Genomic DNA, 72,089 nt, shown 5'->3' on the forward strand with positions numbered 1-72,089 from the left:
GAGTTTGCCGGAAAACACAATTTGATGTATTGATAATATTATAGTAATGACTAAATAATTGCATTTTTTGGTTATTAGTCTTATTTTTGCAATTCATTGGACATAAACCTACACTAAGTACTCGATTACTTAATTTTTAATTATAAATAATTATATATATTTTATCAAATTTACATATAATTTTTTATATTGAATTAGTATTGTTTGCTTAGTTTTATTTATAAAACTTTTTCAAAGTTTAATACTGAAATATCTAATTTATGAATATATCTGTATATATAAATCTATTAGTTTAATAAAAAAAAGAATTTGAATGAACTTTGAATGAAAATTTGTTAATTATATCAATTTATACTAATTTCAAAACATTTATTACATTGAACCTCAAAATAATATTTTTCAACGTCTTTAAGTTTATGATATCATATGATAAGGTTTTTATTTATTTTATATTTAATATAAATTTTTATTAATAGGTCAAAACTTTTGTGGAAAAAGTAATTATTGATAAAAATAATATCAATAATGTGTGTGTGTGTGTGTGTGTTTCAACACACTAAAAATAATAAAAAAATTTACACAAAAAACTTTTAAAACTAATTATGATATCACTTCATATAATTTAACATTAATAAAAAATACTAACTAACAAACAATATATACGAAAAGTAATTAAATATTAATATGAAATTATATTTACAAATATTTAAATAATTGAAAATAATTGAATAGTATTATTATAATATTATTTATTTTTATATAAAAATATAATTTTAAAAGATAATCATGATAACATCAAAATAAGTACCTAAAACCGTATACAGTATACTATACATTGTATAGTATGCATATATACTGTATTATATAGTACATATAGTATATAATATTAAATAATTCATTCAGTATCATAAATTATATTATGATCCATAATATTACCTAGTTTAAAATTACAGTATATAAGATCAAATAATTTTATACAAAAAACTATAATACTTGATGTAAATAACTACTGTAAAACTAATAGCTATATTTAACATTCAATCACGTATTGAATCGATTTCTATATTAATTTACTGATAATTATAAGTTATGAATATTATACCAAATATTACTCCTTTTTTTTAAAAAAAACTAATATTAGATGAACTCATTTAAAATATAATTAGTTAATGTTTTTTATAAATTATAATAATACCTTGATTTTCAAGTACATTATTACACAATGTATTTATAAATTAGTAAATTGCTCCATAACTTATTATTTCTACAGATAGGTTGTCAAAAAAATCAAACCATCAAGGATAAATGTCATGTTTGCCAGTACATTGAGCCAGTCTACTACTAAATACCTACAGCATATGCAATCAATTTTATTTTGATTATAATAATTGATGAGAGAGAGAGAGAGAGAGAGAGAGAGAGAGAGAGAGAGAGAGAGAGAGATGTAAATATTATATAATCAAGTGAATATCAAATTAGTTGAATAAAATTTATTACTATTATTAAATTTTTATGATTAATTAATTGGTAAAATTTTTTATATTATAAAAATAAATGATTTTATAAACTAGCATACTTTTATTTTGTTTTTTAATAAATTATAAATATTTTGAGAATCTTGCTGGTATTGCTTAATAAAATCATCAAGGTTATTTCATATTTGTTAATAATTAATAATTTTGACATTTAAATTTATACATAGTTATCAAATAAAATATGTTAAAATTAATCATTTTATTAACTATAACAGTTTTGTATTACTAAAATTCTTTAAGTTGAATAAAACTTTAGTAGGTTTTCATATTATATTAAATTAATTCAAACAAATTTTACAAATATGTATTAATAACTTAGATGTATTCCTATTTTAATAATAATAAAAAGTTATAAATGCAGTTTTATTTTCATTTTGATTGAAATTATAATTTTAATATAAATAATTTACTTTTAAAAAGTGGACCAAAAAACTATTAACTGAAAAAATACAGAAAAAAAATTAAAAAAAAAAGTTTTAAATCAATTATAGTGTAAATAGTTTTTACCAATAAATTCACTTTTTTATGCCTTTTTATCATTCATTTTCAAAAATAATAATTCAATATTCAACAGAAAGTGAATCCATCAAAACTTAAAAAAAATTCAATTAACTATTTTTAGATACATTTTAAATGAAATAAAATTAGTTTCATAACTGAAACTATACATTATATAATAGTAGTATGAAATATTCAATTAAATAAATTGAAATATATAAATAAATATAACAATTTATTTGATTGGGTTAAACATAAAAATCCTTAATGTATAGTGTATTCAATAAAACTACTAAACATTATTACAGTAAATGTACAGTACTTTTAACATAAGATTCGTTTTATTGATTTCATTGAAATCATAGTAACGCTAATAAATAAATTAGAGATCATTTATAAGTCATGATTTTAAAAATAGATTTATATTTTAAGATTAATTTTTTCAAATATCAATATTTTTAATTAAATTGTATAAAATTTTAATAAAACAAAATTTATTAAATTAAAAACAAAATTTAGATTTTTTTTAATTAATCGATGAAAAGACATGATCAACAAATAGTGAATATATTTAACAATTGTTATGACTGATGGTCTTTGAAACACCAAATCTTAATACAACAGTCATCACCACAAGTGGCAAAAATGTCGTCAACTTTGGGATTCCAGTCGACACTATTGATGTCCAATTGATGAGCTCTTTCCTGCTTAAGAATCATTGAAAACTCTTGAAATGTTTTGTCACTAACTTCACGGCAAACATTGTTGTCGTCTTCTTTAAATATAAATATCGTGTCATCGCCGCCGACGGTCACAATATAGTCCGATAAGTGAGACCAAGATATGTCATACACGGATCGATTATGAAATCCCGATAAAGTGGTTATACACTTCCAGTTTGTGATATCATTAAACTGTTTCCATATTCTAATAGTTTTATCACTACTACATGAGGCGAGTCGTTCACCGCTAGCATCAAAACAAATACCCCAAACGGTCGACTCGTGTGCAGAAAGTGTGGCACAACAGATCCAGTCATCGCCATCGTCTCTGTAAAGTCTAACGGTATTGTCGTAACCGCAAGAGGCGAGTATGTCATGAATGGGATGCCAGAGAACACGTTTGACATCTTGTGTGTGATCTGTGAGAACAGAAGCGCATTCAAAATCGTCGGAATCCATAGACTCCCAAATCCAGACAGTCTTATCCCGACTACAAGTAGCCAAATATTTCTCGGATGGCGACCAACAAACACTTTTCACTTCGTTTTCATGTCCCTCAAGACTAGTCACACACTCCCAATCATTTCCATCCTTTTGAAACCAAACACAAGTGCTCGCGTCAAACGATGCCGACGCCAGAAATTTGCCGGTTGGCGACCAAGCAATCGATCGGATGGTCCGCTGATGACCATCACTTAAAATAGACTTTAATCTCCAATTGTTTCCTAAATTCATTAATCAAATTATAATTACAAATTAACCATCAAATCAATTGATACTACAATACCTTCCTTAGCCCACAGTCTGATGGTCTTATCGGCGCCACATGAGGCCAGTATGTGTCCACTCGGGTGCCACCGTACGCACCAAACTCTCTCGTTGTGACCAAAGAGTTCACTAATTAAATTTAAAGACATTGGACTAAATAGCAATCAATTTGTGATAAAATGTTTGATTTGTTATCAATTATTGTCGTATTTATTGTTTGTTTTAATTTCTAATCATATGATGACTGCATTACTCTATACTGTAATACATATGCTTTCGATGAAACAGTTGTCGCAATCTTGCGATTAGTTTGTCAAACATTGCGTCATATGATTATCACATCAATTGGTAATATTAATAACACTTTGATATTCAAGTAATCACTAACTAAGCCATAGATTGAGATTTTCAAAGTTTTGTCGAAAAAAGTAAAAACAACTTTAAATACTTTATTTCACAAATATATAGACTTTTTTTATACAATAATAATAATAATAATATTGTTTATTAAAAGTATCTTAAAAATCAATGGCGATAATTACCCGACTATTGTATGGATAAAAAATATTAATTAATTATTAAATGTCAAGTTTGGTTACTTCGGTCTCATTTGCATCTGACGGAACCATCTCTTGTGGCACTTCTTCAAGCGTTGGTGTCAGCGATGGCTCATTTAGTATCAAAGGCACAAAAAGACTGGGAGTCTCAATACCGGCAGTCTCTTCATATTCATCGCGCTTTCGGGTCGAGTCAATGGTCTCTGTTGTCTCTAAAACAGTTGTAGACTTTGATTTGTTTTTCTTCTTTGTCTTTTTCTTGTCTCCATTTAATTCTAAAGTCTTCGGTCTCTTAGATTTTTTTCTCTCGATTTTCTCTGTTATCTTTGATATCAACTCAACATTTTCGACAATTGGTCGCACATTCTCTTCATTTTTATTTCCATTTTCTAATTCATTGCTTTTTGTTTTTATTTTCTTTTTCTTTGTTTTCTTTTCGATTTTCTCTTCTTTATCTTTACTTGATTTTGACTTTTTAGTCAACTTTGTCTTCTTTTTTTGTTTATCTTCGATTGCATTCAAATCAAATTCATTTTTATGTTTAGAGACATATCTATTATTCACAAAATCTGATTCATTTAAAGTAATTTTCGCGAGCGCTCTGTGCGGGTCTTGTGCTGCATCTGCAGCCGACTCATCGTCACTCTCTAAATCATTGGCATCAACTCCTTCTGGCATTTCTAAACCTTTGATAATTACCATTTGCTGTACTACTGATTCTTCCTCTTCATCTTCTATTTGTTTCTTCAATGATTTGGATTTCTTTTTCGTTTTTGTTTTCTTTAAATAGTTTTCAGATGAAATAAGGCCTGGAATTGATTTACCAATAATTGGTGTTACACTATATGTTTCCTCAACTTCAGGCTCTTCTCTCACTTCTTCAGCCATTTCAATATTTTCTCTCTCTTTCTTAACGCCCTTTCGTTTCTTTTTCGACTTTGAAGTAGATTTTAGATAATTTGGATTTTTTTCGATTTGAGTTTTTCTTTGTTCAGMTATCTTTCGGTTGTATTCAATTTGTTCTTCAGTCAGTTCTTCTTCCTCTTCTTCCTCATCTTCGGCAACAAAATTCATTTCTTCGATTGTCTCTTCTTCTGAATCGAATTCATCAATTTCAACAAATGGTAAATCAAGTTCAAGACCAGCAGGAATTGGTACTTTTCGTTGGGCTTTAGCGGCCACAGGATTGAGTGCATACGCATAAAACAGTTGTTCCACATCTATGTCTTCGCTTCTGATTATATGAATAATTTGCATAAGACTTGATGCTCTTTCTTGAACTTCCAAATCTTCGTTTGTAAGAAAATGTGGTATATATTTACTAATCAATTCGTCGCACAACTTAAAAAAGTCATCAGTCTTTTCATTGGACATCTTCGACAAAATTTTGGAAGCATTTTGAAGAAATACAGCCGTAATGTGCGCCGGGAATATAGTGGTTGTCAACAAATGTAATAAAGTTGATGTTTGGTCAGGAATGTGACTATTATATTAACAATTATTTCAGTTATAATTAAAATCAAATTAATTATTATCTCAATGGACATACTCTACAAACTCTCCACAAATCCAAGCGGCGGCGTAAAGGACTTCACAAACAGATGAAGAATTGTAAAATAAATGAGAATTTTCCAATAAAATTGCCTAAAAATTATAATAAGTATCGGTAAATATCTATCATTTTTTTTTGGATATATATTTAATTAAATAAATGACAAACCATTTGTCGCGTAACAAATGGTCGAATAGCTTCTACTCTTATGGCAACATCGAGGAGTTGTTGTGCTATTAGACCGCCGTGTTCTGTGCCGCCCTCAACACGTGATAATTCAACCAAAACTGTTATATACCTGTTTAGTGATTATCAATCAATCAATTAGATAGTCATTCATCCAACATATGCTATAATGCTATACCATTCAAAATTGGCAATAAATTGATAATCATTTTGAGAGCAAATATCAATGAGCTTTGTAATGGTTTCATCTCTGTATTTGTTTCCCATTTGACTTTCATTTATATTAACTAACAATTTCTGAACGATTTCCATCAAATTCTTTTTAGTTACCATACCATATAAGAGATCCAATGCCCTTAAGGTAAACAATATAAGCAAACATACAAATACATACATTTTAATATTAAATCTGTAAATACCTGAGTCTAATGGACTCATCTTTATCGTCCAGACAGGCGAGTACCAGATCTTTATGTGATTGAACGCTCTTCGGGTGAGTCTTTAAAATTTTACTCATTGCTAGAAGTCCTAAATATTTTAGATTTTGATCCGAGTCTTCAATCAAAATCCTAAGTTTTTGAACGCATAGTTGTATGGATGCGTTATGATTGGGGAGACCACTGGATATAGATATGAGAACTGCAATCACAGTATTTATACATTCGTAAAGCAAAGACATTGCAGATGTGCTATAAATAAATTATTTGTTAATAATGTCATTCATATCATAATTCTGGACAATAATAACTTTGATATCAAATTGCAATTTCTAACAATATATAGAAATGAAGCAAAAATGGATGCGTGAAGTATTGATTCAAAAATGTTTAAAAAAATAAAACAAACAAAACATATAATGAGATTACCTGTGAATTAAATTAGTTAGCGGTTCTATCAGTTTTTTGCCTAATCGGGGTTCAAGTGGGGTCAGAGCACCGAACTGTAAAAATCAATCGTCAAATCAAATAATATTTTTTCTACAAAAATTAAATCAAATTTTAAATAATAATAATAATATTATTAAAATAAATATTAATAATAATAAATATCAAATAATAACAAATTAAATCTATTGATTATTATTGAGACTAAGAGATAATGTGGCACTCGTTGATATGTTATTAGTTAAACAGATTTAGACAATATAGACATTACTTCGAAATTATAGAAAAAATATAGAAAAGGCATCAAATGGAAAGGTCTTTCAAGGAATGGTAGCAAAGTTATAATTTCAGGATATATTGTCTGCATTTTGTGATTACCTTCTAATAATCGAAATCAAAGGATGACTTAATTTAATACCGAGTAAGGGCTCAAAACGTGTCATTACACCAAACTGTCAAACATTAGAGCACAGGAAGAGATTAGACAATAAGATAAGACTTTAGAGTTAAAGATGAGGACAAAGCGCCACAATATTTCACATATAAAGTCAACACATTTATCAACATTTAATTATAATAAAATATAATTATCAATTATTTTATAATTAACTTTTTATATTACCAATAATGTTTAAAAATTATTTACTGAAATTAATTGATACTGAATGACAATGACTCACCAGTTTTATTATCTTAATTAACATCCAATTATTAGTTGATGTGGTCATCAATTTGAAAAAAACTGGAGCTAAAGACAAATAGTTCTTAGGGTTCTTTCGGGCCAATTCACAGATAACATTGACTGCCGCTGACTGGACACCTGTCAGTATTGGTAATAAGTAAATGTTTAAAAATATTGCTGAATATTAATTGGGTGAAACAAACCGGGATCGGGATCTTCTAATTTTTCCTTCAGTCTTGGAAAGGCTGGTTTAAGTGCTTCGGGAAACTTAAGAAATATTTTATACATAAGTAGTACAGCTTTTTTGCGTAAATATGGTTTCGTTGATGTCAACAAAGTAAGCACATCGTTGGCTAAATCACGGCTAATATCGGTCGACACAAAACAAGACAGACCGGTCATCGCACAGCCGGCGTCGTACATGTTCTGACTGTTCAAATCCTGTTAACAACAAAATCAGTCAAACATTCAGTTATGATATGTCAAACCTTTCGGATCATATTAGTGGTCAGCATTAGTACATCCGTGTTCTCGTGAAAGCATTGAGAAGCCGCTAAGTATCCGATTCGCTGTACGGCACAGATGTCCAGTAATTAATTTGATGATAAAACAACAAATAAAAAAACAGTGTTTACCTTATATGTGAACTTCTGCGATGACATCACTTCAATGATGTTAAACGATGACCAACTGATGTCATAACCAAGCATTTGTAACTAATAGTTAATAAACAAATTGGTTAATCAAAGTCACCAATTGGTGGTCACTTTAGTCATACATATGTTAATTTTGAGACAGCGTTTGACTTGACAGAGATGCTGTCGTGTCTGAGCTCTTCTTTAATCTCTTCAATACATTGAGAAATGTATTTATTCTGCAATAATGGACATCAATATTATAATTATAAACAACAATGGTTTGGATCAGATGTAAACTCAGATGCAATCAATGGTATACCTCATTATCTTTGTTGTTGCGAATACCTCTGACCAGATCTGACAGATTTTTATCGAAAATACGATCGAAATTGCCCTTCACTTTCCTCAGAGTCATCTCTTATGGCCGATTAAGTGTCACTTTAATTGATCCACTCATTCAGTGATTCAATTGTTTATTAAATGTAATGATTGAACACTAGATTTAATGTTTGATTCAGTGATTAGTCAAACAAAACACGAATACGACTACAGTTTGTCTTTAAGTCTATTTTATGTTAGCTTTCGCTCAATACTATTATACAATACATATATAACGTTACCGTTTAGCTAATTATATGTCAAATAATACAAATTACAAAATTTTATATACAGTACATAATTATATTAAATAACTATCAATTAATTATTGATAAGACATTAGATAACATCTAAATTTATTTATATCTATAAATAATTATTAGATGTCATGAATCCAATCATATTTTTAAATGACATCAATTTTTGTGTTCAACACTATAACTAAAGTATTACAATAGTATCATATTTGACAAAATAGTTTTATTCAATTCAAACACAAATTATTAATAAATGATAAGTTTTAAAATTATATTTCAGTACCAAGATTGAATTAAAACAATTTTATAATGTATTATTAAAACAATTATTTGAAAATAAAATATCTGATTTCAATTATTAATAAAAAAAAACAATAATATTTTAATAAATCTTTCTTAATATTCATATGTAATAAATGTTAGAAATTTTACTGAAAGTATAATTGAAGAGTAGTTACATAATTGTATAAATGCAAAAAACAATGTTAAAAAATAATTACAGTAATATAATTATAGTCAGTGTAATGAGATTTTTAAAATGCTTTAAAATAAGTATATTTTGGTTGCATTTAATAGACTTCAACGGAATGAAGACTGTCATTAATTGCGATAACTTTAAGCTTAATAAGGAAAGCGCCGTCAACTGCCTGATCCAACTTATGGTTCAAGTGTTCATCGCTAAGCTTAGTGGAGTCTACTTTACATTTGATGGCAATCGGGGGAACAGTTGATGTTTTCAATTCTGATGTCAATTTCATCAAATATTTACTTTCGATGTCTTCTTTATTTCCAAAGTCCAAATACTGAACATTAACTGTATCTCCGTTCACACTATTGACGACCGCTCGATACCAATCATTATCTACAGTATAACATAAATATTTATAAATTATAGAAAAATATAAAATGATTAAAAAAAATACCGGAAGCCTTTGCCAAATAAGTTTTTCCAACATTTGGATTCACTTTAACTTTATCGTCAAATTTTTCTCCGAGTCCACGACAACCAACCATAACATTCTCAAAATCTCCACCTAAGAAATGTATCAATTATTCATTAAATAACTAAATATTCAAACAATACCTTCTGCAGCAATAAAGAAGTTTTTAGGATCGGTCTCATCCTTATAAACAGCCATTAGTTGATGTTCGACATCCAATGCAAGAGTTCTTTTTGACAATTCTTGAAAATAGTCGACAACAGACTTTTCGGCAGATTTTTGCGTTTCTTTTGGCTTATTAATAGGATTTTTGACAAATTTGACCGTTTCATCAATTTTCAACAGTTTAATAAATATACTGTCCGTTTGAATATATGAATTGTCATCTTTTAAGGTATAACTTCCTTCGCAGTGAAAGTCGTCCTGTTTATCGACAGCCAAATCAAGATATAAAACTGCTTCTTCACTGTCAGGAACGAGTAGAACACTAAAAGCCGGAATATTAAGATACTTGGGCTCCAATTCATAGAAGTTATCGGAGTCAACCATTTCAATAAAGCCGTCGTCTATCATCAAAACTTGAGCGCTATTTTTATTAACCTCTAAGACGTAAGCGCGATAATACGCGTCATCAGAACCTTTAACAACAACTACTTCATCAACCTTTGGTGAGACCTTATTTTTAGTCGGGTAGTCCAATGCCAACTGTTGAACCACTTGTCCAATACTTGGATCATAAATTGTAGAGAAATAATATGATTTTTCGGCATCAAATTGTTCGGTAACAATAAATTTAACCGATTTTCCATTCAATTTATCTAAGATTGAGATGAGCTTAAATTTGTTGCCCTCATTGAAATCTAAGCGTTTAACAGTAGTTGAATTGGAAATATCATTGACTGAAGTCTTAATAAACGAAACCTTTGGTGACTTTTGTGTCGGCACCACAATTGGCGAATCATTTGACTTTTGAGGTGACATTTGGACAGGAGTTGTGACTCTCGGGACTTTAGGAGAACTTGTAAGTGGTGTCGGAGAAGAAACGACAGTACGGCTAATCTTTTTAGTTGAATTTAAACTAACAATTGAATCACCAGTGGGTCCAATGGGAGCAACAGTAGTCGTGGTTTCGGGTCGAAGACCAGAGATTATTGTTTGTTTACAAACTAATCTGTGTTGACTCCAATCATTTGTCTGACATTTAGTATTACAATAATGTGATCGTTTGCATTGAGAGCATAGCTTCAAATTAGCCGCCTTTTGTCCACATGTTTGACACGAAATACCTAAATCAATGAGTGCCGGCATTTCTTTTGGATCAATCACTTGGTTTTCATTTATAATGAAATGCAAGTGCTCTACAGGTGGTTTGGCTATACAAACAGTGCACTCATCGGCTACTGTTTCCAACACTTTTAAAAGTTTGTTGGTTTTAGCGTATAGGGAGAGGACTTCCATTTCTGTCGAACCGCTAAGACTTGCTGTGTCTGAATGATTACGATAAGAACCGTTCATATGGTTCGAGTTTATGGCATTACAATTTCCAATGTCTATCTTGGGCTTCATTTTCAAATTCTTCTGATATAACCTTTCGTTTTCTCGCTAATTATAATTTATTTAATAAACCACTTAATGATACCAAACAATACATACATTAATGGCTAACTCTCGTTCTTCTTGTTGGGCTTCTGTGGCAGCAAAACAAACAGATAATTTGTATGTCTTTTGGCTTCTTATCAATTCAATTGACTTCTGAGCCTCTCTTATGGTTTCAAAATCGGCAAAACTATAAATTAATTTCATTAGTCTAAAAACAGCCGTTTTTTGCAATAAGTCTTACCTGTATCGTTGTCCGGACAAAGTGGTCACCAATTTAAATGTCGAAAACTTGCAACCAATACGTTTAAGAAAAGATTTGAATCCAATCTGTTATAAAATAGGACGTAATGTAAGACTAGAAGTCATGAAACTGATTGTCAGTTCAAACAATTCATTCAAATCTGTGACTAATGTCAAGTCATGCAATCAAACCATCAAATGTAGTCAACTATAAGTTCAAACATTGCTTTTAAATGGTTTCATATATCGGATAACATATAATAAAACAATGAATACTTGGAAATGAGAGGCACTGGTAGACAGTGGGCTCTGGTATACAATTTATATCCTTAACAACTGTGTGTCAAATGCAATGTTTAATGCATTTTAGTAATGGCTATAACTATCAAACTTTACTCTAATTTATTGCAGATCTAAGTCATTAAAAGCCAAATGAAAATCAATACTCACTTCAGTTATATCTGAAGGAAAGCCAACGATTAATAGCTTCAGAGTATCGGTACGTCTGATGGGAAACGACTCACTATTACTGACAATCAAATTAACAACAAATAAATTATTAGTTGTTTAAAACATGACATCTAATAAATATATTAATATTTTATTGTTATTCAAATTATGGACAGTTAGGTCTGGCTCTAGTAGTCTAAAAAATGAGACAAATATGTAATTAATGTGAGAAACAAATATTAATAAAATAAATGTTTTAGTGTTATATTGACTATAATATGTTTATCGATTCAATGCTATATTAATATTATAAATCAATTAACACATAACTGTATGACATATACTACAGTATCTACACATATATCATCATCACATCACAGATATCATCACACATATCATATAACAGACCCATAGGAGGGCAGACATCGGACCGGTAGGTAAGCGCCGGTCTGTCCGTTAGTATAACTGTTGAATACAACACTATTATAGTCATCATTCATTGGTGTCCACTCTTCAGGAAAATCTTCACTCATTTTAATTTAATATTTAAATTATATGATATGTATATAAAATTTATAAAATATTAAAATCAAGTAAAATATAAACTAATTAAATAAATTTAATAAAAATTGGTATAAAAATAAAAACTAATTATTAATATTCAAAAAATATATGTAATTATAATTAATTAATTTAAAATAAAATATAAAAACAATTAAAATTAAAACAAAGACATGAAAGACATGTGTGTGATGTTCAATGGGAACGGTATGTGAATGGTGTTAATGCAGGGCTTTAAATGACATTAGAAATATACATAAGTTATATATGTATTGATTGTTAACAATAGTGTATAACTCTATGGGCGCCCACTCTTGTGGTTAAATACCCCCCGAATTAACCATCGGTTAAGACTTACTTGTGGTCAATGATTGTCGTCCAACACGTGTAACACAACTGAAGTCAAACTAAACAACAAACCAAACAAAAGCTAAATTCAATCACTTATTAAATATTTTAATATAAAGTAATATTATAGTCAAACACCAATAAGAGCTGTTATATTTCAATAACTAACAAAAAGTGAAAAATCAAAGTACAGTTGAATACTGTATACACTGTAATGAATATAATATAAAAATGCCATACAATGCCATACAAACAGTTATAATGGGTGTATGATTACAGTAAAACATAAATTGTACATTAATTGTATGTTTTGCGCCAAAACTACAGTAATATACAGTAATGCAATCATTGAATATATTTTAGAGGTATTTACCATAACTTTTATTAGTAGAGATGTTTACTTGAGTTTTGTGTTATAAAGTGACGCAAACATAGACTGAATGACTGTTTTGTCGACAATTTATTGTTGTTTTGATTTGACATTCAATTGATTGATATCTTTGACTGAATTGAATGGTCAGTCAAGTGATGGCAATGGAGACGGCATTACATATAAAGACATATAAAGACAATATCATTAAAAGTGATTTACAACTCAAAGCATTGATCAATGTTTGTGACCAAACATTTGTAATAAATAATTGAATTTTTAATTAAAATGAAGACATTTGTTATTTCAGGACATTTCAAAGTGCAACACATGTGAAGAAGACATCAATTATCTCATATCACGAGCTTCTCAACTGATCCGTAGCTACAAGACATCGATTGATGTCTGTTTACTATCGATTGATAATTTGAATCAATTAATGCAAAATAAATTATTTTTTTGCTGATTTTTAGGATTTGATTAAAACATCTAAAGAGTTGTCAACAGTGTCTCAAAAGAAATCATTGGACACCGAAATCGATGGTTTTCGGAACCAATTGGAGGCCAACTCAATATCATTAAGAAAAGCAATAGCTGGCAGTCAAAAGTGCATTTCAACAAAAACAAGGGAACAATTGTTTAATATAAACACTGAACAGACATCTTTAAGACATAGAAATGTCGGTTCAGTTAATCGGGAATTATTGGCCAATAAGTCAAATGCCATAACCGATAACTTGAAATCCGTGAGTCGACTGTTAGCCGCACAGGTGACACAAAGTGAGCAGACATTGCATACTCTGATTGATTCGTCGGCAATGGTTACCGAAACAGGAGAAGAATTCAAATCGATGTCTAATCTTATTGTTCATTCACGCAAACTGTTGACCAAATATGGTCGCCGAGAGATCACCGATAAAGTGCTTATTATATTAGCCTTAATATTCTTTTTTGGCTGTGTTTTGTATGTTATGACCAAAAGATTATTTTGGAGATACTATTAGTTATATTTTAATTTATATTTTACTAATAAATATTTTATATTCATTTTTAATTACAGGTAATCATAAAATCATTTAAAATAATAGACATTAATATAAAATAAAGTTTATATTATGAACAAAAACATCATTTTATTTAACATAAATTATTTTGTATAAAACAAATACAGAAATGATATAATTGAATAAAGAAATGTTATATAAAAGTAATCGTTGATTAACAATATTTTCATATTAATAATAATAATAATAATATTGCATACAATGACCCAGTTAAAATTTTGAATCTAATTAAAATTCCGGTAAATTAATTTAATAACTCACGAAATTTATTAAAATTGATTCAATAAAAAATTTTAAAGGTTGTAAAAGTTAAATAATAAAAGTACTGTTAATATAAATTTAAATGTTAAATATAATCAGTATTATAATTTATAAAATAATAATTTCAGTTTATACAGAATAAATGAATTAAAATATTTTTTTCCGTAAAAAGTTATAAAAACAAGTTTGTTTTCATTTCAAATTTTAAACTTAAAATCTAAAAAAAATCTGAAATTTAAATTAGAATGAAAACAAATTTGAATTTATTTTTAATAATCAAATTTTTTCAACAAAATAACATTTCCGTATATTAACTGTAGTACAGTATATATAAATATAAAATTTATAATTTGCAAAAAATACATTTTAACGATATCTCTATTATGTATAATTTTTCATTTTTTTGTAAATATCTATGTAATGCTTAATTTAGTCAATATTAAGAATACATAATTTTGTATACTATTCTTTACTATCGGTATATTTACAGCAGATTTAAATATTTATATAATCAGTATAACATAAAATATATAATTTATCAGATTTGATATAACTTATATTTATAATAATATATCTGCTATTTACATGTATTTATAATTACATTATATAACATTAATTATATATAATTACATAAATATTTTTTGTCATTATATGTATATATAGTATAAGAATACAATTATTGTTATGGCTTTTGACGGTATGAGATGATGTGTGCTATGAATACATTGCTAATTAATTTGTGAGATAAAGTCAGTTTAAATATATACCCATTTAAAAAATTAACAAATCATATAACTTTAAAATAACAATATAAATCTATATTAAAGAAATTTAAATTAATAATAAAATATAATTAAAACATAATTTATACAACAGTATAATTAAACTGAAGCCATTGATATTTGTACTCAAATGTATGCATGAATATATATATGTAAATAATATATGAAAAACATAATATACAGGTATAATAAATGTAATTATATATTATATTGAATAAGATTTCTATTACAGTGTCTAATGTGTCGATTACATTAATATATCAATTATGATAAAAATATTCATCACATCTCTTACTACTCATAGCTATCACAGTCAGTTACGGACACTTTGCACCTTTACTTCAATTTGTTTGATAATTTCCTCATAATTTAAATTAGTTTTTATGATTTTGTTTGATTGCCGCGACTCATATAGTTTGCCAAATTATATACATTAATAATTTTGAAAAAAAAGGAAGCATTGATAAATTTTTCAGATATAGTAAAATGAATTTTTCATTATTAATCACTATATAAAATAGTCTATAATTTGAAAATTAAATGTTTGCTAAATATAATAAAATTCATTTTTGTTTAGAATAACATTTTTTTGATGAGTGTTAAAAAATGATTAGTTTTATGAATAACCAAAAAATATCAATAATAAGCAATGCATTTAATTTGAAAGCAATATGTTTAGACTTTATCCAAACCGCCATTAGTAATACCGGCCGCCACGTTGTCGAGGATATGATTGACGAACTCACTGGTCTTACCGGCCACGAAAACATTAGACCCCTTTTGTTTTATAAGATTTTCCAATGTTTTGGAGGCATTCGTGTCACCATTAGGTTGGTTTTGGGCATAATTGCGGATAATTTTCTTAGCGTCGATCAATAGTGCCATAAACCTCTTGTGCTCCATTTGTAGGCCAAATAATTTAATTTTATTGGCCTCGTGTTGTGCCTTTTTCTTGAGTCTACAGGCGCGCGACGCCAACTTGTTTTTCTCTTTACGTGACTTTCCTCGAGAACTGACTGGAACCTCAGCAACTGGTGTCAAATCGTTAATAATTTTACTTAACTTTTTCAACTCCAGTCCAATCATCAACAATTTTCTTGGATTAGGTGTCAAATCATTGCCATCTCCGCGTCGAGCCTTTCCCGAGTGCTTAACTCCTTCGACCTGACAATCGGGTGCAAAGACAGGATCGCTGATCTCATTAAATATATGCGGATCACTCGTTTCTTCAACTGAAGCAATTCTAGTGCCTTTTGGTCCTTTACTTTGGACATTGTATTGCCAAAAATATCGTTTCTCACCACCTTTTCTGGATCGACCCATATTAAGTGACCATTTATTATTTGCATCATCAGAAGTTGTGGCACCCAATAGGTCGGAAGCATCATAATCACCATAAAATGATTCATCATCAGAGTCCATATCTTCTTCATTGTCCGAATCTTCCGGTTGAGAGCCAAAGCCCTCGTCATGAGAAGAGGCGCTGTATTCGGTGCTAATCGAGTTATTTCTGACTCGAGTCAACACTTCTCCATTGATCATAGGTTTCGTTTGAGAGATCACTGTGGATGAGGTCTGAGGCATTGGCTGTGCTTTTTCATTAGTTATTATCTTTTGTTTACCGGTAGGTCCACCCAAAAGAGCACCTAAAACAGTTGACTTGCAATTGTTAGAGATTGAGTTCATAGTCAGACCATTGCTATTATCATTATTATTGATTGTTGCACTTATTTGGGAAACTTTTGATGTGCTCGGCGTTACTTCATATACAGTCTGCGGTTGAATTGTAATTGTGTTAAGACTAGGATTGAGAAGAGGTTTACTGTTGGCGGTCACTGTTTGAGATAATAATGGAGTTGTATTGACATTGTTTATCGGAGTTTTCATATACGAAATCAAGTATTCAATATTTTCCTGCAGTTTTGGGTCATATTCGTGATCCAATGAATTAATAGCCAAATTGGTATTCACTCGTTGACCATTATTATAGCCAAACTTAGATCTATATTTACTATCCATTTGAGCGCTGTCTAGTAGTTCATCTAAATCGATGTTATCCCACGCATCGAGACTGGCATTGAGCTGAGCCAATGTTGGACCAGTCTTGATGTCTGCTTTGTCCACTTGAAACACATTTTCCAAATTATATTCATTTTCCATATTATCGATATTATATGAATAACCCATGACATTAACACCATTGTAGTAAACATTTGTTGAATCACACATCCAATCGGAATCACTATCATTAGTGATTGATAATGGGCTCTTCAAGTCAGGGATATTAAGTGATAATTGTGACTGACTTTGTGACAGTTTTTCATCGTCATAACAATAACCATATGGTATGCACAGAGATTTCTTGTCACAGCTATAATCAGTTGTATCAAATTGTTGGGCCGTTAGTGATAGAGTCTGTGGTTCAGATGGTGGCAGCGATGCCACTAAAATACTTTCGTTACTACAGAGACCACTCTTGTGTCCCATATTATCTACTGCTGAAGCAATCAAAGGGTGGTCGTGTTTAAGAGCCGATAGATTCACTTTATTTTGATTTCGACAATTTTCGACATTTTGGTCGAACCAGAATCGGTCGCTCTCTATATTGATATTTCTTGAGTTTTGTTGAGAACAAGTAATATTATTATCGTTGTTATTGTGTAAAGCCATCACTTTTTGTTGCTGTTGCGGTTGGGATTGTGATTGCGGTAAACAAAGTTTAAATAAGTATTTGTTAGTAATCGAGTCAACTGGTTCTTCATGTGAAACATCATCTGTTCCACCGTTTAATTGATTATCCAAAATGTCTGTCTCTAAATAATGTCATAAAATGTTTTTAAAAATTAATTACATTTAAATCAATTCTCTATGTAATTCAATATTAGTAAATAAATATTTATTTAGTATTTTGAAAAATAAAAAAATTCCTACAAATAATCAATGTATTAAAGTGTAATTAAATGATGTAAATCTATGAAGAAAATGGTGATGCAATTCATTGGTAGACAACAGTTGTCAAGTGATTATAGGCATTGAAACAACTATTGAACTTCAATGTCAACACTCATGTGAATGCAAACTATATTTTAACTAATTGGCAATCATTTGGCTTCACATAAAGCGAAACATAAATTAGTTTTTGACTGTATATGAAAACGGATTTTATACTAAAATTAGTTTTATGTCAATGACAAACACAAAATGCAGGCAAAGGGTCCTTATTTTAACTCATTTCAATCCAAGCCTTACATTTAGATAACTATTTTCACCTCAATTCTCACCACTGTTTCGAAGGTAAGCCACTTTCGATTTCATGTATCACTTAATTATTGTTAAACAAGTTTCCAAATACTATATTATAATTTTTTCCCATTTCTATCCAATCATTTAAATACTTTCTAACATTATTAACATTACAACTACACAAAAACTTTTCACTTGATTATCAAAACATTTAATATCACATTATTATTCTTATTTATAAACAATTTTTCAGTTTCTCAGATGTTTTATAATAAATAAGTCATAAATTATAAAATATAATAAAATTTAAAGCAATTATTTTGACGTCACAATAACATTAATAATAGCTTAATCATAAATCATATGATTGGTAAGTATTGGTATAATATAATCAGGTATGATCTTAATCAATTGTCCACATTGTCATTTAATATATGATGACCAAAAATATTTAAGTTTATAAACATAAGATATCAATAAAATCATTTTTTGCTTAATAAACAATAATAAAAACTAATAGTAAATATAATCTTATATTTGATTTTATTGAAATTCCAATGCATTTAATAATGAGTATATATTGCAAGTATTAGATGATTATACAAATAACTTTGACAACGACAAACAATATGATAATTTACTACAATTATAATCAAATTATATTGAATACATTATATAAAATATGCTTATCAATAAAAAGACACTTACTAATCATACTTAATCAGATTTAATTATATATAACTATGTGTATATGTGTAAATTTATAATGTATATTATTTATATTTTGTGTTTATAACTTATTTTTAATATATAAATTTGTTAAAATATTTGCTGACTATTAATAAGCAAACATATGTTTTTGAAATTACTTAAATAGAATTACTGTATAAAGCAATTTCACGATTTAAAACATTTGCAGATTTAGTTCAATAAAACCTCTCATTGTTTACAGATTTTTGAAAACAATCACATTTTTAAATTGTAATAAAAAATTATTAAATGTTTATACATATCTAAGCAAGCATTTCAAATTATAATGCCAATTGATGTCAATGCAAAATTAATATTGCTTTAATATCAGTTGAAATAACTAATAAAATATCTTAAATTTTTGAAAAATAAACAGTTTAATTGAATAAATTGTTTTTCATTATGAATATCATTAGGAAAAACAAAACAAATGATAATTTGATAAGAATTTGAAAAAATATTACAAAAAACTAATTTTGATAAACAAGTTAGTAATTTATAAATTGTTGTAATTAATACCTATTGGTTTTGATGTGTTTGTCTGACTGGAGTCAAGTTCTACCATTTATCCAATATTATCAATTGGTGTCTGTAATTGAAGACCAGTGATTGATAGTTATGTGGTAAATGTATGCTCCACTTGTGACTTCAAATGATAATATATATATATATTTCAATCTTTAGATGACGACACCCACACACCAACACTGGTGTCTTAATATACTATTATAGAACTGCTATTTCTTTTTTAGATCACTAGTAATAGTGTATATATTAAGGAATGATCTTATGATCCAAAAGTATATTTTCTGGTCTCTGGACGTCCTTTTACTGTAATATTCGGTTGAAAATCCTGTTTCAAATTAGAGACAATATTTACATAACATTTGATACATATTAAAAGCTTTTCTCATTATTTGCCAAAACCTTAAAATGCATTTTGCACATTACACTAATATTTCAATAGAAATTAAATTAAAACTAAATTAAACATAAATAATAGTAAAAAAAAAAATTAATATATTCAAAATATTTAATTGTAATTATAACAAGTAAATCATTGACATTATATAATTTGGACAAATCTAATATATAATTTATCATAAAAGCAGAATAATAAAGAAATCATATGATCTAAAAGTGAAAATGAATAAAAGTAAAAATCAAAACAAAATTATATGTTTAATCTACAGATTCTCTAATATAATAGTTAAATCAGTACATATTATTATTATTGTTTGTAATTATAAATAAATCAATTAACTAGTGGCACGAGTATGCAATTTTTTTTAAAAAAAATATGGCATTAAAAGTGTATTAAATACAGGCTGTCTAAATGTACTGTATGTGTCTATTGGTAAGGCATTGACCTAATTTGACGTAAGGCTTTATGTATGTGTTGTTGCTATGCATGTGTATATCAATGATCATACAGTCAGGCAATTGTCAAATGTTTTATCGATAATACTGTTTACAAACATTATTATAACAAATAGCTAATCTGTTAGTCTGTTGCATGAAATGGAAAACTAATTTAAAAAAAATAATAATAAGTATTAAGCTATCGGTTATTTATAGGCCACAAGTAGACAACACACCATTTATTATAAATACATCCAATAGTTGTATTAACAATATAAGGAAAAATTTTTACCAAATACATGATTACATTTAAAAGTTGTGACAAAATTTTCCTGAATATCAACTCAAATGACAAATTTTCGGTCACAAACTTTTGCCATCAATAGTGAAGGTGAATATCATGACTACATATTATTGCAAATACTATAAACATTAAATACAGTAAACACTAACTATAGTCAAGAAAACAAGGAAAAAATTATGAGTTGTTTGCGAAACGCTTTACACAACATATAAGTCATATGATTTGATGGCATATATTGAGATATGAATAACTAAATAAACTTACAGTATATTACACTAACAAATGGCACTCCAGTTAAAAATAACAGCATTCATATCAAACTTATTATATGTTGAGATTTTATACAGTACTGGTATTATGTTTATATATACTGTATTTTTAGCTTTAAATAAAATTGTGTCCAACACCATAAACTAATTTATTTTCGTATAAACTACACAATAATGAATTAATATACTGCTATATATAATACTCTCTGTTTAAATGACACAAAATCAGGTAAACTCATAGTAAAAGTTAAATTTTAACTAATTAACGACAAATCACACAATTTGACAAAAAACAACACTTTTTAGATAAACTGCAAAATTATATTTGACGTAAACAAACAAATGTGTCACCAATAGGCAAAAACAAATATTAATTTAATATTATCTATTAAATACAGTTATAAAATAATAATAAATTTAACGACTGGGTCCTAATAATAATAATAAATGTTATAATAATTATTATGTCATATATGAATACGGAAGAAATGGCACATAAAATAAATATAAAATCAAATGAAGGGAAGAGTGAAATGCAATGTATGTATGAATGAAATTAATGTTTGATATAAAAAATATAAGTAAAACAAGATTTAAAGCCCAGTTTCGAGTCCATAACATAAATACATGATGTGATACACAGGTATATAGTATAGTATGTGTAATGTATGAGCAAATTGAGAGCATCTGTTTGTGGGCCAAAACCTATAACACTATTAACACAGTATTATTCAAAATGTTTTTTTTCCAATTTTTTCGGTCATTAATTACAACTTCTTTTACCGTTATTTCATTGAAATGCTTTTCTCTCTCACTCTCACTAACTAAAAGTATATATATATATATATGAGTCAAACCTGTGAATCAGTTATTTCTTATATAATATTTAACTTCATTTAAAAAGTTTTTAACCTAAATATTATTTTGAATTATAATATTTAACTTTTCAGTGCACTTGTTAATACTATTATATAATTTACACTTAAATACATTATACGATAATGCAAATGAATTAATAAAGAGTTAGTTGTGTGATATATGTATAATATTGTAGTTATTTATGCAAATTATAATTATAATCACATTTAAAATTTTTTACAAAAAAATAAGTTATGCATCGCTAAATATATACCTCAATAAAATACTACCTTAAAAGTTATGATATCATATATAAATTATATCTAATAAAAATAATTAACATTACTATCTGTAATAGTTTTGATCAATCAATCTATTAATCGTTTCATTGATTTTATGAGTTAAACCAATTCATATGAATTTATATCTCATTAAATCATTAATAATAAAAATCTTATATAAATTATTTTCATTTAAAAAACAAATCAATAAATATCATTAAAACTATAATTATATTATTTTTGATAATCAATACATACCAACAAAATAATCGTAATCCTTAACAATGGCTTTTATTTTGTAATGATCTCTGAAAATATCACCAAAATGTCGACAAAACAGATAATTTTCAAAATAATTAATTTTATTAAATAGTCGATTCAGTCTTTTTATTAGTTAAAACAAATTGAAAATATCATCAATAATTAGTTAATGATAACTATGAAGATCACCACAATTACATCCAATGATATCTTCAACAATGGATGTGTTTGTGTGATTCACAAGTGTTGGTAAACAATAAGTCAAACAAACAGTGTTTTGTTTACCACTATTTATGGCAATTGATTAACCAGTAATTGAGACAATTTGTGGTCAAAAGTATGGATCAGATGTTAACAAATGTCAGCAAACAATAGATGGAAAATACAATCAAATATTTCTTTGTTTCATTCAATACAATAACAAGTTATAGATTCAAAGTATTATTAATAATGTAATGTAATTGCATTCACAGTTGCCATACATTTACATTAAATTATATTTTCGTCAATAAGTGCAATGTTTTGCTTTTTTCCCAAATATCACATGACATCACTCTCTATATATCTATAATGCAATTCATAAATAGTGTGAACACTGTAACCAAAACTACATTCCCGGACAAACTCTCTCTCACTATTTGTCGTTAACATCAATACACTTATATTGCATTTACATTCAATTCAACAATTTATTAATTTTATTTAATAAATTGATTGTCAATCAATTGTTGTGAATGTTTGAAAAAATAAAATTTAGATTTATTTTACTGATTTTAAAAATATTATCATTCAATTTTCATATAATTAGTCAAAGAAAAATTTTCACATAAATACTAAATCAATTTTATTGAAAATATAAATATATATATATATATAATTTACTTTATATAATATATTTACTAATTTAATGAATTTGGCAATTATTTAATATTTAAAAGCTTATAGAAATAATAGATACCTTGATCATATTACATTGTAATGATTACAGTGTGTATGCAAATAGCATTAGTCATGTGGCAATTCTAGACAAATTGTTTATAAGTGATTATATATAAAACCATGTGATATGAAAAAGGCCTAAAGTATGCCATTTTTGTATACATAAAAATTAATGTTAATATACTGTTATTTTTCATTAAATTATCAATATATATGTAAATCAATATTATTTTTAATAAATACTAATTGTTTAAATAATTAGTTTAATTTAAATTTTAAATAATAGACAAAAATATATGAAATATGTTAAGAAATATATAATTTTTAAATGTTTTAATTATAAATTCAATGCATTGAAGCCATAGATCGCTAAATAATACCTTTTAAACAGCGAAGTGTTTTATATTGACAGCCAATCAACGCTTGGCATTGCAATCGAGTAAACAAAACAGCAGTCAATTGAGTCCTCCCTTTAATATCACGTAAACAAAGGGACCGATTGTTTAGTAAATCAAATATTTTGTTAATCAACTCATTGTTAGGAGTCATACAATTGATTAGATTTAGAGATAATTCATATATAAAGCAATGACTTATTGGACTAATGTTTGCAAATATAGTAGTGTTTAATACAATGCATGTATTGCTAACTTTATATTGCATTGTAATTAGCTATAAATTTCAATTGACATACAATCCCTGTATATATTGTTAAAGCAGTGCTAATGTCTAGTAATGTAGTGTTTCGTCATTTGTTGTGTTTGTATGACTGACTGATTGACTGTCCGTAAGGCACGTGAATGAGGCGTACCTACCATTCAATTGAATGCTTTCATACATTTGGATCAACTGATGAACAAAATGTCGACAAACCATACATTAAGTGATTATAAGACATAAATATGACTTTCAATGGTTGGTCAGTCATATGACAGTCATTAATAGGTTTACAAACAAATTGAATAACATTTTCTACATATAGTTAGTAATGTTTAGTAGTTTTCTAATCAATTCAAGTGTTTATATAATCATAATATCATAAATTGGTTTTAAGTATTGATTTAATGTTTAATAAATTTTGAATAAATGCTAATTATATTATTAATTCATAGTTTAATTAATATTTATTTGATTTTGTTTTTTAATTAAAGATTTTAGGAGAAAAACTAATTGAATTTGGTTTTCGTTGACATCGATTGTCATGACTTTTGTATGAGTTTTATCTCAAAATAAATGTATAAATAACTATAAATTGATACAAAAGTGGAGAATATATGCAAACGAAACACAATTAAATTAGTTTTGCACTAAAAATATTAATTTATTATTAATTACCTATAAATGTATTTTATATTTTTAATTTTTGGAAATATTGTTAAATTTACATACATTTTCAATAATATTTTTATATTAATTTAAATAACAGATTATTTTAGATATTAAGTAAAATATTAATGAATTGTGGGCTTCAGTTACCTTAGGGGGGCTTCGCTTTTAATATTGGTTTTATATGCTATACTACATGTATTATATTAATAATACCCTTATATTTGGGTTAATTTGTGGTTAGGTTGGGTGGGATGTGTGAGGTTAGGATGTGGTGATGATATGGGATGGAGTGGGGTTAGGATGTGTTGAAAGTTTGGATAGTTTGCTATATTTTAATGTATTTATATTACTATTTGTTTTTTTAATTAAATAAGTTTAGTTCATTTCATGCGCTAATAGTTAAATCAATGCATTTAATAGTGTTTTATTGAAGACGACAATAATATATAATAGCGAAGCACCCAAAGGTAACCGAAACCGAATTGTGTTTACAAAATATTTTTATAAATTTTATTTATAAATATATATTAATTATTAAAAAAGTTTATCATTTTCTTACACAATACAAATTAATTGTTTAAAATAATTTTAATTGTCATAAAATGGCAGAAATCAGGTATTGAGTACACTTTGTTAGACAAAATTTTAGGTATTGCTGTTAACTCATAAAAATGATTATTTTAATTCAAAATCAATACATTACTAATTAGTTTATTGTCAATATTTATTATTAACTTAGTTTTGTATAATAATTATTATACTGTAGTAATGTCTTATCAGAGACTACTAGAGTTTGTTAACTTATTATATATTAAGTATAATTTCGGATAACAAACTAAAATATGCTGAAAATTAAATACAAGTATAGATATTACTTATTATATTGTAAAAAAATATAATATAAATTTAACTAGATGATTACAAATAGAAATATGTATAAATATGTTGTTATTTATATATATAATTTCAATATGTCTATATAATCATGAAATTATAATATTTTTATTCACAAATTATATAATAATCTATTAATATATTGTATTTTTGTTGTATTTAAGTACTATAAAGATTACAATCATTTATTAAATGTATTTTTGATTGATTTATTGCTAATATAGTTTTAATGAAAATTTTAATGGAATTATTCTAATAGATTTTTGTTATATTAAAATTTAATTTATATTCTAAGGGAATATATAATACATATTGCAATACAAAATAGTAGTATTAAAAGGTATATAATTTAGAAATACTGTAATTTATATGATTTTATTTAAAGTAGTGATACTTAAAATGATATATAAAGTTGTAAGAAACTAGTATCACAATCAAAAATGTTTAATTATATTAAAATCTTATCATTTAATTTAAAATTAATTGATATAAATGGTGATTTTATAATAATAATCAGCGTAAAAATTGCAATAAAATCAAATATTATTTTAAAAATATCAAATAATAAATTCATTATTTTGGTATAATGTAATGTAATATTTAATATTCTAATAATATTTATCAAAAGTGTCCAAATTATTTGCTGTTATTTTGATTAATTAAAATTAATAATCTTTTAAAACTTTTTTCTGTAGTTATGTAACAATAATTTTTATATTAATTTTTATTCTTTTATATAATACGAAAGTTTTACTTAAATCTAAAAGTATTTGTCTAAATATGACAAATCCTTTAGTATAAAAATCAGTTTATTTTTTGTTGATTATTATTTAGAAACATCTATCGTTTAAAGGTTAATATTTTATTTACAAATGATATAATAATAGCTCATTTTATAAAGAAACCTTAAAAGAGTTTTATTACCGTACAAATTAAATGTTATCTATTTTTATATATTATAAATAATTTTTTAAATAAGAAATATTCTCAAAAATGTATTAAATTTATTATAAAATTTGTTTTATTTAAAATTATTAATATTAAATTAAAACAAAATTTTATATTTATTAATGTAGATTAATAATGTTTGTTTAGTTTAGTTATAAACTTTTAAAACTTGAAATTATTTTGATTTGCTTTCAATGGATGTCTCTCTTTCGCATTTTTCTCTGCTATCAAATAATATTATTTGACTTAATTTAAATAAATTTATACTGTATTATTATATTTTATATTATTATAATTTTAAATTATAAAAATTAAATATAAAATACTAAACAGAAACCAAATTTATATTTTGTTTTTTAAGATAAATTATTTAAAAAATGAGTTCAAAAAAGTAGATATTTACCTTTAATCTAATTATACTATAAAATCTATAATATATCATATCATATGATTTATTAAATGTTATACAAAAAATATTTTCTTTAGATTAAAACAAAAATTATTAAATTGACATTTTGTATATTCAACACACATTTCACTATTGTTTTACTAAGACTACCGTATGATTTACAATACAAAATAACATTACATTTTTTGTTGTCATCAATTCTAAACATTTACAAAGATTATCTTAAAATTAAACAAAAAGTGTGTATTAATATATAAATTTAATGATATCTTTTACTATTTATAATATTTACAAAATTCAAATATACAGAATATTTATAGTATTTTATATCTTATGTCACATATGTTGATGCAAACTGTATGACAATAATCGCTGGTTTGTCACTAATCATATGTACTGGTCTTGTAAATCATATGAATTTGATAATAATTGTTATATGATTTTATTTAATTTTATATTTTTAATATTAAATACATTATTTAATATATAATAATCATTAAATTATTTAATATATTTAATATATTTAATAATGTGTTTAATATAAAAAATATAAAATTATTGAAATAATCACAATTATTACAAGCAATACAGATTTGAATATATAGGGTAAAATTTTAAAATATAAACTATACATCATATTATAACTTATACTTTATAACACATAAGAATAGAATATATAATTTTAATTAAAAAATATATCCTAATCTGTATTGTTTTATCAGCACTTTTATAACAATTTTTCTTTAAAATCTTATATCTTAATATACAGTATATACTGTATATAAACCAAATATATATTTTTAATCTATATAATGCGTTGTACATGAAATTTGTTTGACTATATAATATACTGTATAAAAATTATAATAAATAAAATATGTGTTATATCATAAATTAATAATAATTAAAATATACTAATTAATATTGATATATCTTGTTTTCACTTTTGGTTAAATATTTTTTCAATAAAAATGTGTAAAATATTATATTCAACATTTAATATGCTTTAGAATCTAAAGTCTAGATTAATTCAGTGACTAGACTTTACTAAACTATAATTTAGTTATTTAAAGTTTTTTAGTTTTAGTTTTTTTATGTTTAATTAAAATTATAAATCAAATAATACTCTTTATTGTAAAGTTTGGCACTTTTTTAACAAAGTAACTATCAATCGTTAGATTTTTCAAATTTTCAAAAACTTAATTTCATAATCAAAGGACAAACAGCTTAGGAGATGTCATAACAAATGATTCAATTATTTTTATTGAATGAAAATTATTAAAAATAGATGACATATTGAATTGAATTTTATTATAAAGTATTTATAGTGATAGCTCTTTACAACTAATGCTGATTTCAATAGAGATCCATTTAAAATAACAAATTTATAAATGTTATTAATACAAGTGATAAAATTATAAAAATTATAAGTACTATATATTAGAGGTCGGAACAGAGTTTTAAAGAGTTTTTAAAAACCGGAACCGAACCGAAACTCAAAAACGGAATGAAACCGAAACCGTTTTTCATACATAAATTATTTTTAAAAAGTACGGCAAATTTTTTCTTAAAAATAAAACAAAATGGGTATAAACGTGTACAAAGACACTTTATTTATTTTAAATTTATATTTATGGTATTATTTTTAAACATAATAATTAGTTATAAATTATTTAATGTTATTAAATATTTATATTAATATATAAAAATAATTTTATGAATATACATTTTTATTAAATAAATAAATAAAATAAGGTTTTTATGAATTACATAAATAAAAAAAATATTGTAATATATTATTTTTTAGTATTTTATTGTATAATAATTATGTGAATAAATTATAAAAATTACAGTAAGATTAAAAAACGATTTAAAACCTAAACCCAAGTCAAAACATTGAAACCGCAACCGAACCGGTAATACAACACAGGAATCAAAACCTCTTTTGTTTCGACCTCTAGTATATATGACTATAAAATAATCTTTAATGTTATAAAAGATTATTTAATTTACGGAATTATGTTTTAAATTATTGATTTAACTTTTTAATATTTTTGTCATGTAGTTATTGCTCTCTCTCTCTCTCTCTTTCTCTCTCTCTTTCTCTCTCTCTCTCTTTCTCTCTCTCTCTCTCTCTCTCTCTCTTTCTCTCTCTCTTTCTCTCTCTCTCTCTCTCTTTCTTTCTTTCTTTCTCTCTTTCTTTCTCTCTGTCCACCTACTTGTATGTCCGATCCCTTTACCCTAACAATCAACAAATACCTGTTTGATCCCTGTTTTTTGTATAATATCTTTACTGTTAATCTCACTTTTTATTGATAAACTGAGTAAACAATTAGTTGATTGGCAAATATTTACAATATTGATTTTACTGGAAGCTAAAATTGATAAAATGATAGATTAATATAAAAATTATAATTTATTATAAAAATTTGTAAGTTACATATAGACATTAACTACACACAACAATTAGACAACGATTAGTGCTAATGTTAGTTAATAAATAAGTACCAAAACATTATTGTCCACAAAGTCAATAAATACTTATTGTCATTTTGTTGCTATGTAAGTGAAACTTAAAATTTTATTATTATGTGTTACATAAACTAAAAATATTTTAATTAAAAAAGTATTGATTTTATTTTTTTAGTTGTATATTGTTTTGTAAAAGAATCTATTATATAGTACTGTAATATAATTTATATATTGAAAAACTGAAATATTATCAAACAGTAAATTCCTGTTTTTGATAATATAATGATTGAATCATTCAAACTCCCATTCCCTGCCCGATCCCTGTTGAAAAATGACCCTGCTTTACATGTCCATCTCAAATTTCATTTTTATTATAAATGTTAGTTGTTTTTACTAAATTTAATGAATTATTTTAAATAACTGTATTATATATATATTTCTGAATAAATTTTAATTAACTCAAATGTTAATATTAAACATCCAGATTAGTTTTAATCTTGTTTATAAAACAATATTTATATAACTTCTTATTTTTTAAATCTAATAATTTATATATAAATTATCATTAATTCAAAAAGTAATTAGTTTTTACTTTAAATATTGTTTGCTTTGACTCTTGTCTCAAGCAATACGTAAATGAAATTATTTATTTAAATTACTAATTTATTTTAACAATCAAACAATTTAATAAAAGAAATAAAATTAATTTTTACTATGAATTGCGAAACAAAGTTTATTAACATTGCTTATTATTTACTTATAAATACATAAATATCAAAATTAATGATTGGACTTATAACTAAAAAATCATTGATTTAAACTTAGATATTAAATGATAGATTTTAGTCCATTTTTAAATACAAAACAAAAACTATTAATAATCGATTTATATTTGTTTGCCGTTATGTTAAATGAAGTGCAAATATCAAGTAATTAATTGACTTAATTTTTTGACCAAATAGGTTACATTTTGATTATTATGATTACATAATATATTTTTGCACATTATAAAATTTATATTAGAATTGGTTATATTGATAAAAAAATTGTATTTGTATTTTTGATTGTGTTATTTGTTATCTATTAAAGGCATCACTTATTAGTTTGAAATCTAAATTTTAAAATATGTTTTATCTTCAATAGCATATAAATTTATTTATAGTGCAAAATATTATTTTTTACACAGTAAACATTTTATGCCTTTTATTTTGTATTATTTTTAGATCACATACACACACATACACACACATACACATACACATACACATACACATACACATACACATACACATACACATACACATACACATACACATACACATACACATACACATACACATACACATACACATACACATACACATACACATACACATACACATACACATACACATACACATACACATACACATACACATACACATACACATACACATACACATACACATACACATACACATACACATACACATACACATACACATACACATACACATACACATACACATACACATACACATACACATACACATACACATACACATACACATACACATACACATACACATACACATACACATACACATACACATACACATACACATACACATACACACTAATTTTTTCAATAAAATTGTTAATAAAAACAAAATTAGTTTGCGTGAATTAATTAAATGAAAAATAGCTTTTAAGTTAGACTTTATTTTATTGGAATTATATTTGAATTATTGCAAAATAATCCGTATTTAAATATTTGAATATAAATTTACAGTTTATTTGAAATATAAAAATTGTAACAGAATTAATATGATAAACTTTGATCAACAAAAAATACATTTGTTATTAAATTTGAAAATTAATTTTTTAATCAATGTTTTTACATTTTTGTTAATTTAGCTAATTTTGACATTTTAATGGCTTTTAAAAATCTAGTAATAGATGTCAAACAGTTTTAAATTGTTATTTATTATATAGTTTTATTTGTAACAATTACATAAAAATACTAAAATTGTTTTTATTATTGAGCTTCACAAATCAATTTACAATTTTTTATTTAGTATTATAAAATTATATAAATTAATATATATTACTCTGAAAGGAAATAGTTCATTTTTACTAACAAATAAATCTATATATTATTTGTTAGTTTTGTTTATTGTAAATGAACTTAATTTTATTTTACAAAATATATGGATTGTGTATGAATTGAACTATAAGTCGTAAACTATTATAAGATAAAAAATATATATTAATGCTTTATATCATTTTAATAATCACTTTATTAATTATAAAAATCAATTAAAATTACATTATTAACTGAAATATTCATTATTTGATCAATTTATCATTTGATCAATTATACTAGATTTGAGTATATATTTAAAAATGCAATGATATATACAAAGTACAATATATTAATTCAACTATTGGTTATTTAATATCTCATTCATTATATAATTATAAACACAAATTATAATACAATACCTGTCTATGATTACATTTGCAGATAAAAAAATTAAATTTATGCCAACTTTGAATTAAGTTTATTAAATAAATTAATGAAAATAAAAACAAATATAAGTTATGAGTTTAATTCATATAAAGTTATCTCTATTTCATATTTAGGTTAAGAAATTATTAATTTTAATATACATTACACGAAAAATTATAGTAAAAGGGTTAAACATTGCTTTTTAGAAATAAAGAGATTGATTATTAAAATCTATTTATATAAATATAAAACAATATAGCAGTTTTAGTTAGTAATATATACAATACTTTAGTATTTGATTTTTTATCAAACTCTCAAATTAATATTTACAAAACATTTTGTATTTAATACAATATTATTTAATTTAATACAAATTTGTTTAATATTAATAAAAAGGCGATTCAATTATTCATTTGCTTTAGTGATGATTGATAAGTCTTAATGCTTTTCAATGCGACCCACAATTCCCTCATTTGTTGTTGTGATTTAATAACAGAGTTTTTTTTTGTTTTTAATGACATTCATTTGTTGTAATTTTATTATTTGATCAATAAAAGTATCAAAAATAATTTTATAAATATAACCCTTTAATTAAATGATACAAAAATAATATCTATAGATATATTTTATGTTATAATTTTAAGTATTATAAAGTTCCTAAATAATAAAATTTACTATTAAAATGTAGGCCAAATTTTTCTTATCAATATTTGTCTTAATTTTAATTATTATCTTTTATATATATATATATATGTATTAAAATGGTAATAATATTATAAACATTATATAACTTATTACAGAGTTTAAAAAAAATAATTTCAAGCTTTAGATAACTTATTAGCAATTCATTTACTTGAGTTTTAAGTGCCTATTTAAAGATATTTTATCAAATTTATTGCTTAAAATTGCAATAAAAATAGACATAATATTAATGAGTTAGTTCTATAAATATCTAAAACTAAAGTATTATTAACTCCGGGAAATTTATAACATGTTTAGCCTATTATGGGAATATTATAACTTATTTTAATAGTTGAACTCACACAAATAAATTTATACATATATTTATTATAAGTCTATACTATACATGTAGAGTATAAACCCAAATAATTTTAGTGATAAAAACATTGAAAAATAAGTTTTAGGCTAACCATTGGTTACATAACATCTTTAGGTGTAGTTAAGCATTAAATTATATTTTAGTTCTCTTTTTTTCTTATGTTTTTTATCCTGGAGTCAGACACAAAAAATTATATAATAATAAATTTTTATACTCTTTATTACAAAACCTTATGTAATCACTAATATCAATCAATTTAAGAAAAATTTTAGAGATTTAATTATTTTTTCCCATTAATACATATTTAATGATTATATCAGTATTGGGAATCAGTTTTGTCGCATTTATTTTAGCAATACAGCACTGCTATGACCTCTCTCTCTTTCTTTCTTTCTCTTTCTCTCTCTCTCTCTCTCTTTCTTTCTCTCTCTCTCTCTCTCTCTCTCTCTCTCTCTCTCTCTCTCTCTCTCTCTCTCTCTCTCTCTCTCTAAAGATAAAAGTTTGAATAAATTGAGATAAGAATAGCATTAGGAGATAGTGTTAGGTATGTATAATGTTTTGGACCAATATTATGGTACCCTTTGGGCTATGATCTTAAATTTTATATCAAAACTTAACCCCCATTTAGTTTTTAATCACACATTTATTCTCTACTCATATATACACACATATAATAAGTATAAATATTATATAAGTAATCGTAGGATTGGTTTTCATGACTGAATATTTTTCATATTATAGGTTCTCAACCCTTTCTCCTTCTGTACCCTTTTGGAGGGCATATTTCATAACATATAATCTCTAATCATTTGATAATTATTGAATTGTTTAATAGCTAATGATCTGCGATATGAGTTTAAATTTGCGGAACACGTCGTCTACTATTAATCCTTTGCTATAATAGGCGGTCGACTATTAAAGTTATAAAAATAATTTTATACCTAATTTATAAGTACAGTGCATTCACGCTCTTAATAAAAGGCTTATATTATACTGTAATACTGTATATAAAAAACTATACACATATTATATCTACAAGTGCTGAGAATCCTTAGACACTGTTAATAAACGTTGATTTCGGTTTTTCTTTATATTTTATATATAAATATATTTTCATAATATAGTGTAGCGTATAGTAAATGAAAGGCCGCAATATTTCATTGACTCAAATAAATCTTTGCCTTCAATGTTAAGGCAGACAATGTATAATAACGTGTAATTTTCTCCGAGATATTAATTATTCTGCAAATACGTGCCCATAATATTTGAAATATACAACTAATAATAATAATAACAATAAAAACATAGTTTTGTGTTGTATATATTTTTGCTATAAGATTGACAGAAACAAAAACAAACATATATGCAAAATGAGGCAAATTATTCAACACGTTTAGTATAACAAAATTATATATTTTTATATAAGTAAAGTTATAATATATACAACATTGGGATGGACTGTATGTCCGTCTCGGCACTGGGATGGTACTCTATGGTTAGTAATATGTGCTTTTTAATAGGTATGAGCCCTCTTACTTAATAAGTAAATTTGAACATAACTCGTGAGCCAGTTATCGATTAGCAAAATATTTTTCAAGTAAAACATCATTATTTGGAGCATTAGATGCAAATTAAAATAAAACTTTGTTTTTTCTAAACAAAAAAACTTATAAATTATACAAAATTAGAAAAAAAAGTTTTTTTTTATTCTAAATGTTTATATAAAAAATTATTGAGTTTTGTTTTACATTAATTACAAGTTTATAATTTGCAACTTTTCTTAAATCACGAAAGATTAATAAAAACGTTTCTTTTCTCATAATATTTGGTTATATATCTATTAAATAAAAAATACAACGAAAACTAAAACAACAAAATAAAAATTTGTAATTTTGTTTGTTGGCTATAGTATTGTCTTAAGTAATATAGTTATACCTCAATACATATTCAATAGATGTGTTGGAATCTTAATTTGTTGGAAATTTTGCAAAAAATATTGCACATAAACTATAATATTGCAAACAATAACAACAGGCAAACAAAATATAAAAATAAGGTTTTATAATAATTTGTAAAAAACAAAAAGGTCTGCAAAAAAATCATTAAACTTGTCAGATATGAACTCTATTCAACTTCAATATATAAATTGCATTTTTATGCCAAATGATAGTTCATTTGTGTAGCATTTAAAAAGATAAAACATAGACATAGGAGAGGGATGAGTGTGTGTGTGTTTAAAGGGAGCGATAGGGGGAAGCAAAGTGTTGGTAATTTTGTTTATAATTTTCAAATTTCTCCAAAAGCCTAAAGACTGGCTAATCGATGATATGAAAAATTACAGTCAAAATGAATTAACAATTCAAACTCATTCCTATAACTCTTTAAAAAGACTAATACTTTTATACCTCTTATTTAATATTAATGTAAAATATCTCTCATCTCTCCCAAGAGTTCTATAACTGATAAATATATTCTTTATTTTTCAAAAATATTTGAACAAAATTAATGGAAAGTCAACTCCTATTTACCAGTTGTAGTCAATATTATTGGCCAAAAAGGGGTATACATCTATGGTATGTATGTAATGCTTAATACTCTTTTTTTACTAAAAAATTTAGAGGTTATTATACCTTAGATTTCAAAATTAGTTAAAATAAATTATCGCTAAAAACATCTCCACTGGAGAAAAGATTCAGTAGAGATGTCAGAGAAACGCTTAAAACAATATTTCATTTCTCAAAATCACAACATATTTTGATGTATTGTTTTTAATTTGCTTTACTTATATTTTATCATTAAAATATAATATTAAAATATTACTGATAGGCTTAATCATTGCACTGAATGCACAAATAACTAATTTTACGATTATATTATAGATCTAATCAAAAAATATTTGTCACTATAATATTGTCATTTAATCGTGTATTTTATAAAATATAATTTTATACACAATATTTCATTTTGAAAAAAATGCAATTCATAACAAAATTGAGATTAAACACTGATTTGTATATTAAACATAAATTATTGTATTTAAAAAAAAGTATAAATAAAATATAATTTTAAATAAAAATTAAATTATTCAAAAATAATATAAGTTAATAGGTTAAAATAAATAATTAAATAAAATAAATGTAAAATAATATTACTCATAAAAACCTGTAAGAAATAATTATAAATTTAAACTGCAATTTTAATATAATAATATTAGTATTGAAAATCTATTTAATAAATAATGAAAAAGTTTAATAAGTAATAAACAAAAAGTCTTTTAAAATTAAAATACAAAAAAAAGTTTGCGTCAAAAAAGTTTTCTAACACGACTTGAGGGGTCAGACTCATGAAAGCCAATGCAGTGGTGGGTATTGGGAATCGGGATTAGATAGCAATGCAAAACAGTTGTCTGTATATAAAGCTTATACCTAATCATTTTAATACCTACAGTAAATGACTAATGAGTGCGAAAATTGTAATGAAGTAATCAAAAAATAAGAAAAAAGTTATGAAAACTTTTTTTTAATTTTATAGCAAATAGTGTGTCGATTGTGATCGCCATTAGGGAATACTACAAAAATTTGTTTTAATTAAATCAAATATTAAGGCAAATAATCAATTAAAGAGAAAATATTAATTTTGCTGGCGTTGAGCTATACGTATGGTATTAATAACAAAAAATAAAATCTCGTTCAATCATCGATATTGCTGTTTGATAGCACCTACCGATCAAAACACTACAGGTATATTAGACAAGTACTGTATAATAAAATAAAAAATAAACATAACTAAAGAGGGTTTTCATATTGATTTGCAAATTGCAATATACTATGTATACTGTATGAAACCAAAAGCCGGTTTTAGTTGTTGTTTTGAAACCACAATTTAATTAAGCGATAGTAAATAGTTTGAAACACAAGCACAGGGAGACAGATATTTAAATCTCATCTGTAATCGTGATTAGCACTCAGTGTTCAGTGGCTGCCGTTTTTTAAGCCTTTCTCTCACTTTTTAATTTATTTTACAGCAAAACTGCTTAATAGTTAATTCACAAATGAATTCATTAGCATTTATATTGAACAGTGTTTTTTAAAAAATAGGTAAACTGAATGTTCACTCTTTTAAAAACATAATTATCATTAAAAAACTGCTACCATTTTTTTGGTATAACTTTTCTTATTAATGTTATTTATAATTGGAAAGAATAAGTAATATATTCTGTATTTTCAATATTAAAGTAGTTTTTTTCAAATGTTAAATTTTTTTACTATAAATCCAATTCCTGAGATTCACTTTCACTGAATTTTTAACTAAATCAAAATTCATAATAAATTCAATATTATTGAGTCAGTAATACTAAATAAATAAATAAAAAATTGAGTTCAAGTTTTTTATTTAAATAATTAGTATTTATATGTAGAGTGAGAGTCAATAGATTCTAAAATATTACAAAAATTATAGTAATTTTATTTTATAAATATTTCAAATAGAGTCAAATAATAATCACAAATCAATGATAATTTAAAAGATTATTATATAATTTATATTAATATATGCAAAATGTTTAAAATGTTAAAAAGTTTGTACATTTGGCGCTCAAGTAATATGTGATTTACTATTGGAGTCAATACTGACTACTATTAGCACTGTTAGCCTGACGTCACACTACAGACAAACATAATAATGTATTGAATATTTGTTTAGACAATAATAATATAGTTTTCAAGACTATCATTGAAATCCATATTTTTATCATTATTATTGTATTTAAATTGTATGCTATTATTGTTTAACATATACTGTATTATAAATTATAAGACTGTTTATATATATATATACTGTAAGTACACGTATTGATTGGCAATAATAACAATAATAAAGTTATTGTAATAAAAAAAAAAGATAATACCAGTGTTTATATTTGATTGGACCGGTATTTAAAAAGCAAACCATAATTTGGCATTAATTTTAAGGTAAGACAACATTATTACTAAAATGTTTATATAAATGACAGGCTATTGAATAAAATAATAATATTTTTAATACAATAATAATAATTGAGTAAATGTTTAGTAAATACTTATGCAAAACATTGTTTGCCATAAAATGTAATTCAATATAAGGTATATTAGTTTATACATCGATTGCATTGCTTAACAGTTGAGTGGTTGGCTTAGGTATGTGCCCGAGTGTTGGCCGGTTAGCTCTACTTCACGTTTTTAATGATATATCGTATAAAATGTTAGTTATTTTAAGTCTACAGCAGGTATTAAACTCTTTAAGGCATGTTTTAAGCCATTGGTATCACTGATAAGGTATGCCATGAAATGAATATCAATTGGTTTTGTTGTCTAAAAGTCATACGAAATGCTCGTAAAACTTGTTTGCGAAGACGTTATTAGAATATTAATGACTAATAGCTGGAGATATCAATGAAACAAATGAGGGAACAGTAGGGTTGAGGAGAGAGAGAGAGAGAGAGAGAGAGAGAGGCCTAACATGCCTTTGCTATTGGGGTTGGAGACCAACTCTATTGCCATAACTTATGTCTTGTCTGGTCTACAGAACAAGTGGTTCACATAATTCTTGCATCCAATCTCTGTCTACCTCCCCGTTCCCTCCTTCAAGTGCTGGACAGGTGTGTTGTACATTAGGACTATCAGTGCTCTCCCGTTGCTTACATAAGTGATTGCTTTTGACTGTATTAATAGTTGCGTTAACCCATTATAAGGTGCGCCCAATAAATGTTTTGAATGTTTGGCTAACACTGGGAGGGAAAAGGATAGATAGAGAGGATAGGATCGGGAGGAGAGCAGCACAGGGAAGGCAAGGGAAAGCAGGATTCATTAGGTTTGCGTCAAATATTGCCAATGATATATAGCATTTAGATTATTATTAGACCTATTTATACAACGTTTATATAACTTGTATAAGAGTTAAATATAATCTAAAACTAAGAGTCAATTCATTTATTTTTATTTTTTGTGAAACCCATTGCTTAAAGAGAGGCTTACTTGAGCTACACTTAGGCCAATGCCCTGCCGTGAACTGAATGCCTACCAGAGCCGAGGGCTGCAAATAATCTCAATCCCGTCAGACTAGAAGGTCTAATACCAGTTGTTTTATTTGGTCTAAAAGAGCAACTATTAGGACAACCACTAACACCACTACCAACACTCCACCACTTCTACTACAACTGCATTCCTAAAGAGCCAATTCTTTAATATCTTTATGTCATATCTCCCACTCACATGAGTCCTGTCCTCATCTCTCTATCTTGAATGCAATGTTAGACTCATTGCATAACATAATTGATATCAAATAAGACATGACTATCCAATAGACATCATAACTAAAACTTCATCAAAACTTTTGTATTCTTGGATTCAGTGATTTGGTGTTATTATTAAAATTAATATTTCAAGAATTGGGTTACAAATTCTGTTAATATTATGAGTGTTTTGTTGCCATTTAGTCATGGATTATGAGATTCTTAGTTTTATTAATTGATTAAAACTCGTGTAACTAATTGATAGCCAAATTGGCGCACAGGTATTAGTGGTAACTGGTTGTTATAAAATAGTGATCTCAATTGTGTGCCATATATATAGTATAAGCCATTGTCTACTGGTTTTTCAAAACATGAATATTAATGTCGCATAAACTGCTTTTTCTTGCCATCGACTTATCAAACGGCGTGAATGTATAGCCATTGCTCATCCAATGCCAGCAATCCATTGAATCCATTGCCAACTTTTTTGTGGATGGAATGCCTCCCAGAGCTTGTTAGACATAATTGTGCGTTCATTGACCTCAATATGACTTTTCTGTAGTACAAGTAGTCGATTGCTATATTGCTTTACCACTGATGTTGTATTCAATAAGTATATCACCAATTATTAGCCGTCTCTCCTCTCGTTTCTCTCGTCTCCCTTTCCATTACCAGTACTACTCTACAAACTCTTTGCGCACATCTATACCATCACTTCATCCAAATTGTTTCATGTGTTTAGCGCTGTTGTACTCTTGAAATCAACACATAAAAAAGTTTTTGTTTTAGAAAAGTATTGAATTTCATTGTTTTGTTTTATTTATATTTTTATGATTTTATGTTTTAATTTTTTAACAATCTATTAATGTGATTATTGTGATAATTAATAACATAATGATTGTCCATTTGGTGAGGACATCACTTTTTGATGTGATAGTGAAATAGTGAGCATTTATCAAATATGATTGTGATTGTAATTGTTTGTGATTGATCTTAATTGGGTTGTGATAAGTGATAATAAGTTAATGTAGTGATGGACTCTAACTCGTGTTCATATGTGGCCACTCAGAGAGGAGGTGTCGCCCTATTGTTTGAGGGCCACAGATATAATAAGGTGAGGGATGGCAAAGACGGCACTGTTTACTGGCGTTGTTCTCGAGATAGACAATGTCCGGGACGGGCCGTTACTGTAAATAATCGCGTAAAGAAAGCTAACAATAAACACAATCACCCGCCAGAGGCTGCCCTGAGAAACGGTACGGCCGGTTCATCTTTAATCTCGTCACCACACGTCCCATCTATTAGTGCTTCCACTTCTAAAGATCGTAATGATGAGGGACTACTCGCCTCTAGTATTGCTCTTCAAGATGTTATTGAAGCTCAGGCAGCGGCCGCCGCCGCTTTTCCATCAATAGTTACCGAAACTTTAAAATACTTAGCAGTGGCCAGCGGTAACCCGCAAATGGCTGCTGCATTTGCCTCATCTATGGCCTCACTTAGTAATCCTTCGTTGAAAAATTTTAATTATTCACTCGGATCTAGAAATATACCCCTCAATTTTGGAGGTCTGCGCCCACTATCTTATTTTATATAGAAAATATAATTTTTTTATTAATAACATTTGGTATATAATAGGATATCTTTCAAGTTTTTAAATGTTATATCTCCGTCATATAAATACTTTTATTAAATAATGATGATATTGTTTGCGATAAACTTATATTAAAAAAGATAACAATACTGTTTGGTGTTATATTCCTGAGACTAACTTTATTACACATAAGATACTAATTGGTTGTGTTTTTACTCTTTTTTATTAACATATTTACCATTCAATTACATGTTAATTGCATTTTAATTGCTTATAAAAATAAATATTTTAATAAGAAAAACCAAAATATTAAAACAAAAATATTTATATTAAAATCAATTTAGGCAACGATTATTACGAGAGTTCAGACGAGGAACCGCTTAATATGGCCATAAAAAATACGGGAAATGTCTTAAAGAGACTGAGATCTCTTATGAAAAACTCTAGTTATGTGTCCGACTCTATCCACGCTTATATTGTTCCGTCAGCCGATGCCCATGGAAGTGAATATATAGCTTCTTGTGATGCCAGGCGGGCCTTCATATCTGGTTTTGATGGAAGTGCCGGCACAGCAATTATTACATCCAAAGACGCACTTCTTTGGACAGACGGTCGATATTTTCTTCAAGCAGAGAAACAGTTGGATCACAACTGGACTCTTATGAAAGATGCCATTCCGGGAACACCAACTCAAGCCGAATGGCTTTGCAAAAACCTATCACCCGGTAGTCGAGTTGGTGTCGACCCATTTGTGATATCATTTGAAACTTGGAGACAATTAGCGAATCAATTAGATTCGGCGGGCCATACATTAGTGCCAATCAATGATAATCTTGTGGATGAGGTTTGGGACAACAGACCACCACCGCCTAACAAAAGCGTAGAACCGTTACAATTGGTGTTTACTGGAAAGTCATGGATTGAAAAAATTGTTGAGATTAGACAAGAGATGGTAGCTAAAGAAACAACAGCACTGATCCTTACAGCACTCGATGAGATCGCTTGGCTATTTAATCTTCGGGGATCTGACATTGATTTTAATCCAGTTTTCTTTGCCTATTCAGTAATAACAATCGACAACATATAGTAAGTGATATTTAATCTTAATTTATAAATTAAACAACATTTAAAGACAATTAGTTTTTTAAATATTTATTTATTAATTACTTAATGTTTTTGTTGTTTCTTTCAATTTTTAATTTCACAGTTTATTTATTGACGAAAATAAGTTGAGTCCGGAGGCATCCAAACATTTGCATATTGATGTCTCGGCTATAAATCATCAAACACACGGCTCTAACATTGAGTTACGGCCCTATAAAATGATAAAAGAGTTTCTCAAATGGATGATCAGTCAAATTCAAGGAAAGATATGGGTTTGTATTGTTTTGTATTGTATTTATAAATATTTTATTATTTATTTCCAACCGATGTTGGATTGAATTTTCTTAATAATTAAATTTTTTTTATTGTTTTTAATTATATTTGTTTGTCACAGATATCTCAGAAATCGAGTTGCAGTCTAGTCAGTCTTGTACCAGAATCACGAAGAGTTGATTCCTTGAGTCCCATTCAGCTGAAGAAAGCCATCAAAAACTCCGTTGAAATTGAAGGCATGAAAAGAGCACACGTGAGTTGACTACTTTTTTTTGAACGAATCAAATGATTTATTTGCATTTAATTTGCATTAATTAGTTGTTAGTGTATATTATGCGAGACTTATAAAAACTAAAAAAATTGTCTTTTTCTCACATTTCGTCAGATCAAAGATGCAGTTGCTTTGTGTGAATTCTTTGCATGGCTTGAGGAGGAGGTATCCAATGGAGATGTCGACGAGATATCGGCTGCCAATAAATTAGAGCAATTCCGAAGGTTTGTGTTAGACTTATTAGACTATTTGCTAATTATTTATTTGTTAACAACTTTAGAGAACAGGAAGACTTTGTAGGACTTAGTTTTGAGACGATATCAGCTTCGGGACCCAATGCTGCCATTATTCACTATCGATCCACTGAGGAGACCAATAGACAGATAACAAAAGATGAGATATATTTATGTGACTCCGGCGCTCAATATAAAGACGGCACTACCGACGTCACTCGTACCATACATTTGGGAACGCCGTCTAGCTTTGAGAAAGAGTGCTTTACTCGTGTATTTAAAGGCCATATAGCACTGGCAACTTCTACATTCCCACAGTTAGTTAAGGGCAATGTGTTGGATACGTGCGCTCGTAAAGCTCTGTGGGACGTAGGACTTGACTATTTGCATGGCACGGGTCATGGGGTTGGAATGTTTTTGAATGTTCACGAGGGCCCTATGGGTATCAGTTATAGGCCATACCCGGATGATCCGGGACTTGTCGAAGGCATGATTCTGTCAAATGAGCCGGGATTTTATGAAGACGACAAGTTTGGCATAAGGATCGAGAATCTGGTGCTCATAAAAAAAGCTAACACTAAGGTATGACTGGTTTCCAGTTTTGTTTCACTCATTTTTTGTTTTTATACATGTATTATATAATTTTATATATTTATATATTATAGTACTATTTAAACTATCGTTTCAGATATAAATTAAATTTTTATTTCAATAAAGAGACAAATCTTATGATTTAAAAGCCCTTTTGCTTTAAATTGAAAGCATAAACAAAAATTCTAATTTAAAACTAAGTATTAAAAAAGCAAATAAGTTTTGAATATTTTTTGTGATTTTGTTTATTTGCTATATTTTTATTTTGCTTTTTAGCTAACATTACCTAAACTTTTCATTTGTGTTCCTCCTTTTGAAACGTTATGTTGTTTTGATTTATTGGACGATAACTTAGAATATTTTTTTATTAATTAGTTTTTGCTTTGAATATAACATTTTTGTTGTTTTTTATAACAAAAAAAATATTTCTCAAAATGCAAAACGGCTTTCATTTGTGAAATTAGATTTGTATTTAAATTAATTTCTAGTTTTCATTCGTAATTCATATATAGATATTATAGTCTAATCTGATTTTACATAATTTATTTTCTATGATGTGGTTAATGCTGTATATCTTACATCTTTTTATTATAATTTAATTCTATATATTTATTTATTTTATTAAATAGTAGTTTATTTAATGAACAAATTATTTTTTATTAATTATTTAATTTGTTTTTTTGTTGCTTTTTGTCTCGTTTGTGATAAATTTTTATTTATTAAATATTTACTTATTTTTACAGTACAACTATCGAAATAGAGGTTATCTCACATTTGAGACAATAACTCTTGTGCCCATTCAGACCAAACTTCTTGAGCCATCGCTATTAACGAGTGAGGAAGTAAGTGATCCACACATTATATATATATATATATTTCTTGTTATATTTAATTAATTTTGTTGTTTATTTTGCTCATTAATATCCTGTCGTTTCCAGAGAAACAGGAGTTTACAATTAATTTAATATATTATAACTACTTATTTATTGAAACATTTAATATATTTATTGACACTTATTTTAATGAGAAATGAGTCGACGATTAGTTATGAATAATAATTTTATTATTATTATTATTAATAAATTGAATTGTGATTATAAAAAAGTGTTATATATATAATTTTATTTATTTTTAATACTTTATTAATAATATGATTAATTGCTGACAGATTGTATGGCTGGATAACTATCATCAGACCTGTCGTGATATTGTTGGTAAAGCTCTTGAAGAACAAGGAAAAGGAAGTGCTCTTCAATGGCTATTAAGAGAGACGCAGTCATTGGGCTGATTGTTGTGATTGATTGTTAACGAATCGTTAGGTTTTTGTAAAATTGTTATTTGAATGTCGTTTACGATCTCCGCTTGAATTTTAAGCCACAAAAGAAGTGCCAAAACGTTTAATGTCTTCATGTAAATCAATACAAACAAACAAATGATTGGCGACTAAATTTAATAGATTTGAAGAGTTGTATTTAAAAAGTATCAATAATTTATAGTTTTTATAAATATCTAAAAATATTTAATATATATTTTATATTTTTGATTAAAATAAATGACTGATATATTATTAAACAACGAATAGAATTTATATAACAGAATTATGATCAAGAATTCCAGTTATTTTTTGATAACACATTTTAGTAAGAATTTGCGAGAAAAACATTTATTCAATTTAGGGTATTATTCTTTAGGGTTTTATAACTTGTTTTATAATTAACAATACATTTAATTTCAATTGTGAACAGACTTTTATTTCTATGTATTTCACAATTTTTCTTTTTATTGAAGAAAAATTATTTTTTATTCTGGAGTTTAATTAAGCAAAAAAAACTTATTGTTTATAATAATCATATCAGTCATACATCAGATTTTCTTTATTCAAAAATCATTAATTTTTATTAAACAAAGTTTCATTTATAAATTAATACTCATTATATATTTTGTAATCAACAAAGATTTGTGATATAAACTATGCATCTTTTGTGTACAACAAATGACATTAATTTAATAATGATTTATATGATATTCATATTTAAAAATAGTAAATATAAATGATTTTCATAAAGATGTAAATTGAATTAAGTAAAATATTTCAATCACATTAAAAGAGTTATTGAATACATTATACGCTAATTAATTGAATAATACTTTATTATTTAATCCGATTATTTCATAATTTAGAAATATCTAAAACATTAAGTTTATTGTAAAACTCAATAAGTCGTTGAGCCTCACGAAGACCTGAGCGCATCGCTCCGTGAGTTGTTGAATAAAATTGGCGATCAGTGGCTTCACCACCAAATAGTATAAGAGGATAATCTATATATCTATTGGACAAATTTGAATACTTTGTTTCGCAAACAATGGGTTCCGATAAGCTCTCGATGTCGAGGTTGAGCTTTTGGTAATTGAGCGATCGGTTACTGTAAGCTCCACATACATACTCATTGGACCACCATTTGGAACAAATTACTTTTGATGGTCTCTCGATTGTCATGTTTGGCAAAAACTGTTTTAAAACACGAAAACAGATATCACCGATCATTTGACAATTTGGCACTTTTTCCATTTGTATGGCTCCATTACCACCAATCCATCCGACCAATACATTTGGCTGTCCCCTAACTAAATCAAAACCAGTTATATCATAGACCCAATCAGGTAGGCTATGATTACTGTGTTTAGTCCAAACAAATTGAAATCCGTTGTCATCCGAACTCCAAAATGGTTTATCAAAATACAAATATATTTTATTTATAGTTCCGAAACCTAGTGTTTTGATTATATTAATTTTGTTTTTCGGTAAAATGAATCCAAAAAACGTGTCCATATTTTGCTGCATATAACCAATTGATGAAGTGATGATCAAATGATTGAATGTTTTGATAATATTTTGATGATTTACAATATCTTTAATATAAAGCTTAACTTTATTATTTTTATTGCAGATCTCAATACGTTTGACACAATGTCTTAAATTAATGACATTTTTTGGAAATTCGTTAACCAAAGAATCAATTATTGTTTTGTAGCCATTCTTCAGATTAATTAAGTCAATACCATCGCATTCATCATATTGTGTGTATGATAGCAATGATATATCATTTAAGTCATTACATGAATTATCGATGACCTCAAACTTGATATACCAATTAAATAGGGACCACAAGAGATCAGTATCAAGTGGCGGACATTCTTGCGTTTTGATATATTTTTCAAAATTGTCGCGAAATACTTGTTGTGCAGACATTAATTGATTTGTTTCTAACGAGTGGTCACTAATTTGATCTTTAATTCGGTTCAAAAATTCTATAACTTTATTAATGTCTGTATTATTGAGCAAATCTCCCGAATCCGTACAGAATATTCCGGTTCCTTCGATACCGAAATCAATGTTAGGATTCGATATAAGATCCCGTTCTTTGGCCAAGTGATACAATGGGTTGCCGTGTTGGCCGTGAAGCCATTGAGCACCCAATTCAAGTACACCATTGTCTTTAATTCAAAGAAACTTTAATTTTTCAAAAATAAAATTTATATCACTTACCAAAAGGAATGGTATGAATACGTCCTCCTATTCTATCCAATGCTTCATAAATAGTGATGTCATTGAATCCATTTTCATATAATTTTTGTGCTGCTGTCAGACCTGCAATACCGGCTCCTATAATAGCAACACATTTATTCATTTCATTAAAACAATTTTTAATTGAAAATTATATATTTTACTAAATGTTTTTAATCTAAATAAATATATATTTTTTGGTTATATTTATCTATAATGTAGATATTTATTGAGCCATATGTGAGATGTGAAACACGCAAACTCTAAACCACTTATTATACAAATTATTTTATTTGATTCCAGAAATTCTTCAAATATTTCATAAAATAAATAATTTAAAAAAATTAATTAAAGACTTTATTCAGTTGTGTTGACTCATGTGAAAACAGATTTTGTATTTACGATTAGTTTATTTAGTCAAATAAATAACTCTTAGTTTCGCTTAAATATTATGTCGTTATCGCTATATTTTCAGCTAAATATTTGATTTAAATTACAAATTACTTTACAAGTGTTTAAAAGTTTGTCACCTTTTCTAGAAAAAAGTAATTTTCAAGGAAAATAAATGTTTAAAATATTTATTTGTTATTAAAATAGTTTATTGTACTTTTAAAATGGTTACAACAAATCTATTTACTATATTGTATATAATAATTTAATGTTTTAGTTATTTTTAATTAATGCAATTTTTTAAATTCTAGTTTTTAAATACAATGTTTTTTAGTAAATAGTGCTAAATTTATAAATTATTATATACAGTAATAAATAGATAAGCACAATATTAATTAATGTGAACTTAGAAAAATATTTTATTTTAATTTGTAAATATTTTATCTAAATATATGTATTAATTATGATATGATATAATATAAATCAAATATATAACGATATAATGATAACGAGTTATAAATTGTGATGTAAGGGACTAGAAATAACATTTTATAAAAAGTTTAGTTTATGTAATAGTCGTTATAATTATTATATTTGAGCGCTCGTTATCTCTAATGAGACACCTTTGGAGGCAAAAACAGTATATTATCGTATATATAGTGTGTTAACCAAAAAATCATTAATTGAAGGCATTGATGACAATTGCATACTATTTAATAAATAGCATATAATAAATAATTTTGGCTATGTTTTGAAATAATAAAACTTTTTATCTTAATTGCTTTCAGTTTTATAATGCAAAAATTATTTGTAAAATTTTTTAAATAAAATATATTTGAACGGAAAACTATTGAAAATATATGATTACAATATTTACAAAATGAATTATAAATTAAGAAAAAATTATTATATCATTTTGTTATATTTTATATATATATATATATATATATATAGATTCCGTAATATATATTTATAATGTTTCTATACTTTTTATAAACAATTAAAGCTTAAGTACAACTACATAATCATATTTTAGTTTAATTTATTTTTCATCTTAATTTTTTAATTTTAATTTTATTATTTATATTTTAAACATTTAATCATTTTTTGTTAAACCGATATTCTTAACAATTAATTGTAATATCAGTTGAAAAAGTTGAGGAATAGATTCAATTGTCATTATTTTCAGCTGTTCTTAGTATTTGATATTTAAATATTTTTTTCAATTTTTTCATCTATTATAATATCATTTGATTGAATAATGTTTACAAAATTTTACCAAAATGTATAGTAACTCAATCAAAATGTCAAAATCTATCTAACAATTCTATAATTACTATAATTACAGTATATAACTACTGTATGTACATATACTATGCTATACTACAAATATAATTATGTACATTATATACTGTATATATAATAAATTTCAAAAATGGTGAAAATGGTTTTTTGGTTATAACTTTTGTATATCAATTTGCAATTATTTTTAATAAATTTAATAATATTTTAAAAATTACATGAGATATCTAATTGATGAAATGTACTTAGAGATTAATACTAATATTTAATTATTACTTGTAAATACATGTATTGTTACATGATAACATATATCGAGAAAAAACAAAATTAACATGGGGATCCCATAGATAGAAATTTTTTTTAGAAACTTTCTAGAAATTTCTCTATTATTTTATAAATTTCTCTTTTTTGCCAACACTAAATGTATTAATTTTAATATAGAATTAATTAAAAATAATTGCATGTTGATATACAGGGTAGAATTTTGTTTATTAAATTTTCAAATTATAACATTTTAATGTAATTATCATATATTACTCGAAAACTATTTAATATATTTAAAAATGTTAAAAGACGTATCAAATTATTTCTAATCTATTGATAATATAATTTAGATTAAAACAGAATTCAAATCACTTTTAGTTTTTGAGATATACTTAACTGAACTAATATAACATAACATAACAGAACCAAAATAAAATCATTCTATTGGTCACAAAAAATCATTGTTTCAAATAAATTATTTATGTTATAATCCAATCCGTTGAGAAATTATAACCAAAAAACCATTGTCACCTATTTTGAAAGTTATTATATATATTTATATATATAAACTTTATTATATATATTTGTTTTTTATATATTATATATATATCGGCCACACATTGTTATCTCATTTTATATAACAATTAGTAATCATTGGTATATTTGCATATAAATTAATACATTATTATTATTATTAATAATGCTATAATACTAAAAAAAGTAAATAAAAAATGGTGAAAATCAATATAATAATAATAACAATATTTTCATTGCATCTCTATTAATATGTTCATAACTATCTATAAAGTCATGTTTGTAATTATGACTTCCATAATACCGTTTCCTCAATTATTTCTAAGTTAAATATCCATGAAATATGTTATATTTTGCTGAACAAAGTAGATATATATAAATAGTATATAATATTATATAAGGTCATAGTTTTACTGCAGTATACAGTAAATATGTATGTATATTAATAGAAAATGTATATATATATATATACAGTATATATAGTATATTTGTATATAATTGGAGTTTAAAGTTGTGAAAACATTTTTATTGAAAAATACTGTATATTCCGGTTTAAAAGAGTTAGGTTAAGATAAAATAATTTATTGTAACTATAAATTATAATTATACTGTATAATATACCTAATAATAACAGTATACGATATATAATGTTATGATATTTTTATGGTATAATAATGTGCTATAAAGCTCAGTGATATTCAATTTAGTATCATATTATATGCCAGACTTAAAAAGCTATTGAAATTATATTAATTTTAGAATTTAATAGATAAATAATGATAAAATATATGTTTCTAAATTTATTAAACATTAAAATTTATCTATAGTTAGAGTTGGCAACAAATTATTTTAAAAATTTGTGTATGACATGACCATGTTAATTTTGTTGTCTTAATACTTGTTATTTTGTAACATTACATATAACTATCAATTAATTATTATTAATATTTTAAGCAACAAAATTAATTCATTTTATTATTTATTTAAAAAAATAAATTTTATATTTAGAGATTCAATTTGCAAAGTAGTATAGTTTATACCGGTATTATGTATCAATAATACTGTAGATATAATGAATATTAGGATTTCATAGTATACGAATATAATAAAATTTAAATAATTTTTGTTATTGAAATTTTCTTAGGTAAATTTATTAGAATTTTCTATTTACCCATCTCTATTTGTGGTAAAGTTAAACTAAAAACTTTAAAATCTTTTAAAATTTATTAAATAAATGTCTAAATTATTTATTTTGTAAAATAGTTAATTTTCTCTAAAATAAAAATTTATCTGTTATTACATTCTTCTATTATATTTGTAGTACTTTCTTATAAATCTATATATTATAATATATTGTTATATTATGTATTGAAGCTCATACTTGAATAGTACAATACGTAAATAACATGAAACTGTTTTTCAATGATTCAATTATTTGATTCAATTCTTTGAGTGTCTTTAGGAGTGGACACACTATTTCAATAGATGTTTGATTTGCAGAAAACTTGTGATTACCATAAAGTTAATAATAACTATTACCCACATTATAGATAAGCTATTTATATTTCATATTTCCTTCAGCTATCAATTGTTTTACTCACAGTATTTCAAATTTACCACTATTTGCTATAATTACATAAAATGGACACATATATTCAAAAGTATTTTTGATAAATAATAATAAATTTTAAAATACTTATTTAATTTATATTATTAATTTTGATTTTAATAAAATTTTTAATTTTGTTTATTGTCTATAATACCCAAACTAATAATATTTTATTTAGTTGCTTAACATTTTGATTAGATACTATTTCTAGTTAATAGTTTGTAGTAAAAAAATTTGATAGTTAATTATATTTAGTTTTAATATAAATTATACTTAGGGTAAATATAAATGTGAAGTTAAGTATATATATATATATTTCAAAATATATAATTTATTTAATGATATATATATATATATATATATATATATATATATTATTGTTTTTGTTATATAAAAATTATATATTTCTACTAATAAATTGACTTGCAAACACTTATACCTAGTATACAATTACTATTATATTTATAAATAAATATAAAAGTTTTATTTAATACTCAGCATTACTATAGATATATTGAGAAAGAGGATTGAGTGCTATAATAATCAATATATTAATATAATAAGATATATATTAGATGTGAACTAATCTTGAATGATATATCAGATATATTTTATACAATAGTCAATGAATTGGTTCATAAAAGTATTAATATATTGAGTGAATCAATAGATGGGTTAATAAATATATTAAGAAACTTCTAAAAATACTCTAATAATTGTTATTATAAATCATATTTTATAGCTTAATACTATTGATAAGATATACTGTATAAAAACGGTATTTTTTAGTTTATATACTGTATTCAAATAAAAAATAAAATATGACAATAACAAATTAATTGGATTACATTATTTTGAAACATTTTTATTTAATCTAATTTAGTGTATGAATAAAATACCAAATCTATACAAAAATATTACTAGTTATTTACTATATATTAAATATTTGTTACTATTAGTAAATAAGGATAGCATTTACAGACAAAATGGCACAAATATTTTTTTATCGATTTATATCTATTTTTTAATGCTGAACACGAAAATAAAATTTTAGTGGAAATCTAAATTATTTTCATTTATTATTTGTATTTTTAAATTTTAATCGTAAATGTTAAATTACAATTTATCTAGATAAAGTATATTATTATTTTTTACTTAAAGTAGTGCATAAAATGTATTATATTATACATATTATTGTATTACAATATATTGTTTATACGATATATGATATGTAATAAATCGATCAAAACTGTGTATATCTGTCACCTTTGCCCGTAAATACACATATGTTTTACATGCTTTTACATAACTGAGTAATATATAAATATGAAAGTTTGTACATTCAATGATTAGATACAGTATCGTTAAATTAATAACTAGATTATCAATATAGTCTAAATTATTATTATTTTGTATACAAATTTTGTCTATATTCAAATAGATATTGTTATCAATATTAGACATTTATAAAATATTTTCTGATACAAAACTATAATTCAAATATTATTCAAGCATAACATTTGTATAATGCACTCAAAATGTAGATTTAAGATAAATAATATAAGAGTAAAACCATTGAAATGATAACAAACTGATGAGATATATAAAAATTACTTTAAAAATGTTGTTCTTTAATATTGTATGACTAAAAATATATATTTAGAAAGATTTATATTATAGTGAAATGATGTGAAAATATGTTTCAAACAAAACAATAACAACAATAATAAAAATACTTAATACCGATACAACACTAAAAATATATTTTATGATATTATTAAATGAATTATTTTTTTATAATCGATATATTCAATTATCTACTTATACAGTATATATATTTATAAGTATATATAGTGAAATTAATAAACAATATTTTGTTTATAATATTATACCATCACATCATTTTTAGATTTATTTGTTTCAAAAAAAAATTTAATGTATAAATTTGCATAAATTTTATTACAATGCATATATTTTAATGTTTTTAAAACTTAGAATATTCTATAATTTTTAATTTGTATTCAACATAATAAGTATCCAATAAACAGATTCATTTAAAATTCTATTTTAAAATAAAAAAATTATAATTTTAAATTATAGTAGTGTTCTATATTTTTTTATAATTTATTTTCTATAATAATAGTTTTGACCTAAAAATAAACAAATTACTAGAATTAAATAATGTAAACAAATTTTAATTTATTATGTATATGTTTAAAACAAAACTAATTTACACCTGACTTGAATCCGTGAATCAAATATAAATAACATTTTTGTTTTGTTTAACCAAAATCTAAAGTACAACAAAGTATTATATAATACAATTTATTTTTTAATATTTAAAAATATTAGTTTCAGGATTTTGTTTGTCAAATAGAATTTATGAAAAAATTCACAAAAAAATTACTAGAAATTTATTTATATTAAAAATTTTATTTAAAAAATTGTAATATAAATAAAAGTTCTAATGATATAAATAAAAATTAGCAAAATTATATATAAATAAATTATAATTAAATATAGTTTAGTAATTTATTAAATATATTACGGTAATGTATTGCTTATAACTTTTTAGTTATTTTTACATTTTTAATAAGATTTTCAGTAAGTTTTGCTTACTTTTTGGTTGAAAACTAGTGATAATGTGAACTATAGACCACTGGTGATCATTCAAGTGATTTCTGATTACTTTTGATTAAAATGCACTGTCGAAGCTTATGGTTTATTATAATATATTTCATCTAGCTCAAATACACTGTTACATATTAATTTTAATTAAGTGGTATATTTTATTTAATATTATATAAAAAAGGTTATTAAATTTGTGTATTATAATTTTTTTGTTTTTTATCTTGGTCAGTAATTATGTTTTCAAGTAAGGGACCGTATAATAATCGTGATATCGTCTGCTATAAACCATCGTTTCGAAGATACCACTGTTCATTGGTTTTTAGATACAAGTGCTGTACTTTTTATTACTCAATTCACATATCAGTAATATATATTTAATTTTATAAATATTATAGTTAAATGTCTAATGTTTTCAAAAAATAATAAATTCAAGCTATGATTGATAAGTGTTTTCAAACAAAAAGTAAGCAAAACTTAATTCAAATTTGATATATTAATGTGTTATGCATTAGTAATAATACTTGTTTTGTGATTATATTTTAATTGATTTTCTATTATAAAACATATTAATGAAATTAATCAATATTTTTAAAAAATAACTAGCAATAAATTTTATTTTTATTTTAACTATTAATTATATTTAAAATTAAAAAACCCATTTTGACTGTTCGTGAAAATTTAGATTATAATTTTTGAGACAATCTTATTCTATATTTTAATGTTTTATAAAAATCGTATTACAAAGTTTTCATTGTTAAAAAATATGACCGCCATTTTATAAAGTTTTTTTTGATGAGATAGGTCATTTTTATGCTTTTCCAATATATTTAATTTTAAATGTTCTATCCGATTTTGTAGTCAAAATTTTAAAATTCAAACCATATTTTTATTGATTTACATTTTTAATGAAAATTATGATTAATTAAAATTATGAATATAATATTTATTATATAATCCCATTTATTTTTTACATATATTAACATAACATAATTGGTTAAACATTTTATATTAATAATTTTTTATTAAAATGCATTTAACTCTATGGGAATTAACAATATTTAGTAATAAGTAATTTGATTGGTTGTGCATTTAACAAACTAATTAACATTTTTTCATACAATTATAAACCACGAGTTCATTCATTAAACTTTTATTTTTATAGTTATCGCTCTATTAACAAAAAGTAGATATAATTAAATAAATTAACTAATAATTAAATATAAGATTTAAAGTTTGTTTTTTTTGTAAAACTTCAATTTTTAATATTTCTTATTTCAATAAATGAACATAAATTTTACTAAAATATTATACAATTTACTCAGTTATGGTAAAATATATTTAAAATTCATGATTAAAATAATCTATAGTATTATTACTTACGATACATACATAAAGTTTACTTTACATTTAATGTATAACATATCTATAATACTGATAACACCTTTGAATGCACTAATCGTTTGAATTATTTATGCGACACTTATTATTCACTAATCACTAATCAGTCATTTGTGTAAATCATTTATCAAATTTTTGCGGTAACTATGGTATCATAAAAAAGTAAAATTTGTCATTTATTACAATAAAATATAAATAAACGGCTGATTCTCTATGAATATCACATAGTGTTGGCAAAAAAAGAAAAATTTCTAGAAATTTTCTAAAAGAAATTTCTATTTATGGGATCTCAATATTAACTTTGTTGTCTCAATATTAGTTATATACAGTGTATATAACTAATATTGAGACAACAAAGTTAATATTGAGATCCCATAAATATATTATACAGTACTATATACTAACGGGTGGCTCATCAAGAGTTATTTTCAAAATACACCATTTATTTCAAAAATTATTAATTGAAATTTATTTTAAAAATATATATCTTATTTATGAATAAATGGGATTTCATATTTTAATAAATAAAATTTTTAAATTGGCGCCATTTTATGGCAATAAATTTACAAAGTTGCAAGTCAATTTTTTTCGAAACTTTTCTAGCATATTCTATAGAATATTTGTGTATCACGAAAAAGTTATACTATATATTTTTAATAAAATTTTAATTATTGTTAAAAATACATTTAGTTTCTTAAACATTATCATTAAAACTAGAAAGAACTTTAAAATTTTTAATTAATAATAAAATTTAAAATTTTGTAAATTATAATATTTTTAAAAATTCATAACTAAACATTGGCTTAATTTTTGAAAATTTTTTTTCTATTTATCAAACAAGTATCTATATCCATTTACACTGACATGATAACCAAAATTTTTTAAATAGAATATTTATACTTATTTAACTTTTAGTTATGTTATGTACAGCCGCAATTTTGATTTTTTAAAAATAATAAACGCCAACTACTCCACACTAAATCTACATTAAAATATTTTTGCTTTTATTTAAAGTATAGAAATAGCGTTATTTTTAAAAAGATAATAGGTGTTGGGCCAGTCGTTATTATAATACTATATAATATATAGTAACACTATATTATGATTATGAAACGGTTTAAATGTAATCTCCCGCCGTCAACCACTGGCCAACGGGAGAGCGGGCCGTTTTCCACGGTTGTGCAACTCAGATACGGGGGGTAAACAGTAAAAGGGGGTAAAACAACAACAAAACGGCGACACAAACACAACCAAAACAATAGGCAAAACAATAATACAATAAATTAAACTCTTTATTAACTACGAGTTAAATCTCTATTATTATTACAAAAAAAACAAATATTTGGGACGATTGATGGTAATAGTGTACAAAACACTACTCCCTTAAACATAAAAAATATATCCATTTATATAAACTATTGAAAAAACCTAATATACAGTATTATATCGTTTAATCATTGACTGCAAAACCTAATGCATAAATAGTCTAAACTTGTAGTCAGTAATACCATTAATAGAAGTAATAATTGAATATTATTATTTTAATTATTAATTAAAGTTAATAAAGTTTAATATAAACTAAAAATATAATTAAATGATTAATAAATTTGTTACGAAATTATAATTAGAAATTTATTCCTTAGTTTACTAGAAATTTTCTGAGGAAAATTTATTAGAAATTTGTATTTCCCATCTCTAATATTACATCATTAACTGAAATACAAAAGAGATTCATATTTTCTCTTTTATTATTACAAAAAGTATAGAATAAATACTAGACTTATATTATCATCAGTTTGTTGTAATACCTCTATTAATAGTCGTCTCGTTGTTTGTCTTTTACTTTTACACCTCATTTCATATACAATAAATCCAATGTATTATTTGTTGGCGAATGAGAGATACAAAAATCATTATATTAATAAAGTCAATGCCTTTATGTGCATAATTCCCGTTTGGATTCACGTCAAGCAATAATTTTTGCCAAACAATAACTATTGAATTGTTAGTTGGTTTTAGTCTTTAATATAACCAACTCATCGATCAACAGTCGAGTCGTTTAGTTTACTAAACATTTGAAACCAAATCTGTGAAAATAGCCCGAAGTTAAACATCAAACCTATCGATGCGGTCATTATTATGACATTATTCTTGTGTTTATTTGTTAATATTTATAACAAAATTATAACTAAACAAATTGACAATACTTGTAGTTAATTATTAATATTATAATTAAAATCAATATTTTACTAAGTTGTCATCTTAATTAGATAACAAATATTTTGTAATATAAATAATATTTAATTATTTTTGTTATACTTATAAAGATTTTGTCCCTAAATGTATAAATGTTTTTAGATTAAATTGAAATTTTCACATAACAAAGAAAAGCAGAATATAATAAAATAATATAAAAATCATGTTTTTTCAATAATAGGGGAAAATTTATTTAAGTTCTTATATTTAAATTACAACTTCTTATAACTTTTTACAAATTGATAATATTTAAAATTTTCTTTTAAAATTCTAATACAAAAAACACTAAGACTATAATGTATAAACATGAGCTCGAAATTAATTATAAAATTATACTAAAATTCTAAAATGATTATATAATGTCTTACATTATTAGCCCAGAGTATTCACACATGTTTTTAATGGAGAAATAACATAATATATAACAAAATTTATCCAATTTATTGTAACAAAATTGTGGTTATTCGAGACTAAAATAGTTTTTTATTGTTAAATTTTTTATTTGTATTAATTTAACAATAAATACAAAGACAAGTAAATATAATAATTTATATATAAGTCTATTTTGTTTGATTTATAAAAAATGAAAATTTAGTAATTTTCAATAAAAAATAATTTTTTAATTCTAAATTAGTATAGTAAGTTTTATAATGTTAAATAATCATAATGTTAAGTAAATTTTTATAAATTTATGTAAAAATTAATATAATTGTTCAGTAAGTCTTTTTAAATTAAAATATAATAAAATTATATTTTTATAGTATTACTTTAAAGTATCTATGTAATATTCCTAATGAATTAAAAAGATTACAATACATTAATTTACAATTTAAAAAGAACCTGGTTATCAATCGATGGTAATATTACATAAATTAAACAAATTATTCATTTATTAATTATTTCTTTAATTTTTGTTATTATTGTTGATTGTATTATGATATTTAAAGTACATTATTAAGTATTGTTGTATTTAATTTTCAATTGGATAAAAAATTCTTTTTAAAATTTTATTTTTTATTATATTTGATTCTTTATAATTTTATAATCTAAGAATTTTAAATATTTAAATATTTTGAATGTAATATTTTTGTTTATAATTTGTTATTTAATTTCATAATCTGTTTCTTAACAAAATAACAATCAGTTATTATGTAATTTCTTTCTATTCGTGACAAATATTTTGTTTTATTTCTATCAAAATTTTTAAAAATATTAGAATATTTATTTATTTATTGACTATTTATATACTGTATATTTATTTGATTAATATTTAATTTAATAATAAATATACTACTTTAATATATTTTAATATAATTTTATGTATACTTGTATAGTATATAATATGTATATATTTTTCTTACATTAGACTTTTTATTTTTAGTTTATAAATGTATTATTAATTTACTGTTGTCTTAGTTTTTTTAGATTAATTAGTTAAAATGATAAATAATATAATAAATTATAATATACTGTATGCTTCTAACAATGTTAGCTTTATTAGTGTATTCAGTTTACAATTACTGAGTAGTGTAATGTAAATAATTATTTTATTAAAATCCCATATTTTTATTCATTTTTTAGATAAACTTTATAAACAGCATATAATAAATATTTATATATCTGTATAGACTCTATAGTATAGAGTCTATACTATAGAGCATTTACAAACTTGTATATTGAAATTTATTTATGTGAATATCAACTAATTATGTGAAACTATATTTAAATCTATAATATATCTTAACTATATATTAATTGTGTGATTATGTTAATCATTATATTTTTAAAATATTTTATAGTTGCAACAAAATTGGTTGATCTCTACTTTTTTTATACTATTAGTTCTATATATATGCTAACAGTTTTGCAATAGATTTAATATATGTTATTTTGATGTCATATGAGATCAAATTTTATGAGCAAACAATCGATACACACATTTGGCACAACTTGTGATCATAAAAATAAGAAATTGAATAAAACTTTTTATAAAAAACACTATACATTCTTGCAGTACATTGTTTTTAAAACTAATTTTTCATATGATTACCATTTTATTTGGAATAATATTAACATAAGTTTGAAAACGTTATAAAATAAAAAGCAAATGTTGTTTTCAAGATTCAAATGTAATTTATATGTAAACTAACTTTATTTACTACAGTATATTCTCAATAGATTAATATAAATTTATTAATTATAAAAGAAACAAAACAATTTTTTGATTTTATATTTTAGAAAATAGGTTAAAACAAATCTTTTTAATTATAATAATGCTTAATTAACATTGTTAATATCAAATTACTTTTATTTTTTATTATTTTATTTACATTCACAATTATGATAATATTTCTAATAATTTATATTGAAATTTTTATTTAGAAAACATTAAAATGTATATATAGTGTATATTATAAATTTATTATATTTTATAATATATATGAATACATTATAAATTATTAATTTACAATTCACAACATGTATTATCAGATGCTCTGGTGACCTATAGATATCGTTTTGATCTAATATTTGTGATATCAATGGTCTCTATAAAGTATATCTTCTATCAAATAAAAATACCATATAATTGAAAATAAATTAGAGACTCATTTTTGACAATTTATATATTAATTATTGAGATGGTATACTATGTTTAATTTAATTCCATTTAAATCTATAATTTATTTAACATAATTTAACAAATTTAAAATTAACAATTTGCTAAATATTAAGCAAAAATTAATTTCACTATTAAATACTTATATAAATAGTTCTTAAAAATATTTTTAAAAATAATATTTTTTATAAATGTATTGTTTTAAGTATTATTTGTAACAACAAATAGTATATGTTATAATCAGGGTTAAGTAAGGGGGGGGGTAAGGCCATAATACCCCCCCTAAGATTGAGATTTTGGGATTTTACCCTCCTCAGACTTTTTGACCAAATGGGAAAAATTGTCGCTTAAAATGAGGAGAAATGACACCCCCTATTTTTTAAGTTTTTAAAAATTTTTATTTTAATTAAGACTATTTTAGTATGTTTTTATGTTTTTAAAATTTATATGAATCTAATTTTGATTAAAAATAAGTAAAAAAGTTAAAATAACATTAAAACTCATCTAAAAATAACAATTTTAATTAAAATATTAAACTAAAAAAATTAAAAAAAATCTATTTGTAGAAAAGAGTAATCATATTACAATTTAAATATAAGTTTAAGATAGTTTAAGAAGTTAATAAAACAATAAATACTTATATTACAAGGTTTTTATTAATAATTTTTAAAATTTTAAATAAAAAGTTTAAAATATTTTCAATTTTATAATTAGTATTCAGTCAGTATTTATATAAAAATAACATTTAAAAATAAAAATATATATCTATAAACTATAAACATTAAGTATTATTTAAAAAATTAATTATTTTAAGAGTTAAAAATTACTAAAATACTAACTCATAGTGTATCATTAATGTTTTTATCAACTATTTTTAAGTATTAAATACATTATTAATTTTTTGTTAAAATTTAAGTTTTTATTAATTTTTAATTTTTTTTAATATTTATTTTTTGTTAAAATTTAAGTTTTTGTTAATTTTTAAGTTTTTTTTTGTATTTTTGGAAATTTTACCTATTTTTCTGGGAATTTATACGGGAACTTATGGGAACTTTATTGAATTTACATGGGAATATTCGGGAATATTCGGGAATTTAAGGGAATATTAGGGAATTATAACAAACAAACAGTTGTGATTCAAACTCTATGAACATTATAAAACTTATTTGCAAATAATATAACATAAAAAATAAAATGATAATAATAGTCACATTACATACTGTGAACTTATATATCAATATATAATTTATACATTATGTACATATTTAGCAAAGTAGTAGAAAAATAAGTTAAATCTTTTTAGTTATTATACTATTATATTATATAAATTTTAAGTCAATATTTTGAAAAAGAAATTTGTGTCCAAAAAAATATATAATAAAATACAGTTGGAGTAGGAGTAGATCAACAGTGCTTTCAATTATCTCTTTTTAAAAAAAAATATTATAAATTCAATTAGTTTAAGAATATTATAATATTTAGAGGATTTATATATAATTCAACAAAATAAATAATTTAGATTTAATATAAAATATTAGATACATATTTTTGTATATTAGATTCATTTTCAAAATGAAAAACAATGAATACATTTAATACAATCTAGTTTATTATAATCTATTTGTTTTTGTACATTTATATTTAACCTATATTAAATAAATTTTATTTAAAACAAAGATAAAAAAGTTTTCTAGAATAAGCACCAAAAATAATCACATAGTATAACAATTTTGTAGATTATTTTTTATAAAAAGATTGTCAATTCTGAAACTACACATAACATTGATTTTATAAATTGCATGATATTTGTATAAAAAATACAAAACACTAAATAATAAACTACTTATCTTGAAATAAAAATACTTGTCGTGTTAATAGATTATATTTACTGTAGAATATTCATTATATTACTAATGAATACTTGTTTAAAACAATCAAACATAGTTAAATCATATAAGTATTTTTTTAAATTGCCAAATTATAGAAAATTATAAAAATGTCATTAATTTATTATAATAATATTAAATTTTATTTAATAAATATTTAAAAACTTATAAATGACAAAACTATAATAATTATAAATTATTAGAAAATTAAAATATAATATAACAAAATACTTGTATTAAATGTTAGTTCTATACTTTGTAAAAACAATATAATACTTTATATAACAGAATATTTTTCATTAAATAATGAGTTTATGAATATTTAGTAATTTAAATAATAATTTTTGATGAAAGTGTTTTAGTATGATGTTTTCATGACAAGTATTTTCAATGACTATATACAATATCTGTTATATATAATATAATTTAATAATATATTGTATATATATATATATATACTGTATATTGTATATTTATATAACTATAGAAAAATTTTTATAATGAATTAGAAAGAACAGCAATTTTGAAGCCCGTAATAGACTTAACAAAAATTATGATACAAAACATTTGACCATTTTTTTGTTATTAATATATAAAAACAAATTTTATTATAAGGTTTTATAATAGTAAATTAGTTTCCATCACATCATTATTTTTGAATTCAACTATAAAATATAATTGAATTCAACAAAATATTGCTCACAAAAAATTGTTACTAAGAATAATGCAAACAATTTATAATAGAATATTCTGGTTATGTCAACCTTTTTTTAAAACATTAAATGTATGTCAGTTTTTTAAGTTAAACTAATTATATAATGTTTTGTATGTCGTATATAATATGTATATTATGTTATTTAAAAAAATGTTCATTTATAAAACCAATTTAATGGTACATACTTAGTAGTAATATAATGTAGATTCTGTATATTTTTACTAAAACAGTATGTTTCATATATAAAAATATATATATATGATATATATATTGAGTTATTGATATATAAAAAATAATGTTTAGTTAAAATTATACAGTATATATAAATAAATAATTTCAATTACACTACAAAAAATTAACTTTTTTTTATAAAAGTTTAGATAATAATTAAATTCTTTATAAAATGATATTATTTCTATCAAATAATTGCTAATCAATAGACAAAATCAATTTGTAGTCCACTCTTCACTTTAATTCAATACAATATAGTTTTTAAACAAAACATTGGTTTAAATGAAAAATAATACAATTTGTATTTTCTTTGGCACGACATGTGTTGAAAATGTCACTAATTTTGTTTTCTTTGTTTAAACCAAAAATCTATTTATTTAATTAAAAGTAAATATTGTAAATGTTATTAAAGATTTTTTTTAATTTAATAAATTTTATTGTTATTATTTTAATTAATTAAATATAATTATTACATTAATATTTAAACATAAATAATTTGTAAAAAGTAAAAAAGTTTTTATAAAAGGGGTTTTCATTAATCTCAGGCACATGGTTTTTGCTATAATTCTTAAACGGAGTGATATATTAATTTTGTAAAAAGTGTATTAAAAAGTGATTTACGCGTGATAATATAAAATTAAAAATTTTTAATTTTGATCATGTGATCATATTTATTCTTGGATGTTTGCAAACCACTGTCAGAATCTAACCTATAAATGTTAGAATAAATTTTCAATAGCATATTTGTAAAGCTTAAATTGAAAATTTATGGGAAGAAAAATTTTTTGAAATTTGTCAAAAAATACATTTTTTATGGCTTTTCAAACATGTGGAAAAACACTATAAGAAAAAGTAAAAAATAATGACGTTATTTATGGACAGTAGACACTTATTAGATAAAGATTTTAATACTATAACTTATTCTAAAAACAAAATTTTTTTAGATAATCAAATTTAATTAAAAATTATATTATCGAATTACAATGTTGTTTTTTTATTTTAATTTGATTATCTAAAAAAATATTTGACAAAAAATTTTGTTATTAGATTAAGTTATAGTATTAAAATCTTTATCTAATAAGTGTCTACTGTCCATAAATAACGTCATATTATTTGTTACTTTTTCTTATAATGTGTTTTTCCCCATGTTTGAAAAGCCATAAAAAATTTATTTTTCGACAAATTTCAAAAATTTTTTCTTACCATAAATTTTCAATTTAAGCTTTACAAATATGCTATTGAAAATTTATTCTAACATTTATAGGTTAGATTCTGACATAGTGGTTTGCAAACATCCAAGAATAAATATGATCACATGATCAAAATTAAAAATTTTTAATTTTATATTATCACGCGTAAATCACTTTTTAATACACTTTTTACAAAATTAATATATCTCACTCCGTTTAAGAATTATAGCAAAAACCGCGTGCCTGAGATTAATGAAAACCCCTTTTATAAATAGTTATATAATAAAGAAAAAATATTTCAAAATTATTTATTTTTATGTTTTGTTTTACATCGTGTTTGTTGTATTGCATGAAAATATCTAATTTACTAAAAAATATCTGTAAAATAAAATCTTTAACCAAATAAATCAATGATCAATAATACAGATATTGTATTTTCATTTCATATAAATAAAAGTAAAAGTGATGTCCCAATAACTTATGTTATTTATAGTCACATAATGGCCTTTTAAAATATAAAATATTAATAAATATATTTAAACAAAAAAGACTTGATATTTTTAGTCACTTAATTACAAAAAATATGTTAAATATCAACAGTATTTTTTGTACATTTTATTTTTATATTATTTTATGAATGAAGATAAATATGAGTTTAAGATTTTTTGAATAATCCGATTCATTGTATATTACTATCCGATTCAATCCAAGCATTTTTTTATCATTTATTTCAATTTGATCTCTACTTTAATATTACAATATCTTAAATATTATACTCGCTTTACTTTGTTTATAAAAAAATAAAGTTAAAAATTTAAATTTATAAAATAAAAATTTTTTAAAGCAAATATTTGTTTTTTATTACATATAAAAAATTCACTATAAGTATAATAACAGATATTAAAAATGTATTAAAAATAATTAAAAATTAGTATAAATAAATTAAGTAAATTTTATTCTATATCATAGATTATTTACATGTTCTTATATTTATATTGTACTTGAAATTTATGTATACAAAATCTATTGTATAAAAGTATATACACTTAATATTACAGTACTTATTAAACAAATGATATTTTGTAAAACATTATTTTAATAATATTACTAAAATGATTTGTTGAATTAGCTTAAAATATTAATTAAAATATTATTTTTTATATATTATAAATGGAATTAATTTTAAGGATTTTAGATTATTTAGATATAAATTAGTTTTACAATAGTGTGATAATTATATTGTAGTTAATTATTTTATTTATTAAAATATTGAGATAAAAGAAACAATAGATTAATATATTTTAATCAAATGTTTAATACTAACTAATTAATAATTATGGCTATAGTACTGAGATTAGCAACTAATAAAACACAAAATTACTGAATATTTGCTTATATCTAATAAAATTATTAACTATTTTAAATGTTTTATTCAAACATTTTGATCCATCAAATTTATAATAATATAATTATGAATACTAATATAATTATAACAGCTATTATACTGTATATAAAATGTATTAAGGGTTGTAAAAAAAGTTTAGTTAGTTTATTACTTCAGTATATACAATATACAATATATAATATATAAATTATTATTTATTACATTATAGTTTATTGATGTTTGTTTGTAACATTATACAGTAGTAGTACAGTTGTTTGAAATAATTACCAGTTAAGCAATAAATTAAGATATAAACTATCATCAGATATACAAACTCTAAACATTTGATAGATTATGAAATCATTAAATCTAATATAATATATTATTTGTAATAATGACTAACTTTGTCAAAATAGTGTGACCTTCAAATCATAATTACGTTAAATGTTTTTGGGTTATTAACCGATAATATTTTATGGAAATACAACTATTATATAACACAATAATAATAGTATTATGAGTTACTAATTGATGTAATTAACCAGGTTAAAATAGCTATAATTTATGTAAAACATAATTTTTATTATACAGAATAATTTAATTAATTAATTAAAAAAATTATTGTATCATAAATATTTATTTATATAATTGTGGCATATACTGACTAGTACAAAAATCTAAATTCAAAAAGCTAAAATTAATTTGATTTAATAATATTACTAATTATAATTTTTATTTAATAATGGCATTTACTTTAAATTGTAATTAATAAAAATACTATTAGTTGTAAATACTTTTTGATTATTTTTTATATAGTATTAGAATAATAATATTATTAATGTTAATCTAAATTTAAATAATAAGATATTCTAAACAAAACAATTGCAAATATTTGATAATAATAATTTAAATTAAATAACAAAATATATTAGCAAATGTGAATAATTATTACAAAGATTAACAAATTGTAAAATTATATATTTTATATCTTAAACATAACTATAACTTATATTAAAATTAATAGTTAAGTTGTAGAATTTTTATTATGTAGAATTTAGAAATAGATATTTTTAAATGTCAAAATAAAAATTATATTATGATTTATAGTTTAATTTAATTCAAATAATATTTAAAATACATATGTAATGTAGTTTTTATAACATAAATCATCATCAAAATAGATTATAACTGAATGCAATATATAATTTGCTAATACAATAATAACAACTATTGTTCATTTAGTACACAATTTATTACTATATAATGCAAATATTTGATAAAAACAATGCCAATATATACTGTTTTGTGCCAATAAATATAGAATAATATATTATAAAATAATTTATATATTTATAGAAAAATATTTTTGAATCCATTTTTAAAATCAGAATTGATTTTTTATAAACAAGATTTTATTAACTGTTTGCACGAAATTTGTTTCATCAAAATGTCAAATAGATTTATCGAGTTAACTAAATTAGTTATCAATAGCTAAGATTGAAATATTTTTGATTTGTTTGATTAAATTTTTCACATAAATTCAAATAATTATTATCTTAATATATATTATAATATTTTTAAATACTACTTTTAATATATTTTACTACATCATTAAATATTTATTTAAATTATATTACATTAGTTTATAAACAACTCATTTGTTGTCAATTTCTGAAATATTATTTACTAGTATTGTTAATGCCTCAATTTTTTCATTCATTGCATATTTACAGATATATACAACATAGGAACATATATATAGTTACATAAATAATAATAAAAATTTCACTAAAAATAGTTTTTATTTAAATTAAATCTTCTATTCTTTATTAAATATCACTCAAGTTTCCCTATTAAATACATTATTATTTTAAAGATATTTTATTAATAATAACAGAATAAAGTTTTCTCTTTTAAAAAACATAAAAATACAATGAATAGAAAAATTTTAAATAATATATTTATATTTTTGATGAAAGTAAGCAAAACTGACAAAATAAACTACACAAGAGATTTGTATTTAAATTATACACAACTTTATATTAATATAATTTAATAAATAAGCAATTATTTTATAAAATATTACTGTAAAGTATGTGATTTTGAAAGCTCTTTATAACAAAAAAATTTTAGTTTATATTTTAACAAATACATTATACAGTATTTATATAATATTTCTTTAATAAGCCTTATAACGCCCACTTGGTTTGCGTGAGTTTATTGTCAATTTTTATATTTGTTAATAAAACTAAATATAAATCATTTTAAACAATTAAAAAAAGATATATATCTGTTTAATATTACATTAAATAATATATAATTCATTAATGTATAATAAATAAGTTAATTAAAAATAAAAAATATTTTAATGATAATTCTTTAGAGAGAATGTATAAAAATTAGAAAAACTGTTAATTCTTTAAACAATAATAAATTAAATTTTATTAATACTGTATAGTAAAAAATATATAAATTTATTTTTATTATTAATATTATTGTTATTATAGATAATATATAAATAAAAGTATAAACTATTGTATTTTTATGACATCTTAACTCAATCTTTATTATATCAACTCTAATCAAATTAATACAATGGATTATTTAAGCCTTTTATTATTAGCTTCAATACAGCAAAAAAATAAAGTGATTGAGTTAGTGGTTAAACGAGACTTGTATTCATTTTGTGGTTTTACTAAACAAAAACTTCACACTTTGTTTGAGTTTATTGTTGTGAAAAAATAATAGATTAACTCAACATTCATACTGAGGAAAGTGAGACCTTTTCTTTTATTTATTATAAATAATTATCTGTCAAACAATTGCTTTCAATCATTACCAGTACGTAAAACAGTGTTTAAGAGAAACGTAAAAATTTTTAGATAATTTTTGTCTCTAGATTTGTGAGTTTACATTGAAATTTGAGTTATGTTTTGTGAACAAAATACAGAAACATGAAAAACACAAGTAGTAGTCAGATATATATAGTATATATAGTTTAGTAAAGCACTAGTAATCCGTAAAAGTTGTGTATCTAATATATGTCCGTTTGAAAGCACATCCAATTGATCTCATATTTCTGCTGACAAACAAAATCTGTATTATTGGGCAAAATCTCACCAAAATTGAAGTTTACTTCAATTGCAGCATTGCTTCTCATAAATCATTTTTTTATGACAAAACACAATAATCTAATAAAAATAGTCTACTGTTTAATAAATTCAATTATATTGATCTCAAACACTTTTGTTGTTAAATTTACTTTTTCTTTATTTATTTTATATATCAATATATAGCCACTGAAAGTTTTTAATAATTGTATTACTTTATATTGTATTGATATAAATTTGGTTTCACAATATTTATATATCAATATATGATAGTCTGTTACGTTATATTTTATGCAATAGTTATTTATAGAACTAAAATCTTTGATATCTATTTAAAAATTTGAAATTTAATTTAATTTACAAGAAGTTAATCTGTTTGCATAACTGTAATTTTACAATTGATAAAACAATATTAAAAATAGAGACTAGAGTAAAGAAAATAAGTGAAAAATTTACAAAATCACACAAAATAATATAACATTGTTTGTCACATATTTGTTACCTTAAAAATATTTGATAAGATAATAAAAAATAAAATTACAAACTTTATTATTTTAGAATTATTAGTATAAGAAATTGTTTTGTTAAATAACTTTTAGAATTTATTTCTTTCAATTAATCAATGAAATTGAATTTTTATTATTACTATACTTTCATTATTATTATTAATATAAAAGTTTAAACATTATAATGTAAGGTATTGAAAAAAATATTTTAGAGTTCTTAAATATATGATATAATAAAAATATATAATCAATTTGTCTAATATATAACAGTAAAATATTGATTGTTAAATATGCAGTAAATGAACATAAATAAGAAATTTCTAATAAATTAAGAAAATTTCTCAAAAAAATTTCTCTGCAATCCTTATGTTAATATTGTTTTTTAGACTAATTTTTCATAATATATTTTATTATTATTATTCAATTGTTATTAAATGTTATAAATAAATAATGTTACATTTTTATATTTTTGTTTTTTAAGTATCTGCTTTTTTAATATTATTTTCATTAACTAAGTATAAATAATAATAATAATAATTTGTTAACAAGGTGGAATATTTATACTATACTATAAAATTCCATAGAATATAATTATATAATGTTTTAAAAATAAATTTACAATATTACGAATTTCATTAAATATAACTTATTAATAATACTGTATTATTACTTTATTATAATAAAATAAAAATTTATTTTAAATATTACAAATTTATCTATATTTTAAAATAGAGAAAACTATATAATTCAAGTGACTTTAAATATAATAAAAATCACAATGAATTCCACTTGACTTACAAAACGTTTCATTTATTTAATTTATATCTTAATGTTATAATAAAAGCACACAAAGTCCTCGACATAAGTAACTCATTTTTTTTAATCATTTTTGTTTCTTTACTACATATATATATCTAGTATACATAAAAACATTACTTTATTAATCATTTAAAATAAATTACATTATTCTTAAAGAATATATTTAAAATTTAAAAATTATTTACATAATATCATATAAGTATAAAATATAAGTGTTGATCAAAAAAATATATAAATTTTAATTAAATTTAAGTTAAACATAAAATAAATGTTTCTCTATTTTTTTATTAAATTATGATATAATAAAACTAAATTAAAATTTTATTTGTCTAAATTAAAATTGTATTTTTTTTATTTATCACTAATTTAATTAAAATTTTTTTAGACTTTTAAAATTAAACTGATATATAAATATATAATTAATAAAGTCTATTACCAAATAATAATAAAAGTAAGTATTATATAAGTGAAAGAATAAAAAAAAAATAAAAAACTAATTAGATTTAAAATTCTGATTAACTATAGATAGTAAAAGGCAACCAAAAATGTTAGTATAATACAATAGTTATTGAGTATATAATTTTGAATATAAATCAATTTTCAGTGACTTTCACTAAATAAAATTTATGATACATATATTATTTAAATGTTAATAATTATTATCTGATTGACTGAAATTTTAAATTAAATATTTTAAGCTAAAATTACATTTACTTAAAAGTAAGCGCATATACACTATTTTTAACACTATTAAAGTGCATGATTTATAGAAAATATATTTTCAGTATATACAGTATATATGATATATACAGTATATGTTATCAATTATTTGTAGACTTTATTTAAACATAACATTTCCGTTCTGTTACACTGACATTATATAATTTATGTTTATTTAACAATAGATTTATTTTCATTTAAAAGTAATTAATCAAATTTAAAAATAGTAAATCTAATGAAAAATATTATCAATAAAAAATGTAAGTATCATATGTTTTAAATTTACGTCAATATGTTTTAAGTTTGTTATACTGTATAATATAGTATGATGATGATAATTTTGTTTAATGGACATCTTAATGGATTAGTTAAAGTTAAAAAATAACAGTTTTAAGATAAATGTTTTTTTCAACAATAATGTTTCGCAAAGTTTTGCTAGAATTGTTTTATATAATAAATTTCGTTATTTTTTTTAAAAAAATCTTTATTATGTCCAAAAACAATAATATAAAAAATCTCAAAATATAATATTTATTTTTATATAAGTTTTTTTTGCTGTAAAAGCAATCTCTCTGCACTTACCTTTTAAATAGATATTGTTATAGAAATAAAAAATCTATAAATTTGTAATAATGTATTATATTATATTACATTACATTGTATCACTTTGATAATGATTTCAATAGATGTCTTAATATTTCATTTGTTAACATTTGTGACAAATAAACAATAATAAGAAATGCATTAAAGTTTCAATTAATACAACGTATTGTACTATATATTGAAAACAAAGACAACAAACTCGACACTGAATTGACTTTTATTTCAAGTCATTGAATGTCTGTTATATTAAACAACCGTTTGGTATGATATTGAATACACTTTCACTAATCTATTTATATGAAAGTTGTTGTATTAATAATTTACTGTAAATGTATTTCACAAATGTATATACAATTATGTTGTTTTTGAAAATGGAGTATACAGTAGTAAAACTATATTATAAACTATAATAAAAATTAAAACTTATTAAAACAAATTTATTGTTTGCTATCGTATTGATTCATTTATACGACTACTTAATAGGACAGGTCTTGATGTTTGTTGACTACTATATTAACTGAATCTTTATTCAATAACTTATTGGTAATCTTTATCTATTTCTTTAATTAGTAACCAATTGACTACAATGTGTCCATCAATGAACACTAACTACACTTTGGTTTACTCTTTCATTGATTTTAGTTATATTGAGTTAGGCGTTGTTCACATATTACGTTCGCACTTGAGGGGAGGGGGGGGTTAGCCAAAGCGAACTTTTGCGAACGAGGGTAGGGGAGGGGTAGAAACTAAACTTTAAGAACGTTCGCATTTAGATAATATCTTATTTCTTGTGGTGGGGGGGGGTAGCGGTTAGGGACATGCGAACGTAATTTTTTTAAATGACTACATGCGAACAATTGTGAACATAGGGGAGGGAGGGGGTCT

General features: G+C 23.6%; 8 protein-coding genes across 10 annotated transcripts; 3 read left to right on the forward strand and 5 right to left on the reverse strand.

Moving 5' to 3' along the window:
- Positions 1-2,601: 2,601 nt before the first annotated feature.
- LOC128964481 (probable cytosolic iron-sulfur protein assembly protein CIAO1 homolog) lies at positions 2,602-3,793 on the reverse strand. Its single transcript, XM_054311078.1, has 2 exons — positions 3,543-3,793; positions 2,602-3,480 (listed from the first exon to the last, which is right to left on the reverse strand). Exons 1-2 carry the CDS (start codon positions 3,670-3,672, stop codon positions 2,615-2,617), a joined length of 996 nt encoding a protein of 331 aa, XP_054167053.1. The 5' UTR covers positions 3,673-3,793; the 3' UTR covers positions 2,602-2,614.
- A 239-nt stretch (positions 3,794-4,032) lies between these two features.
- LOC128964474 (AP-3 complex subunit delta-1-like) lies at positions 4,033-8,620 on the reverse strand. Its single transcript, XM_054311064.1, has 12 exons — positions 8,342-8,620; positions 8,163-8,258; positions 8,020-8,100; positions 7,873-7,953; positions 7,588-7,825; positions 7,383-7,522; positions 6,685-6,758; positions 6,238-6,507; positions 5,997-6,173; positions 5,801-5,930; positions 5,630-5,724; positions 4,033-5,563 (listed from the first exon to the last, which is right to left on the reverse strand). Exons 1-12 carry the CDS (start codon positions 8,435-8,437, stop codon positions 4,102-4,104), a joined length of 2,940 nt encoding a protein of 979 aa, XP_054167039.1. The 5' UTR covers positions 8,438-8,620; the 3' UTR covers positions 4,033-4,101.
- Positions 8,621-9,139: 519 nt separating this feature from the next.
- Positions 9,140-12,420, reverse strand: LOC128964763 (uncharacterized). Its single transcript, XM_054311400.1, has 7 exons — positions 12,296-12,420; positions 11,888-11,966; positions 11,439-11,524; positions 11,252-11,384; positions 9,742-11,200; positions 9,581-9,691; positions 9,140-9,519 (listed from the first exon to the last, which is right to left on the reverse strand). The coding sequence occupies exons 1-7, from the start codon at positions 12,418-12,420 to the stop codon at positions 9,227-9,229; spliced, it is 2,286 nt and encodes a 761-aa protein (XP_054167375.1). The 3' UTR covers positions 9,140-9,226.
- Positions 12,421-13,164: 744 nt separating this feature from the next.
- LOC128964484 (vesicle transport protein SEC20-like) lies at positions 13,165-14,190 on the forward strand. The gene is made up of 3 exons (XM_054311083.1): positions 13,165-13,408; positions 13,477-13,569; positions 13,640-14,190. Exons 1-3 carry the CDS (start codon positions 13,310-13,312, stop codon positions 14,168-14,170), a joined length of 723 nt encoding a protein of 240 aa, XP_054167058.1. The 5' UTR covers positions 13,165-13,309; the 3' UTR covers positions 14,171-14,190.
- A 1,211-nt stretch (positions 14,191-15,401) lies between these two features.
- Positions 15,402-23,221, reverse strand: LOC128964477 (uncharacterized). 3 transcript variants are annotated; one of them, XM_054311073.1, is made up of 3 exons: positions 22,599-23,221; positions 19,786-20,119; positions 15,402-18,086 (listed from the first exon to the last, which is right to left on the reverse strand). In XM_054311073.1, the coding sequence occupies exons 2-3, from the start codon at positions 19,829-19,831 to the stop codon at positions 15,949-15,951; spliced, it is 2,184 nt and encodes a 727-aa protein (XP_054167048.1). In that variant the 5' UTR covers positions 19,832-20,119; positions 22,599-23,221; the 3' UTR covers positions 15,402-15,948. The 3 variants fall into 3 exon arrangements, with proteins under 3 accessions (XP_054167048.1, XP_054167050.1, XP_054167049.1); XM_054311075.1 differs by lacking the exon at positions 22,599-23,221 and adding an exon at positions 20,936-20,962; XM_054311074.1 differs by lacking the exon at positions 22,599-23,221 and adding an exon at positions 20,921-20,961.
- Positions 23,222-37,808: 14,587 nt separating this feature from the next.
- Positions 37,809-44,962, forward strand: LOC128964479 (xaa-Pro aminopeptidase 1-like). Its single transcript, XM_054311076.1, has 8 exons — positions 37,809-38,113; positions 41,347-42,088; positions 42,210-42,378; positions 42,501-42,632; positions 42,765-42,874; positions 42,931-43,465; positions 44,218-44,316; positions 44,643-44,962. The coding sequence occupies exons 2-8, from the start codon at positions 41,388-41,390 to the stop codon at positions 44,760-44,762; spliced, it is 1,866 nt and encodes a 621-aa protein (XP_054167051.1). The 5' UTR covers positions 37,809-38,113; positions 41,347-41,387; the 3' UTR covers positions 44,763-44,962.
- LOC128964764 (uncharacterized) lies at positions 40,331-41,005 on the forward strand. Its single transcript, XM_054311401.1, has one exon. The coding sequence runs from the start codon at positions 40,445-40,447 to the stop codon at positions 41,003-41,005; it is 561 nt and encodes a 186-aa protein (XP_054167376.1). The 5' UTR covers positions 40,331-40,444.
- Positions 44,963-45,644: 682 nt separating the features above from the next.
- Positions 45,645-47,163, reverse strand: LOC128964765 (spermine oxidase-like). The gene is made up of 3 exons (XM_054311402.1): positions 47,022-47,163; positions 46,404-46,969; positions 45,645-46,310 (listed from the first exon to the last, which is right to left on the reverse strand). The coding sequence occupies exons 1-3, from the start codon at positions 47,161-47,163 to the stop codon at positions 45,645-45,647; spliced, it is 1,374 nt and encodes a 457-aa protein (XP_054167377.1).
- Between the last annotated feature and the right edge of the window lie 24,926 nt (positions 47,164-72,089).

Source organism: Oppia nitens, unplaced genomic scaffold, assembly GCF_028296485.1.
Source record: "Oppia nitens isolate AA-2021 unplaced genomic scaffold, nextdenovo-longstitch-racon4-pilon3 scaffold9_pilon_pilon_pilon, whole genome shotgun sequence".
Lineage (NCBI taxonomy): Eukaryota > Metazoa > Arthropoda > Arachnida > Sarcoptiformes > Oppiidae > Oppia > Oppia nitens.

Coding starts and splice junctions, on each gene's coding strand:
- LOC128964481 (XM_054311078.1), bottom strand. CDS start 3,672: ATGTCTTTAAATTTAATTAGTGAACTCTTTGGTCACAACGAGAGAGTT. Junction 3,481..3,542: donor CAGACTGTGGGCTAAGGAAG/GTATTGTAGTAT, acceptor TAATGAATTTAG/GAAACAATTGGAGATTAAAG.
- LOC128964763 (XM_054311400.1), bottom strand. CDS start 12,420: ATGAGTGAAGATTTTCCTGAAGAGTGGACACCAATGAATGATGACTAT. Junction 11,967..12,295: donor CGATGTCTGCCCTCCTATGG/GTCTGTTATATG, acceptor TTTGATTGTCAG/TAATAGTGAGTCGTTTCCCA. Junction 11,525..11,887: donor TTCCTTCAGATATAACTGAA/GTGAGTATTGAT, acceptor ATTTTATAACAG/ATTGGATTCAAATCTTTTCT.
- LOC128964484 (XM_054311083.1), top strand. CDS start 13,310: ATGGTCAGTCAAGTGATGGCAATGGAGACGGCATTACATATAAAGACA. Junction 13,409..13,476: donor AACTCAAAGCATTGATCAAT/GTTTGTGACCAA, acceptor TTGTTATTTCAG/GACATTTCAAAGTGCAACAC. Junction 13,570..13,639: donor GCTACAAGACATCGATTGAT/GTCTGTTTACTA, acceptor GCTGATTTTTAG/GATTTGATTAAAACATCTAA.
- LOC128964477 (XM_054311073.1), bottom strand. CDS start 19,831: ATGGTAGAACTTGACTCCAGTCAGACAAACACATCAAAACCAATAG. Junction 18,087..19,785: donor AAACACATCAAAACCAATAG/GTATTAATTACA, acceptor GACATTATTTAG/AGACAGACATTTTGGATAAT.
- LOC128964764 (XM_054311401.1), top strand. CDS start 40,445: ATGGACTCTAACTCGTGTTCATATGTGGCCACTCAGAGAGGAGGTGTC.
- LOC128964479 (XM_054311076.1), top strand. CDS start 41,388: ATGGCCATAAAAAATACGGGAAATGTCTTAAAGAGACTGAGATCTCTT. Junction 42,089..42,209: donor ATAACAATCGACAACATATA/GTAAGTGATATT, acceptor TTAATTTCACAG/TTTATTTATTGACGAAAATA. Junction 43,466..44,217: donor TAAAAAAAGCTAACACTAAG/GTATGACTGGTT, acceptor TTATTTTTACAG/TACAACTATCGAAATAGAGG.
- LOC128964765 (XM_054311402.1), bottom strand. CDS start 47,163: ATGAATAAATGTGTTGCTATTATAGGAGCCGGTATTGCAGGTCTGACA. Junction 46,970..47,021: donor TATTCATACCATTCCTTTTG/GTAAGTGATATA, acceptor TTTGAATTAAAG/ACAATGGTGTACTTGAATTG. Junction 46,311..46,403: donor TCTGCAATAAAAATAATAAA/GTTAAGCTTTAT, acceptor GGTTATATGCAG/CAAAATATGGACACGTTTTT.